Here is a 72,089-nt window from a genome sequence, read left to right as displayed (position 1 = left end):
ACAGCCTTGTTAGGAGTTGAGCCAATTCCACGATCTCCTCTACTTTTTGACAGGCTTTATATTTATCTAGATGCATGTAAGAAAGGTTTCAAGGCAGGATGTCGCCCATTGATTGGGCTGGACGGGTGTTTTCTAAAGGGCTATTATGGGGGACATTTATTATCTGTTGTGGCTCAAGATTCAAACCATTTCTATGTGATAGCTTATGCTGTGGTTGCATCAGAGACCAAGAAAACATGGAAATGGTTTCTGACTCTATTGCTAGAAGATTTGGAAGATGTCCAAGCACACAGATGGAGCTTCATATCTGACCAATAAAAGGTAAAAAATTTAAATGTATTCTTCACATGTTAGCATGCTTTGAATGTGTTATAGGCTTATGGTACTGAATTGTATGTGTTTCTTGTTAGAGTCTGGTTCCTGCACTTTGAGAAGTGATGCCCAATGCACATCATAGAAACTGTGTGATGCACATTTGAAAAAATATTTTGAAGTAATACAAAAATAAGCAAACCAAAGGAGCTGTGTGGGAGTGTGCTAGATGCACAACTGCAATTGAGTTCAAAGCAATCACAGACAAGTTAAAGAAGATAAATGAGAAAGTATGGGCCTATTTGGCTAAGTTTGAGCCTACTGTGTGGGTCAAAGCATATTTTAGCCACTGGCCTAAGGTAGATGACCAATAACATATGTGAGGTCTGAAACTCAAGGATTGTGGATTACAGGGTGAAACCAGTATTGACTATGTGTGAAGAACTCAGATGTTATATTATGAGAAGGATGGCAAATCACAAGAGACTTTTGGATGAGTACAAGGGAAAAATTGCACCAGTTCAACAAAAGAATATGGAGATGCTAAAGAAGGCTAGCGATAAGTGGCAGCCACAATGGATTGGTAATGATGATCGAGTCAAATATGAGGTTCAGTGTGATGGGAAGAAGGTGTCAGTAAATCTGGGCTAGAGCACCTGCACATGTAATGTGTGGCAACTCACAGGTAGTATCAAATACTTCCTAGCCATAGAGCTTTCTGGACAGTAGCTATAGATATAGTTTGTTAGCTGAGTTTTATGATTTGGTTTGTTATTGTTGTTAACATATATGTGTCAGGAATGCCGTGTGTGCATGCTATATCTGCTATAGCTTGGAGAAATGAGCGACTTGAAGACTATTGTCATCCATGGCTGCAAATGAGCCTATTCAATGCTACATACCAACATAGTGTTCAACCAGTTCCAAGTGAGCAATATTGGGAGAGGGCAGAAGGATCAAGACCTATTCCACCCAAGCTTAAGAGACCTATTGGGCGTCCAAAGCTACATGCAAGAAGAAAAGATCCTGTTGAGCCAATGCTGAATGCAAATAAAGTTAGGACAAGCTTCAGTGTGACTTGCACCAAGTGTGACAAATCTGGACATTACTTCAAAACATGCAAAAGAGCTCCAGTAACTAAGAAAGAAAAAAAAAGCCAGTCCTCATCAAAGAATGATTCACAAGAAGATGTACCACTGGCTGATAGTGCTACCCAAACAGAGAATAAAAAAACCATTGCTGCACCCGACCCACAGCCACAGGTAATCCTAGTTAATTGTATATTTGCACTATTCTTAAGAATTTAGTTGTCTGTTATAGTTTGTATTAGGGATTTAAATGTCCTATCACTAACTTGTGAGGGGGTTTAGTGGTCCTAGACTTAAAAATGGTTAATCAATTATTTAGAAGCTTAGTGTGATATTGGAGCAATTGTATCATTCATGTCTATTTAGGAGAATCCAATCCAAGAAGAAAATCATAATACTGCTGTCACTACTCAAAATGTTGCACCACCTGGGTCTGTGACTAATGGAGCTGCCACTAATACAAATGATGCAAATAATTCTGATGATGCTGTTCGACATGGACTTGTAACAACTGGCACTAACACTAATATAACTGATGCAACTATAAGTTCTTTGTGGATGATGTTGTGTCTGCTGTATTTGTGTGTTTAATATCAAATAGATGTGAATCATAATGATTTTTTTTGTGAACATCGCAGGGCCAATTGGAAGATGTTATAAAAGAGAGAAAAATGAGGACAAGAAGGTCCACAGGGTTCAGGCCTCCAGGTCAAGTCCAAGCTCAATTCAGGCTTCCTGGTCAAGCCCAAGCCCAACCCCAACTTAAGCCTCCTGCTCCAGTCCAGAACCAAACCCGGTTTCCAGTCCAATCTCAAGGCCATACTAAGCCCCCTTCAACAACAACTGCCCAAGGAAAAAATTCAACTCAGCTCCAGTCAAAATCCTCTGCTGCTAGGCCACTGAATCCAGCCTTGTTCAGAAAAAAGTAATCAATTATAAGGCCTGAACAACCAACAATCTCAACTAATGGTATTTCTGCAGAAACTCTAGCTACAACAAGTTTGGGAATAGCTTCAAGAATGTTTCACTTCATTCCCACCCCTAGATTTAAGCCTTAGTTGAAGTCTTTAATCGATGAAACTTTAGTATTTTGGAATGGATTAGTAATTTGGCTGTAATCGATTAGTATTTTGGATATACTTTCTTTAGACTTAAATCATGTTTTGAATTAGGCACAATATATTGTGCAGTTATGATAATGTTGCTATGTAGGTTCCCTTTTAATTTAGTAACATAGACAAGTGTTCAGCCTCTTTTTGGATCAACCCATGTAATTAGAAACAATCTTTTGGAAGCTTAGATAATATAATAATGCTTTTATGCTCATTATAGTTATTTAATTTCTTTCAGTTCATCAATGTGAACATCAAATTCATTAACACCAACATCCATCATATATCATACAATGATTCAAAAATAGTTATTCATTATCGCATTCGTAATAATACAATTACAAATACTACTACATTCATACTTCAACTATCTAACTTGATTCACCCAGAACCCTTGCTCCACATATTCATAATTATTGCAACTAAAAAACCAGCCATAAAATACACACCATTCCTAAATCTACTACCAGTAATTTTGCTTGGAGTTTCTTTATTTCTACAACCCATTTTCAGTCTCAGAATTCTCTCCTCCAAATTAAATAATCTATCCTCCACTCCCTGCTTAGAACTTTGAACCTCTACATCTCCAGCAACATCATCAAACCATCTAAAGAATTTGCAGTATCAAAAATTGTCCTATAAATGCAACCAAAAAATATACCATGAATAGCAGCTATGAATTTCAATTCAACGGAACACTAAGAACTCAAATAATAAAAATAGTTTGAATTTACACTTACCCTATAGTTTGGGCATCCTAAGAACAACCTATATGGATTCTCTACTGTTCCAGACTTGTATATTATTGCATATAGCTAACAGTTACGCTTGGGCGCTGGTGCACAAAATTGTGATCATCAACAATGGCGCCAAAGGACTTGGAGCTCTTTAAACGTGAATCACACTTTGTCACAATTCCGCACAACTAACCAGTAAGTGCACTGGGTTGTCCAAGTAATACCTTACGTGAGTAAGGGTCGATCCCACGGAGACTGTCGACTTGAAGCAAGCTATGGTCATCTTGTAAATCTCAGTCAGGCAGATTCAGATGGTGATGGAGAATTGATAATTAAAAGATGAATAAAACATAAAATAAAGATAGAGATACTTATGTAATTCATTGGTAGGAATTTCAGATAAGCGTATGAAGATGCTTTGTTCCTCTTGAACCTCTGCTTTCCTATTGCCTTCATCCAATCATTCATACTCCTTTCCATCGCAAGCTTTATGTTGGACATCACCGTTGTCAATGGCTACTTCCCGTCCTCTCAGTGAAAATGTTCCAAATGCGCTGTCACCGCACGGCTAATCATCTGTCGGTTCTCGATCATGTTGGAATAGGATCCATTGATCCTTTTGCGTCTGTCACACACCCAAAAATCGCGAGTTTGAAGCTCGTCACAGTCATCCCTTCCCAGATCTTACTCGAAATACCACAGACAAGGTTTAGACTTTCCGGATCTCAAGAATGACCGCCAATAATTCTAGCCTATACCACGAAGGTTCCAATCTTAGATTAGAAACCCAAGAGATACACATTCAAGCTTGTTTGCATATAGAACGGAAGTGGTTGTCAGTCACGCATTCATAGGTGAGAATGGTGATGAGTGTCACATAATCATCACATTCATCATGTTCTTGGGTGCGAATGAACATCTTGGAGAAGAAATAGACTTGAGTTGAATAGAAAAACAATAGTACTTGTATTAATTCATGAAGAACAGCAGAGCTCCACACCTTAATCTATGGTGTGTAGAAACTCCACCGTTGAAAATACAAAAGTGATAATGGAGGTCATTGGCTTCGGCCCCAGAGAGGAAACCAGAAGAACCAAGATGAAAATACAATAGTAAAAGGTCCTATTTATAGAGAACTAGTAGCCTAAGGTTTACAGAAATAAGTAATTAATGCAGAAATCTTCTTCCGGGCCCACTTGGTGTGTGCTTGGGCTGAGCATTGAAGCTTTCATGTGTAGAGACTTTTCTTGGAGTTAAACGCCAGCTTTTGTGCCAGTTTGGGCGTTTAACTCCAGCTTTTATGCCAGTTCTGGCGTTTTGACGCCAGAATTTCTATGCTGACTTTGAACGCCGGTTTGGGCCATCAAATCTCGAGAAAAATATGAACTATTATATATTGCCGGAAAGCCCAGGATGTCTACTTTCCAACGCAATTGAGAGCATGCCAATTGGTCTTTTGTAGCTCCAGAAAATCCACTTCGAGTGCAGGGAGGTCAGAATCCAACAGCATCTGCAGTGCTTTTTCAGCCTCTGAATCAGATTTTTGCTCAGGTCCCTCAATTTCAGCCAGAAAATACCTGAAATCACAGAAAAATACACAAACTCATAGTAAAGTCTAGAAATGTGATTTTTATTTAAAAACTAATAAAAACATAATAAAAACTAACTAAAATATACTAAAAATAATGCCAAAAAGCGTATAAATTATCCGCTCATCAGGCGCGATTTTATTGCTGAAGCCTCTTCCATGTGTTGAGTCACCTCTACAATTCCTATCGCTACCTTCCTTTCTTTCCATTCTTTGCCGCCTCGTGCTTTTGGAGCTTCTGGTGCTATTCATTATGCGTTGTGCTAGAGTTTGGTTTCAGAGTGAATAATTGGAGTTTTTGAAAAATTAGGGTTTTGAAACATTTTAAATCCAAACAACATAGAAGGACTAATTTGTCCTTGACGTTAGGATTTTTGCTAGTAAAGAGTTTCATAAAAATAGTCGCATTGTAGATATAGTTTCTAAACCAACAGAAATCCCTTTGTATAAACGTTTTGGTTGTCACAAGTAACAAACCCCTTAAAAATTGATAACCGAAGTATTTAAACCTCGGGTCGTCTTCTCAAGGAACTGCAGGGAAGTATGTTCTTATTATTGATTATAAAGATTGTAAATCGGGGTTTTGAAGATGATGAACAAGTGATTTGAATTGCAATTAAAATAAGTAAAAGACTGTAAAATAAATAAATAACTGTAAAATAAACTTTTGGCAAGGTATGAGAAATTGGAAGTCCTATCCTAGTTATCCTTATCAATGATGATGAAGATTGAATCTTAATTCCACTTAGTTAGCCTTTACTTAAAGTAAAGAAAGGTCAAGTGACTAATTATGTTGATCTTCAAATCCTAGTTAATCCCTAAGGAAAGATTGGGATTATTGAAGTTCAATTCAATTAGCAAAGAAAACAATTATCAATCATTCTGAGTTTGATAACTCCTGAGTTACTGATTTCTTAACCAAGACCAAAGGGGAAAAGTAAATCTACTGGAATAAAAATGTCTTCAGATTGGAAGCAACTGTAACCTAAATAAAAGAGAGCAATAATAAACTGAAATACCTCAAATAACATTAATTCAAAGAATAATCTGTAACATAGAAGAATTCATAAATTAAATTGAGAAGCTAAATAAAAAGGAATGTTGAACCTGATAAAAAGAGATAATCCTGAAAGCAAAAGAAATTCTAATTCTAAATCCTAAAAGAGAGAGGAGAGAACCTCTCCCTCAAAACTACATCTAATTCATGAAAAAGTAACTAATTGGAGACTCTCCTCTGAATGGATGCATTCCCTCACTTCGTAACCTCTGATCTGTGCCTTCTGGACTTGGAGTTGGGCCAAAAAGGGCTTCAGAAATCGCTGGGAGCGTTTTCTGTACTTTCTGGTGCGTGGCCTCTGTCACGCGTCCGCGTGGGTCACGCGGTCGCGTCATTTGGAGTTTTCCTTGTCACGCGGTCACTTCAGTCATCCGTCCGCGTCAATGACACGGTCGCGTCTCTGCCATTTCGTGCTGGCATGCGGCCGCATCGTCCATGCGATCGCGTCACTGCCAGTTTCTTCAAAAACTCCGTTTTATGCTTTCCTTCCAATTTTGTATGTTTCCTTTCCATCCTTTAAGTCTTTTCTGCTTTAGAAGATCTGAAACTACTCAACACCCAAATCACAGCATCGGATGGAAGTAAAGGGTAATTAAAATAATTTATTTTTAAAGCATAGGAAATATGTTTTTCATATACATCACATAATAAGGAAGGGAAAGTAAAACCATGCAATTTATATGAATAAGTGAGTGAAGGATTGAATAGATCACTTAAATTAGGCACAAAGTATATCATAAAATATGGATTTATCAACCTCCCCACACTTAAACAATAGCATGTCCTCATGCTAAATCCAAGATAAAGAGTAAGGTAAGGTTGAAGTGGTAGAATCTCATGCAATGCAATCTATTCTAAATGCAACTACCTAAATGAATCATGCAATTCTAATTTTTATTCACTTGTATATAAAACTTACATGTAGTTAAATTAATTCATATTCTCAAGGAGGCATATATGCATAGCCAAACCTTAGATAATGATAAAGCACTTTTACAATTGAGATGGGAAAGAAGAATATTTTACAAACTTGCAAGACAATTAGCAATTTAAGCAGAGATATATGTTGATGAGCTATTGAACCCTCACTGGATTTTGTGTTTACTCTCTAGTCACTCAGTGTTTATTGGGTTAATCACTCTATTCTTCTTTTTATCCTTACTTTCCATAACTTTATTCTTCATCTAACCAATCAACAATTATAGAATATAGGCATAAAAAAATCATGAGGTCTTTAATTAAGGTTGTAATGGGGTCAAGGTAAAGGTAAGGGTATATGTATAAGGCTAAGTGAGCTAATTAAATGAATCCTTGGTTAGTCTAAGATCTCACCTAACATACATATTTTGTAAAGCTTCTTTACCTATTTTCCCATATTTTTCTCACTTTTTATGTTACATGCTCATATTTTAATTTTTATTTATTTTTATCCCATGTGCATCGTTTTTTGCATTTGGGAAATTCTTTTGTATCCCCTTTATTCAAATACTGAGAAATAATTTTTTTTAAATGCACATGGTAATTAAATTATTTTGATTTCACATGAGCATGCTTCCCAAAACTTTTAAAAATAAAAATTTTTATTCTTTTTAACTTTCTACCCTTTTGTTTCTATCATCCATGTTCCCATAAGGTTCCCACACTTACACAATACACAATTTCTATCTTAAGCTAACCAAGGATTCAACTTGGGATTTTTATTTTGTTTTTCTGCTTAAGGCTAGTAATGTGGTTATAAAACAAGAGGGGGTTTAAAGGCTCGAAGGGGCTAACAAGGGTGATGTAAAAGGTAGGCTAATTTGGAAATAGTGAGCTAGAATCAAATAATGGTCTCAATCACTTTTTTGGTATGTATCTATATTCTATAATCGGATATATAGATTAAAACAAAGTAAAGAACACCAGAATAAATAAGAAGGGCGGAACACACAAGAATAAAAATTATGGTTTGAATGTAACCATGCAATTAGGCTCAAAACTCACAGGCTGTGTGTTCTTTAACTCAAAAATCATATATTAGTTATATATGTCAAGCAAGTAAAAATTAAGAGTTCCCATTATTCTCAATGTAAATCTTAAGGTGGCTTTAAAGTTCTAGTGTTTCTCCTTGATGAAATGTTGTTAACTAACTAATATATAATGCTATATATACAAGGTGTGGGTTGTTTTTATTCTGTTAAGGTTTCTAGTTTACTTCCTCTTTATATTTTTAATTTAAACTAAGTTATCTTATGCTAAAAGGGTAAACTATACTAATTAATCCACATTTTCTATAACTAATAAGTTAGAATTGCAACTAAACTAAATGGCTAAAATATGAACTAAAGTGCAACATGCAGAAATATAGTAAAAATACATGAAAATAGCAATGTATAAGTACTGAGAAAATAAAAATAAAAATAAAGAGAAAAATATAGAAAAATAATAAAGTAAAAAGAGTCTGTAGTGGTTCACCAAAAAAAAAAATACGCCAGAGATGGCGGCCTCCCCACACTTAATATGAAGCATCGTCCCTGATGCTCACTCAAGCAGGATGCGAAAGGGTGTCATCACTGGAAGGATGGGTAGCTGGAGTCTCTATGGTGGTAGTCTGAGGATCTGCCTGCTGCAGAGGAGGTGCTGACTGAATAGGAACCTCTGGGTCTGCAGCCTGAATCTGATGCAGGGCCTGCTGAGGTGACGCAGCCTGCTCCGTACCTGCCTGCACAGCCTCTCTCTGTGGATGGGTCTTCGCCTCGTGATCATCCGCCTCCTCCTCAGATGGCTCTGATGGGGTGTCAGGCTCAGAGGGGATGTCGCTGCCAGAACGGATCATCAGCTTCAGGTGCTCATAGCGTCGCTTGTTGCGACGCTCAGATCTCTCGTATCGCCGTCGGTTGCGGCGCTCCATCTGGTCTAGCTGCTGAAACAGGCGGTGCACTAAGTGATAAACTGGCTCTGAGGCAGGTGGAGGTGCAGTGATAGTAGCAGGGGTAGCTGTAGAGGAAGAGGGGCCGGCAGATGGTGTGGCTGTCTCATCAGTAGGAGTGAGGAATGGAGGTCTGTAGCCCAAAGCCAGAAAGTTCCTGCTGTGAGGGATAATTTTCTTGCATTCTGCAGCAGGTGGCTTCTCATCAGCATCCACCCAAGGCACATCAGCTCGACGGCCAAGTTGTGTAATCAGATATGGAAAGGGGAGAGTGCCTCAGACGTGGACCCTGGCCATGTAGTACCGAATGAAGCGTGGCACGTACAGGTCCTTACCCTCCATCACACACCATAGGAGGGTGATCATAGCGGCAGGTAGCTCCGTCTCGTGAGTACTCGGCATAATAAAGTTGCTTAGGATCTGATGCCGTAGCCGAGCCTCATCGTTCAAGTATGCCCGCTTGATTCCCTTAGGCATGGTGGTGTTCTGACCCATGACCCATAGAACAGTCGGGTCAAGGGCTATCCTTACCTTGATGGCATCCCAGTCAAACTTCATGAAGCGCATGTCCTCCTCAGCCTGTTGATAACCATCTGGCTGATTGGATTTAGGCAGGAGCTTCAAAACATCCTCTATGGCCTCTTCAGTGATCAGTATCTGCTTCCCTCTTAGGTTTACTGCATCTAGGAAAGTTTTGAAGTAATTGCAGTAAAATTCCCTCACCCAAGATGCATTGACCTCAGTCAGGTTTCTCTCCAGGAAGAACCAGCCTCTTTGTTTGATATGATCAGAGGTGTATTGCTGGAGTTCTTCTAGGATCTTCAAAGTCCTCACCAAGTACAGGTTCCTGGAGGTTGCAAACACCGGATACTTCAGCTCGCAGTATCGGTTTGCAAACTTAATGGGATCAGTAGCAGGGAGTAGCTGGTCAGCCTTCTCCTGCGGGGTAAAGTGTTTCTCCCGCCAGGAGTCATCATGCATGATGTCCATGATGGACATGGAGGATTCTCCTCTTTTCCGTTTTCCAGTTGTGGCCTTTCCCTTTCCTTTTCTTTGGGTGTCAGACATCCTGAAAAACAGAAAACCAGGATATAATAAAAACAGAAAAACAAGTAGGCAAATCACAAAATAAGCATATAGTGGCAAAGGAGCACTGGAGTAATGAAAATGAGTTAAGTAAGTGGGCATTAAGGATTGAATAGGAGTTAAAAGTCCGAGAAGAAAAAATTAACAATCCAAAATGTATTAGAAATCATGTTAATTAGGAAAAATTATCATCATGCCTTGGTTAGAAGGTTAAAGAGAATAGTGAAAAACCAGAAGAGATGTTTTGAAAGGTGAGGTTGGTTAGGAATGAAAAAAGAGTTTAGGAAGTTAAAATTAGTGAATTAGTAAAAAGTGGGATAGAGTAAGTGGCATGATGAACAATTTCAGAGTAATAAGCATTCTCAATTAGAAGCTATAGCTAACTCATATCCAAACAAGGGAATCAGGTGGATGATGAATCAGAAATTGGAAGCTAAACATCAAAAATGCAGATTATGAACTAGGAAATCAAAAAGAATAAGAAAGCTTGCCCTGGTAATCATGAATTGGTTTGGTAAAAGCAGAGTAAAGCAGAGTGCAAAGTGCCAAAACCAAGACATGAATGGAAACAAAATAGTTTACAGAAAATTGGGCAGCATTCCGGCTAAAATTGGATGTTCCCGGAAAATAAACAGTATGCAGGACAGTTCATAGGAATTAAAACAAACATGCAATTAGATATGAAGAAGAAATAACATTCATAACGTAGCATGAACAGTACGAACGGCATATGAACAAAACTAACATCACAGCAACATCAGAATTGCGAAAATTATAAAACAAGAAGCACGAACAGCGCAATTAAACAGGCCTAAATCCACTAACCACATCCTAGGCTACCTAACCACCTAGAATCCACTACAACATGCATATCTAACTAGCCTAATTATGAACATAAACAGAAAAATATGTAATTAACTGGGAATTGAAAGAAGGGTGGCGTTCGGCGAAACCTGGTAGGCGTATGAATGAAAGTAGGGGCAGAGAGATGGCTGGGGGATGGTGGTGGTGGTGGCTGACACGGCGGTTGCAGGTGGTTGGCGTGGCGGTGGTTGTTCGGAGGCAGGGGGTTTCGGGTAGGTTAATGGGGGTAGGGTGAAGGGGGAAGGAAGGGAAGAGGGGCGTGGGTAGTGGGTGCAGGCACGGCGGTAACGGCGGCGCGGTGGGGGTGGCTGTCCGCGGTGGTGGCAGCGGTGGTTAAGGGAAGAAGAGAGAGAGAAAAAGAAGAAAGAGAGGGAAGGGAGAAGGGGGTGGCGCGGCAGCGGTGGGTCTGGGTGGTCGACGGTGGGGCGGTGGTCGGTGGTGGTGGCTGGAAGTGGGTGGTGGTGGGTGCAGAGAAGAGAGGAAGGAGAAGGGGGTTGGGGGGCGCGAATGGGTAGGGTTCGCGTGGTTGGGGGGTTATCGAAATTGAATCCACGCGATCGCGTGTGGCACGCAGTCGCGTGGCTGGGGTGGAATGGGGGTTGACGCGATCGCGTGAGTGATGCGATCGCATGGAATGGGAAAAAGGATAAATGACGCGGTCGCGTGAGGCAGGCGACCGCGTCGCTGGAAATTGTGCTAAACGCGCAATTCCAGCGTCGTTTTAGCGCAACTCTCTGTCTCCTTTGGGGTGTTGTGCAATCCATGTGACGCGATCGCGTCGCTCACGCTGTCGCGTGGGATTGGTGTTGTGCAAGTGACGCGATCGCGTCATGGACGCGACCGCGTGGATCGTTTTGTGCGAAACGCACAACAGCCGCACGATTCCAGCCCAACTTTCTGGGCGTTGGATCCTTACATCGATTTCCAGGTCACGCGGCCACGTGAGTGACGCGGACGCGTGGGGGTTGTTTTTCGCAACTGACGCGATCGCATGGGTGATGCGGTCGCGTCGCACGCCTACTCTTTTTTTTTGCAGGTATGCAATTATGCAGTATGCAATGCGAATGAATAATATTCAGGTTCAATTGAAAAGGAAAACAAAAATAAATAACACGAAATAAAACTGAAAAAGAAACGACCATACCATGGTGGGTTGTCTCCCACCTAGCACTTTTAGTTAAAGTCCTTAAGTCGGACATTGGATGAGCTTCCTGTTATGGCGGCTTGCGCTTAAATTTGTCCAGAAATCTCTACCAATGTTTGGAATGCCAACAGCCTCCGGGGTCCCAAACTAGGCACATAAAGCTTCTGAGTATCTTCAAGCAGATTGTCAGGCTCCCGGGGTGACGAATGTCAGAATGGATTCCAAGATCCCAAACTTTGCTTTTAAATCCGCCTTCGTCTTGATCTATATTTTTCCATCCGGGCGGTTTAGAAAGTAGATTTTCACCAAGATGACCAAACATTTTTCGAGATCCATTTGATTGATCATGATGCCAATCCGTGCACTTCGAATTGAAGCATGGAACCTTATTGAACCTTGTGCACCAGCTCTGAGTGCGAGCCATTTCCCTCTTATTCTTAAAGCCGCAAAGAGCTCTAAGCTGGCCATCTGTTTCAAGCAAACCATATTCAAGTGGAAAAATAAAGCTAAAGGTTAAGAATTGTACCCACTTGAAGCTTGTATTGGGTGGTAATGGCCTTGGGATAGGTGTTTCCAGTGGTTCTGTAAGTTCTACTCCCTTGTGCTCTTCGGTAAATTTCTTCACTTCCTTGCAGACTTCTTCAATTGCATCCATGTCCTGATCAAAGCCTTCTATGTCTTCCTCGTCACTTAAGTCATAAACGGGAGGTTGAGAGAAATCTACCTCCGCATCATCTTCGTATTCACTTGGGGAAGATTCTTCGATCTCAGAGAATTCACTTGCTGATGCAAGTTCATTACGGGGAGAACTTGACTTGAGATTATCATCATCAAGGAAACCTGCTTCTTGGATTATTCCGTCTAGTTCTTCATAAGAGACTTGCTTTGGGAGTTGTGCACTATCCTCCTTAGCATTAGTTGTAACGTTTTTGACAGAATTCTCCATAACTCTGGACTCCCATGGAAGTTCAGCGTCTCCTAAGTCTTCAACCAACTCTTCTTCGTTTACAATGACAGCTTCCTCTACCTGTTCCAGTATGAAGTCATGCCCTGTTCTGTCCACTGGAGTTTCTAGTATCTCCTTCATACTACGCTCTTCTTTAGATTGTCCACATGGGGCTGTGGGAGGTCCTTGAATGTTCGAACGTCTAGAAGATAATTGACTTACAGCTTGCTCCAGTTGATGAAGGGTTGTTTGAAGTTGATCTACCGTTTCCTTGAGGCGAACCTTTGATTCTCGGGGTGATGAATTTGGACGTGGTACAAGGAGAAGTGGTGGTGTTTGGGAGTAATAGGATTGGAATTGGGATAAATGAGGATCATATGGTGGTGAATGGTGAAAATGAGCTTGTGAGTGTGGTGGTTCGAAGTTACGTTGAGAGGATGGTCTATAAGCACAGGGTGGGGCTTGTTGGTAACTACAAGGTTGTCCACCATGCCTATTGGCTTGGTATGCATTGTAGAATGGTCTTTGTCCATGATATCTTGGAGGGTGTTGTTGCCAAAAGGGTTGATCAGATCCTTTAGGCTCCATCCATCTTTGATTGCTCTGACCTTGATGCATGTTTCTGTTATAACTTTCACTCCTTTCAACAATATTAGAACCAAACTCAAAGCGAGTGGAGTGAGGATTCATAGTATCTAATAAAAGTAAAAGGAGAAAATAAAGACAAATAAACAAGTAAAAGAAAAATATTTACAATAACCAGTAATAAGGCACACGATTGCAGTTCCCCGGCAACGGCGCCATTTTGACGTTAGGATTTTTGCTAGTAAAGAGTTTCATAAAAATAGTCACGTTGTAGATATAGTTTCTAAACCAACAGAAATCCCTTCGTACAAACGTTTTGGTTGTCACAAGTAACAAACCCCTTAAAAATTGATAACCGAAGTATTTAAACCTTAGGTCGTCTTCTCAAAGAACTGCAGGGAAGTATGTTCTTATTATTGGTTATGAAGATTGTAAATCGGGGTTTTGAAGATGAGGAACAAGTGATTTGAATTGCAATTAAAATAAGTAAAAGACTGTAAAATAAACTTTTGGCAAGGTATGAGAAATTGGAAGTCCTATCCTAGTTATCCTTATCAATGATGATGAAGATTGAATCTTAATTCCACTTAGTTAGCCTTTACTTAAAGTAAAGAAAGGTCAAGTGACTAATTATGTTGATCTTTAAATCCTAGTTAATCCCTAAGAAAAGATTGGGATTATTGAAGTTCAATTCAATTAGCAAAGATAACAATTATCAATCATGTTGAGTTTGATAACTCCTGAGTTACTGATTTCTTAACCAAGACCAAAGGGGAAAAGTAAATCTACTGGAATAAAAATGTCTTCAGATTGGAAGCAACTGTAACCTAAATAAAAGAGAGCAATAATAAACTGAAATACCTCAAATAACATTAATTCAAAGAATAATCTGTAACATAGAAGAATTCATAAATTAAATTGAGAAGCTAAATAAAAAGGAATGTTGAACCTGATAAAAAAGAGATAATCCTGAAAGCAAAAGAAATCCTAATTCTAAATCCTAAAAGAGAGAGGAGAGAACCTCTCTCTCAAAACTACATCTAATTCATGAAAAAGTAACTAATTGGAGATTCTCCTATGAATGGATGCATTCCCTCACTTCATAACCTCTGATCTGTGCCTTCTGGACTTGGATTAGGGTCAAAAAGGACTTCAGAAATTGCTGGGAGCATTTTCTGTACTTTCTGGTACGTGGCCTCTGTCACGCGTCTGCGTGGGTCACGTGTCCGCGTGGGTCACGCGGTCGCGTCATTTGGAGTTTTCCTTGTCACGCGGTCGTGTCACTGCCAGTTTCTTCAAAACTCCGTTTTATGCTTTCCTTCCAATTTTGTATGTTTTCTTTCCATCCTTTAAGTCATTCCTGCTTTAGAAGATCTGAAACTACTCAACACACGAATCACGGCATCGAATTGAAGTAAAGGGTAATTAAAATAATTTATTTTTAAAGCATAGGAAACATGTTTTTCACATACATCACATAATAAGGAAGGGAAAGTAAAACCATGCAATTTATATGAATAAGTGAGTGAAGGATTGAATAAATCACTTAAATTAGGCACAAAGTATATCATAAAATATGGGTTTATCGGTCCTCCCCATTCAGAGTAATTCCACTGTGGCATTTAACGAACACCTCAATACATTAACAGTCTACGTCAGAGGCGCTGTTGGTCTAACTGACGGAAGGATATAACGTGTCCACGTTTTGTTCCCTAAGGCTGCGTTTGTTTTCAGAGACAGAACAGAACAGTACACTGAGACAGAGACAATAGGACGGAGACATTAAAAATTATTGTTCATGTATTGTGTTTGGATATGATGGACAAGACACTAATGTAATGTCCAGTATCATGTTTGGATACACATAAAAATACATGGACAAGACTATAATATTAGGTAAAATGACTAAAATAGACATCCCTCCCCTCCTTCCCTGTATCTCTAATCCTTGCCCTCCCTAACCTTTCGCTAAACTCTTCTCACTCTCTCTGGTGGACTACTCTTCAACACATCGCATTCCATTTTACCCTACCTCTCTTGATTGCAAGAATGTTGTCATTGTTCCCATTCTCACGAATCATGTTAAGGTACGCTCTTCTTCAAATCCCAAATTATGTTCCTCATTCCGCTCTCGGTCTTTGCTTCCCTTCAACTTCATCCCTACACTCTCACTCTTAGCCCCAATCGCTTGATGAAGCTGTTGATTCCTTCACTCGCATGCTCTTTATGTGTCGCCCTCCATCCATCCTTCAATTCCCCAAGATTTTGGGATCTCTTGCCAAGACCAACCATTGCCCCACCGCCATTTCCCTTTTTCAGCAATTGCAATCCAGGGTAATCGCTCCCAACTTATTTACTTTGAATATCTTAATCAATTGTTCCTGCGGAATGGATTTGGATCACTCTTGCTGTCGCTGCTTTTGCAAAGATTTTCAAGAGTGATTTTCAGCCTTATACCGTAACGTTGACAACAATCATCAAAGCTCTCTGTCTATGTGGTAACGCTGAAAAAGCACTGCACTTTCATGGCAAAGTGCTGGCTCATGGATTTCATTATTAGTTTTATGAGCACTTCCATGTTGGAACACTATATTTTATACAATAAGAAATTTGTTATGAGCACTTCCATGTTGGAACACTATATTCTACTATTTTGTGCAGTTCTTGTTAGCTTGTGGTCCCCCACTTTAAGGAAAATATCCTCTATATATTCTTCTAATTATCATATTACCAACTCAATAATTCTTTCATTGATTTAGCTTATGCAAATTCCAATCTTTTACTGTCATTCAAAGCCAAACTGAGCAAAGTTTCATGTAAGTGCAATATTAAATTTTGATCAAAATTTACTTCCTGGATACTATTATTAGTACTTGACTATATGAATTGAGCTTATCATGAAGATTGTGTGTTTTTTAGTAAAATGGACTTTCTTGTGTTTTTTTTTTTCTTTGAAGATGCAAAGAAGATGGAGAAGAAAAGAGAGATTGTGGAGCTGTATAGGGAGAGGCTGGACAACACTCTTGCCTCACCTCATATGACAAATTATCACATGCTCAAAAACCTTGTTCAGACTCAACTCTTGCATTCTTCAAAACAACAAGGTACTAATAACAGCATTCCTTAGCCATATTTGTGTTGTAATGATTGAATGTTTATTAGTACTATAGTTGAGGAGTGTTTCTGAATATAGTAAAGGGTCTAGTACAAGTACACCATCATACACTGATTGGAAAGTATGCTATCTACACTACAACTATGCTATATTTTTATTGTCCATCCTTTTAGATATAGAACTTGAAATCAGTAATTTGCATTGTTGTAATGTTACTTCTTTAAACAGATAAAATAGGATAATGAAGGGTTCCGTGTTATATATCACGAAGGGCCGGAGGGAACTCCGTTTCAAGTGGCCTTATATTATTGTCCATTCTGTTCCTATACATCTCAGTTTGAAAGATTCGTGTCATCCATTTACTTTGGTAATTTTGGTAGTTGTTAATCTAACACTGGTTGATCTTCCTGCTAGAATTCTACCAAGGTGAAGGTGCCGATAGCTTAAGGTGAAGAAAGAAAATTCCTAGAAGAAAATGAGCTAAGGGAAAAGAAAAGAAAAGCAGCAGCATGAAGGTATGGACCATAAGAGTGAATTCATTTGTAAAGTGAACCAATAAGGGTGAATTCATTTGTAAATAAATATTGCTGTGCACTTAGATTAAGCAAAAGCTGGATAGGCTCTTACTCACTTTAGAGGCAAGCTCTGTTTTGAAGAGCTATTGCTATCTGCCACAGCCAAGCACATTTAGATCCTCTGGATTGGGGTATGAATGGGGAGTTTTGACCACAAACTGACGTAGGAGGCTAGGACTTCTCTCCTTGAACACCCCACTTTTGTTTCTAGCTTGGGTAGACTTTTCTTTTTGGTAACAGAGGAAAGCCATTGTTTTAATCAATTGAGATGCTTTTGCATTGTAGTTTTGATGTAGCATAAAATGTAATTGAAGCATGGAAATTTGACTAACTGTGTGTTCTCTGTTACAGGAAGGACTGAGTTTGGTTTTCAGAGGTGGGAATGGCTGATGGTTGATGAAGTACAAAATGATCAAACTGTAACTGCTTAATATTTTATTTTTTTTAAAATATTATTCACAGTCATCATTTTATTCTATTTCAAATTTCCATGAGAGAAGAGAGAATATGCATACATGTTTAGGACATGGGACATATGCATTTACATGTAGAATATCGTTGAGCCTGAAGTTTCAATAACTTGTGTCACTTATTGTTACACTTAATAATAGTTTTCGAGCTTTATTTTTCAGAAGTGGACCATTTGAGTTATGCTTGTTCATTCCATCTCTACATGGTTGATTTTTGTGAAATACAATATATGAGTTTCCCAGGTGTTCTTGAACCGCTCCATTTAACTATTTTGGGTTCTTTTGCATAACAAACCTTTCTAGACTAGTGCAACACAATGAAATGAGGTCTACTAATTGCAAATTATCTATTCTTCAACCTTATTAACAATGAACACCGGAAAAACTAACATCGAAGACTGGACGTAACCTTATGAAAAAAACATTATTTTTTTAAAAAAAAAATAATTTACAATAAATGAATTTATATTTATTTTAAACCATATACAAGATATTAATTTCTAACCAAAATCTTAAACAATTAAACAATTTCTAACCAAAAGCTTAAACAATTAAGCACCCATTTTGAACAAGTTTCTGCAGTAACATAATTAAAACCAATACGTAAAACTAACTATGCACTAACATCAAAAAAATCTTGCATGTAAAATTATGCTTGTTTGAACCTAAGTCTGCACAAAATGAAATGATAACTCAAAGAGATTAACTCCAATTCTAAGTATGCAATATAGCTCTAATAAATCCGGTTTTCTGACTATTTTCCAATGACCAAAACATTTTTTCCAGTTGAGGATTTGTAGAGAACTTGAGTGCAATAGAAATAACTTCATCATCAGTGAATCCAAGTTCACTGAGTATATCACCAGTCTTTTTTTCCTCACGAGTGTTTACCATAGCTTGGGCAAAAGCATCCAAACGCTTTCCCTGTTGATCGAACACATATTTCAGCGTGTCAGTTAACTCCTTCATTATCTTGGTATCCTTTGCCGCTTTAAATGAGGAAGGCTTCTTTCCTTGTTTCTTCCCAGAAGATGAAGCCACAGAATTTGATTGTTGGAGTAGAGATTCACTACAATCATGATTTGAGTTAAAGAAATCCGTATCTTCTTCGTCCATTTCTTCATACCCATTCATTTGCACTTCTTCTTCAGCGTCATTGCCGCATACAGCAGCATCCCCATTTGCTCTTTCCTTACAAAATATTTTTTCCAAACGCGTATAAAGGGGAAAAGGCTTTCCTGGAGTATACAACCTTACTCCTTGTTTCTAGAAAAAATAAAAAATAAAAGATCAACTAAGAAGGACAGACTATCAAGTAGAATAAAATTAATTCAACAAAATCAAACTTGTAAACCAACCTTCATATAAGCAGCGAGGATCTCTTTGTTGTCCACAACCACGCATTGCTTCACATCATCCCATCCAAAACCGCTACAGCCTGCCATGTCAGCAGCAAATTGATATTTCTCTTTCAACCTCTTAACCTTGTTTTTGCAATGAGTTATTTGAAAACCACCACTTGAAAACCTCTCATTCATTTTTGCAGCAAGTTTCTCAAAAGATCCAGGCCTAAATTGACCTGCATCAGCTATTCTTCCTTCAATGACAAGCTCCTCCATAAAATCAACAAATACCTCTGTCTCCTCATCAGTCCAAACATGTCTGTCCATTTGTCTCTACAATCTAGATTTAACTAAATCAGAATTCAATTGAACATCATAAACATATCATGACATTATCTTTATAATGTATCAATACAATATATTTAAATAAAATACACATAATAATTCAAACTATCAAAAACAAGCCAAAGGCAGTTAGCTTGGCTAGAAGAGCATTCTTTGGTGAAGGTGTCCTAAGACATGGCAACTAGCAGCTTGAACATTGGTATGTATAGTTCAGGTTGCCTTTCCATCAATTATTTTTTCAAAATCTAGGTAATTAATGCTTGTTTTGAAAGAAAGTGACAACAAGAGATTAAGTGAGCTAAGCATGAGTTCCAACTTCCAACCAAGCTAAAAATTTTGATAAGAAATCAGAGGAATGGCAAGTTAGTTGGAAACTGTTTTTTTTTTTTAAATTCATTAGACGGGGAATTAAAAAGGATAAGAAAACCCACCAGATATAATAAATATCATGAAACAAAGCTAACCAATCTTTCAATCAATCTAAAAGGGAAATTGGGCTGGAAAAGAGTTAAATATGATTGCAAGCAGGAAAATGCAAGACGTAGATATAAACAGAAATCACAGAAATGTGAAAACAGGAGGCTACAAAAGAAAGATGATCCATCTTTTAGGAACACAGAAAAATAGTTATATGATTAGGTCTTAGTTGATGTTACCACTTTGACACTATGTTGAAGAAAAATATGGAAAAGGAAGAGAAGACGATTGTACAAGTAACAAATACAGGAATATAAAGATTTCAAAAAATATTAAGATTAGAGAGAATGAATCAAAATGAATCAATAATATACATTTTCAATCAAATAAGCCAATCATATGACAATTAATTAATTCGGCTATGCATCCACTCATTGTACATTTCATGTGCTAAGTTGTCTCGCCAATCATTCCATTCATTGCTGCCCTCTACACTATCAATCATTTCATCATCGCCATCTTGGTTATCACCATGCTCCTCTCCAATAAGCACTTGCTCATTCTCAAGTGATATGTCCTCCTCAGGATCGGAGTCCATATTAAGCCGAATAAAATTTTGTAATAAACAACAAGCAATAATTATTTTATTTTGTGTCTTGATTTGGTAGAAACAAGGACTCCTCAAAATTGCCCATCTCTTCTTCAATAAACCAAAACAACGTTCAATAATGTTCCTAGCTGAAGAGTGCTTCTTGTTAAAATATTCTCGAAAGTTTCTAGGCGCATTTCTACCATAGGCCCATTCTTGTACGTGGTATCGAGTTTGCCTATATGGTGCTAGAAACCCCTTGCAATTAGTATAACCAGCATCCACTAAATAATAATTCCCTATAAATTAAAAGAGACACGTTATGAGGATTAAGAAAATTTTATGAATTAAAAATTTTGAAGTGTTTTTGTTACCTAAAATTTAACTATTACATACCAATTGGTATCTTGAGGTTATTACGACGTGAAATTGCATCTCTAAGGACTCTTGAATCCGATGCGGATCCTTCCCATCCACTAAGTACGTACACAAAATTCATATCTCGATTGCATACGCCTAGGACGTTGGTTGATATTTTACCCTTTCTTGTTCTGTATCTTGATTTGTCTTCTTCAGGGACAGTCACATCTATATATGTTCCATCTAATGCTCCTAGACAGTTCTAAAGCAAAGAAATTGAAGGTTCAAAACTATCTCTATACCAAACCATATATAATACAAAACCACAACCGCGTTTCTTCATTAGACGTACCTTGAACCATTTCCATCGGGGATCTATGCAGTCATCTGGAACAGGAACAGGCTTTGCAAACAACAGGCTTTGGACACATATTACCGATGACAAAACTTTATTAAAATACTTACTTATTGTTTCTCATGACCTATAAAATCTAACTTGGAGTGTGCGATTCTTTTTATGATGAGCTAAAATTATTAAAAATATAATCACTTGCTCTGGTATATTTACATGACATTCATCGCTTAATCCACCCTGAACTTTAAGTAACTCACATAATCTTCCTAATGCATCTACGCTCATCCTTAATTCCCAAATACAATTCCTATCGCCTCCTCCTATTATGCGACTTAACACATTCCGTCTTAAGGGATTAGTATTAATTTCTCTATTCCTAATAAACAAATGTCTCCTTCTCTTATTTCTCAAACAAAAAAATGCAAACATCAAAATTAATATTGTGGCTATCTCAAGTTCAATCTCAATCATAAAATAATAAAAAAAAAGAAATCGCCTAAATTGTTCAGAGTAGTCCAATGGTTCCATTTCTTCCCTAACAACAGATAAAAAATTTAAATCATAATTTATTATAAAATAACATAAATACTATAAATAATCAATAAGAATAAAAATAACAACATCACCAACTAATTATTTTATTTTTGCATTCAAATCAATAAGAAGAGTTCAATATAATTTTTTTTCATTCCTTATTCCATTCTAAACAAAATATGTTCAATCATTTATTCACAGCAGGACTGCATAAATTAAAAATTTTGACACCAAAAATACCATTTCTCATGTCCATATTCAATTTTTATATTTTCAAATCACAAACAATATAAACAAATAAAAATAACAGAAGCCAGAAGAACCCAATAATTTAAAGTAAAACAATACAAACGAAATTAAGAAGCAAAGAGGAAAGGCAGAGTTATATACCTGCGTGACTGAGAAAGAGAAGAACACGTGAATTCCAAAAGTTGTGACAAGCTCTAATAAATATTTTGCTTCTGAAATGTTGTAGTTAAATTAGTTGAGCAAAAAAATGAAGAGGAGAAGCAGTAAAGAAGAAGAAAAAGAAACAAAGAAAAAGAAAGAAGAATAAGATAAAGTACTAAACAATAGAACACCGGAGAAAGAAGAGAAATAAGAAGAAGAAGAATGGGACAGAGAGCAAAGAGAAAGAGAAGAGACAGAGAGAAAGAAGAGAAATAAGAAGAAGAAAGGGACAGAGATCAAAGAGAAAGAGAAAGAGAATAGACGGAGAGCTATACCTGGGAAGTGAAACGAAAAAAGAATCTGAAAAAGAGAAGGAAGAAGGAGAGACGAAACAGAGAGCAAGGGAAAGATAATCTTGGAGGAGAAGGCTGCTGCACAACACAAAATTAGGGCTTATGATATGATTTAAAAGAGGGTAACAATGGAATAATAATAATATGTAGGGATAAAATGGAAAAGAATTTTCATTAAAAAATCTGTGTCCACTTTGTTAATTCCCGTGTCCATCATTGTCCTCCATAAAAGAGTGGACACTAAAATTAAAAAAACTGTTCCAGAGACAATATGTCCACTGTCCATGTCTCTGCTACCAAACACGTTTTAAACATTTATTGTCCATGTCTTTGTGTACTGTCTCCAAAAACAAACGCTACCTAAGGGATCTATTTGTTATTTTTTTCTGGGGCTAAATTGTCCGAACGCGAAATTCTCAGAGACTTAATTGTCACTTTACTCTTTTTCTCAAAGTCAGAAGTTTATTGATTTATTGAATAAATATTTGGTCCAACTTGGACTACAACCAAAAGAAGTGGCTAAAACATCAAAAGACAAAAAATAAAATAGGTTCAGAAATAACGAAATGAAAAGAAGGTATTATGCAGTAAAGAGAACGCAGAGCTTTCAAGAAGGAACTAATGGAAGAAATTCCTCCATCAAACTCTTTGATGATGAAATAATCTGCTTAGGAGTAATGTCTCGTTGTTCGAAGATCTTCAGGTTTTGTGCCAACCAAATCTTCCAAAGCGTTACTGCTATGAGGCTTTTGTGGTGATAGCCTCCTCTTGCCTTCATCGTTACTTCTATCCACCAATCCCAAACTTCCAAGAAGGTGCCAGGTATGAATTGAACCCCTAATCCTTGCCAATTTTTTGCTGATTTTGAGCAATTAATCAAGCAATGCATCACTGTTTTAGGTTCCATTTGGCATCTAGGGCATGTACTTAAAATTGGAGATTCTCGTCTGAATTCGATGATTGACCAGGAGAGCTTTATGAGTTCTTTCAAGAAAAAACCCTCTGCACATAGTAAGAAAAGATAAGGGGAGAGAAGATCTCCTTTTTGGAGACCTCTCGTTGGCTTAAAAAATCCTAGTGAGTGACCATCCACAGTAACAGAGTACGACATCGTAGTAACACACTCCTTATCTAATCAATCCATTTGTTACAAAAGCCCAATTTCTTCATGATCTCCTAAACAAAATTCCATTCAACCCTGTCATATGCCTTACTTATATCCAATTTAAAAGTCATGTCGTAGTCACCATACCTCTTGTTTTTCAAGAAATGCATCAGCTCATGAGTGACTAGAACATTGTCACTAATCAAAAGTCCTTTCATGAAGGCACTCTGATTTTTGCTGATTATCTTCTGCAACATTTTTTGCATTCTATGCACAAGAAATTTGGAAATGGTTTTGTAGAAAACAAAGCTTAAATTTATCGGGAAAATCTGGCTCATCGAGGCTGTGCCTGGAATGTTCGCAATTAAGCATATTTGAGTGTGGTTCAAAACCCTTAACATTTTTCCACCCGAGAAGAAACTTGTAACTACTTGCACCAATTCCTTCTTAATAATATCCCAAAAGAAATGGAAGAATCTGCCTGTGAAGCTATCTTCACCTGGGGCTGAATAAGGATTAATTGAAAAAAATGCACGCTTGATTTCTTTTTCCGAAATTGGCTGAGACAGAATTATATTATCTCTGTTCTCCGCCTTTGTCTCCAGACCCTCTAATATCACATTTGGTTCATCTGGATTAGAAGTTGCAAACAATTTTTCAAAAAAATTTTAAGACATCCTCCCAATGATGTTCGTGTCTGTGAATTCCTGCCCTACATCATCTACCAATTTTTCAATTCTATTTTGGTTATTATGCATCCAAAATTGAGAATGAAGAAACTTAGTATTCTGGTCTCCCCATTTATACCATTTCACTCTTGATTTCTCTTTCTAATATCGTTCCTCTTTCTCATATGCTTCTTGTAAAGTTGTTTCAAGGTTTAGGATTCGACTTCTATCTGCCTCATGAGCTTTCATTTTTTTCTTTCTCCAGCTTCCTTTTAGTATCTTGAATCAACTTTTCAGAGTTGTAGGAATTAGTAGCTTTCCATTGCACTAACTTGTGACGAATAGTTCAAAGTTTATTCGCCAATATGAATATAGCCGAACATGTACAAGGAGTTTGCGATGCCTCTTTAACTATTCTTCTCACTTGTTTCTCCTCACACCACCTCTTCTGAAAGTGGAACCTGTGCTTTATCTTCCATTTGGAAAATTCCAGAGTTAAAAGAAGAGGTCTATGATCAAAGCCATGATCATCTAAATGAATAATTTTTTCATCTGGGTATGCTGCCATCCAATCCTAAGATACCAAGCATCTATCAATTCTCTCCCTGATTAAATTACTTCCATATTGTTTATTACACTATGTAAATTTAGGCTCTTCAAACATGAAATCTCTAAGGTTTCCCTCATCAACAAAATTTTGAAATTCTCGTATAGAACTTGCTGATTTGGGCCTTCCGCCCTCTTTTTCATGATGAGCAAGAATGGCATTGAAATCTCCAATGATAAGGTACATAGAGTTAAAAGAATTTAAACATTGTTGTACCTTTTCAAATTGAGCTTTCCTTTGATTCTTTTCCTGTGTAAGTGAACTCTAAAAATGCTCCATTTCTTGCCACTACTTGGTTCCAGCCAGTCGAATTGTATGAAAACGGATGCAGTTTTCTCAATATTAATCGAATCTCCTCCTTCCATGCAAGCACCAAACCACCACCAACTCATTGTGGCTCTACACAAAATGAGTTCTTGAAACTCAGCTTCTCACACTGTGCAACAAACAATGAGTTGTTTTTGGTTTCACATAAAAATAACAAATCAGGAGAATGAGATCTCCTTATCCTTTGGATATTGTGAACTGCTAGAAATTTCTCCAACCCCCAGCAGTTTCACATCAACATCTTCATTTGGGTTGGAGTGCCAAATTTGGGTTGGCACTATACCCCGTTTTAGCAACCTCCATTCCTTGTATCCCCTCCTATTTTTTATCTAGGTCTTCCTCCAAGTCATTGTTCCTCTTCACTCCTATCATCATATTCATCTTCGTTCCTTCCTGCATTGCCAAATATTTTATTTTGAATCTTTTATTTCTTGTTGCTATGGTTTGGCTTGTACGATGGATAGTAAAAGACTTGTCATGGCTTGCTGTTTGTATAATGTCTTCATTCACATTCTTCACTACTTGTACATTCTCCCCTAATACTCCCATCATCTCCCTTCCTTGATTTAGTCGTTCAGAATTCTCCCCGGTTCCTTCCTCGTTATCTTCAATGACTATTACTTGGTCCTGTTGCTGTTGTGTTCCTTTTTTCTCCATTGATAGATCACTGAATTTTCTTAGAAGGCTAACAGGAGTAGGTTTCTTCGTTCTATTTTCCAGTTTTCAATTTGGTTTATTTTTTATGGGATCTGAATTCTCCTTCAACACCTCTATCCGCTTCCCAGTTTGCTCAGCCTTTAGCCATTCACCCCAACTCTCCTTTTCACCTTGCTCTTCCTCACCTTCATCAGATCCTTCGATACAGTTTCGTGTTTCATGGTCCTAATGTCCGCAGACTGAACAGAAACAACCAATCCGCTCATATTTCAATCATATTTCAATTATTCTCCTGTTAGGTCCTACAATTTTGATCGCTTGCTTTAATTTTTGTGTTACATCCATGTTGACTCTTACTTTTACTACCCGAGTCTCTTGCCCTCTCATTAGAAACAAGTCCACATCCACAACCTGCCCTAATGCTTCTCCTATTTTCCTTCCAAGTTCTTTCGTTTTACAATATTATGACATCCCCCCATAGTTGAATCCATATAGGAACATAGAAAAAATCTTCTTTTTCAATCTCCATCTCCTCCATCCACCTCTTAATGTTAAGTATGAAATTTTTAAATAGCCAAGGAACTTCTTTTTCGATTCGGTTCATGTCTTGTACTTTGTCGAAAAAAAATTAGAATTTGTTATTTTCATGATCCAGCACCCGCAGTCCATCTAGATGCCTCCATATTCCCTTCATTACAGGTTCAATCGTACCAATGATAAAACTTTTATCTGATAGTATGTAATCTGTCAACAAGACTCCTTGGCACTCCTCCAAACCCTCCTGAATAGCTGAGGTATCAAAGAGGATGACTCCTTCTTGCCTTAGCTACTCCCTTTCCTCCTCACTCCCGAGACCTTACCCTTTGTCTCCCATGATTCTGTTTTACGTATTAGAGGAGGCCTCCATGTTTGAATCAAAATTAGAATTCTACTTGAAAAAGACTCACAAGCACTTAAACTCTAGCAAAGTACTCAAACCCTAGTGGTAATTGAATAATTTTGAACATATACAAAACTTTTAAATTCTTTATGAATTTAAATTGATCTATGAATTTTAAATAATTGTATGGTTTTTATAGAAAGGATATTATTTTTATACTTGTAATTTGAATTAATCTATGAATTTAGTTACAGATAAAATAAATAAATATGAATTATAAACCCTAATAACTAACTAATTTAACACTATAATTTTTTCGAAAATAAAAGTGATTAAAAATATGAGATAACTAATTTAAAAGGTAAAATAGTTAATTTATTCATAAATTTAAATTAAAGAGACTGCATTATCTTTTTATTTAGTATTTTTAAATAGAATTATTATTATTATTATTATTATTATTATTATTATTATTATTATTATTATTATTAAGTAAATTTAGTTAATTCATTTATAAATTTAAATCAAAGAGACTCCTTTATCTTTTTATTTAGTTTTTTAAATAAAATTATTATTGGTTTTACGTAAACTTATTATTAGATTTTTTTTAAATAAAAGAATAATATTATTATAATAAAATAAAATATAACTATAATTTAAAATTTTAAAAAGTAATAATCTAAGAAAATAATTTATAATTTATAAAAAAAATTTTTAAATTACTTCAATAATATTAAAAATTAAATATCTAACGACCTAAAAAAAGTAAATTTAAAAATTTTAAAACTAAAAATTTAAATAAATAATAATTTATAATTTATAAATAAAGTTTTAAAAATTTTTATTGATGATACATAAATAAATAATTTCTAAATTTAATGTATGAGTGTCATGGCAGCATAATCTACGTACTTAATATATTAAAATTGAATATTTTCTCAACTAATAAAAGTGAGGTGTCAATTTTTCATGAAGTCTTTTTTCTTTCCAAATGAAAGCAATATTCTCTCCTCTAAATTTATTTTAGAAAAATATTTTTATTATAATTATATTACAAATAGCATTTAATGAATAATGTATGATTATACTAATTTAGGAAAATATCTTTATTATAATTATATAAAATTAATATTTAACGCATTATCAACTAATGAAAGTGAGGTGTTAATTCTTTATAAATTCATTTTTCCTTCAAAATGAAAATACTATTCTCTCCTCTAAATTTATTTTAAAAAATCTCTTTATTATAATTATATTACAATATTACAATTATATTACAATTAGTATTTAATAAATAATGCATGATTATACAAATTCATAAAAATATCTTTAGTATAATTATATAAAATTAATATTTAATACATTATTAAACTAATTATCAATCGAAAATATTTTTAATTATTTTAATTATATTGATAGAATTCTAATTCTCATTTATTATACAATAATTTTATTAGTGGCAATTTGTTACATTAACAGTGACCCATCCCATTTATAATAATAATAATAATAATAATAATAATAATAATAATAATAATAATAATAATAATAATAATTAAATACTAAAATAATTGTCAAACATAGTCTACCTAATTTTAATTAGTTAACAAATTTAATTTTAGTTGCTATATTTTATTTTTATATAATTATTTTAATTATTGTCAATCATTATACATCAAATTAGCATTTAATACATAATTATATTAATTCTCAATAATTTTTTTATAATTATACATCAAATCAGTATTCAATACATAATTATGTTAATTATCAATAATTTTAATTTTTAATCATTATAAAATCATTTTAAATTAATCGTAATTTCCGGCAAGTTGATATTGATATCTACCTTAAAAAATTAAAACAAAAATCTATGATTCTAATCATGATAAAAATGTATATGATATGATAATGACTTATTCAATCACGGCAAATATATGATGTATAACATAAATAATGAAAAATTAACTTAATACTAACTAATTTATATAATTATTTTTGTTCTAATTAATAAAGGCTATATATAGTATTTTTTTGTGGTTCGTGAGTCTAGATAAGAGAGTCAACTCACTTTTTTTTTAATTTATTATTATTTCTTAACCACTTCATAGAATAAGAATGTATTCTTCGATTTTCATTACAGTTGATCCTTTTAAAGTACAATTTATAATTTATAGTACTTTTCTATATGCTCATTCTATTATATTATTCTTTTGATAATTTAATGATTGTTCTTACTCCAACTTATTCTTTTCGTCTAATATTCTAGTGCAATTATCTTTTGTCACAATCATTTACAATGCACCACATCCATCAAATACCATCTCATGTTGTATTTATTGATTCGGGTTCTAATTACATGGATGTAAGCATCTAATGAAGGGCAGTAAACTCTATTTTATCGAATGATGGTTGGATCTACTCACATATTATGACCAACCTAATGGAATGTAGGTAAAATTAGCTTTTTTGGGAGGAGCTCAATTTTTGATTGAGGAATTGTTTTGACGGAGCTTTGTAAGACAAGTTCAAGTTTTATCCCCTCCATGCTTTATTTCTACGTCTGCTGTAAGGCCCGGAATTTTCGGAAAATATTATTATTGGTTAATTTCAATTTATTCATTCATTAAAGACTTTATTTTTAGAAATTATTTTACTAAAAGTTATTAAATCAAGTTTTGATAATTAAATTAGAAATTTTACTTAATCTTATAATTATTGAATAATTTTTTATATTTAAATTATACAACTTAACCGTTGTAAAAGAATAAGAATTTAATACGATTTAGTTATATAATTGAGATTTCAGAATTTAATACTTTAATTTTTATAAACAAAGAAAATTAATTATATTATTTTTATTTTTAAATTAGAATACCTGATTAAATACCAGTTAGCAAATTCATAATTAAGTAATACTTTTTTAAAGTAATTTTTTAAAGATTAAATTAGATTTTAAATTAATATAACATATCCTAATTTGATTAAAATTACTAAAGCCAAATACTTTCAAATTAAATTCAAACCCTAACTTTAATCAAATTAAACCATAACCCCTTAATCTAACCTAGCCACCGCCACTCCCTAACTCAGCTCCATCCCTTCAGAAATAGAAAAAAAGAAAGAAACGAAGGAAAGAAAGAGAGAAACGAGGAAGGGGAAATCGGAGAGGGAGGAAGAGACTGTCGGGGAGGAGCCGCTGCCGCACCACTGTCGCGCTGCTCAGGACCGTGTCCCGCTCGCTGCCGCGCCGTGCTCAGTGTTGTCATCGCCGTCCGCCGCTGCGCCACACCTCCCCATCGCAGCCGTGTCGTCGTCACGCACAAGAGGAGGAGAAGGGGGGCAACAGGGAGAAGAGGAAGGGATGGTGCCGTGATTGGGCTCGCCGCCGTTGCGTCGCGACAGCTTCCAGTTCCGTTGCTGCTGTTCGCGCTGTCATCTCCAGCTCGCGCCGTCGCCGTTTGCAAAGAGAGAGAGAGAGAGAGAGAGAGAGAGAGAAAGAGAGAGTGATGAGCGGATAATTTATACGCTTTTTGGAATTGTTTTTACATAGTTTTTAGTATGATTTAATTAGTTTTTAGTATATTTTTATTAGTTTTTAAATAAAAATCACATTTCTAAACTTTACTATGAGTTTGTGTGTTTTTCTGTGATTTCAGGTAATTTCTGGCTGAAATTTAGGGACCTGAGCAAAAATCTGATTCAGTGGCTGAAAAAGGACTGCAGATGCTGTTGGATTCTAACCTCCCTGCACTCGAAATGGATTTTCTGGAGCTACAGGAGTCCAAATAGTGCGCTCTCAATTGCGTTGGAAAGTATACATCCAGGGATTTCCAGCAATATATAATAGTCCATACTTTGCTCAAAGATAAACGACGTAAACTGGCGTTCAACGCCAGTTCCATGTTGCATTCTGGCGTTAAACGCCAGAAACAGGTTACAAGTTGGAGTTAAACGCCCAAAATAGGCCCAAAACAGGCTACAACCTGGCGTTTAACTCCAGAAACAGCCTAGGCACGTGTAAAGCTCAAGTCTCAGCCCCAGCACACACCAAGTGGGTCCCCGAAAGTGGATTTCTGCACTATCTATCGTAGTTTACTCATTTTCTGTAAACCTAGTTTACTAGTTTAGTATTTAAACAACTTTAGAGATTTATTATGCATGTCATGATATTTTACACGTTTCATATTATAATTCTGACGGCATGAGTCTCTAAACCCCATAGTTGGGGGTGAGGAGCTCTGCTGTGTTTCGATGAATTAATGCAATTACTACTGTTTTTCATTCAATCACGCTTGTTTCTATTCTAAGATATTCACTCGCACTTCACTCTGATGAATGTGATGATCCGTGACACTCATTATCATTCTCACCTATGAACGCGTGCCTGACAACCACCTCCGTTCTATCTGCATTAGCTTGAGTGTGTATCTCTTAGCCTCTTGGTTCACGATCAGAGTCTTCGTGGTATAGGCTAGAATTATTGGCGGCCATTCCTGAGATTCGAAAAGTCTAAACCTTGTCTGTGGTATTCCGAGTAGGATCTGGGAAGGGATGACTATGACGAGCTTCAAACTCACGAGTGTTGGGCATAGTGACAGACGCAAAAGAATCAATAGATTCTATTCCAACATGAGTGAGAACCGACAGATGATTAGCCATGCGGTGACAGCGCATTTGGACCATTTTCACTGAGAGGATGGATGGTAGCCATTGACAACGGTGATCCACCAACATACAGCTTTCCATGGAAGGAGCCTTGCGTGCGTGAAGAAGAAGACAGTAGGAAAGCAGAGATTCGGAAGACAGAGCATCTCCAAATCCTCAATTTGTTCTCCATTACTGCATAACAATTATTATTTAATTTATGCTATTTACTCCTCATAAACCCAATCACTTTTATTACTAATTTCCTGACTAAGAATTACAAAATAACCATAGCTTGCTTCAAGCCAACAATCTCCGTGGGATCGACCCTTACTCACATAAGGTATTACTTGGACGACCCAGTGCACTTGCTGGTTAGTGGTACGAGTTGTGAAAAGTGTGATTCACAATTTGTGCACCAAGTTTTTGGCGCCGTTGCCGGGGATTGTTCGAGTTTGGACAACTGACGGTTTATTTTGTTGCTTAGATTAGGAAAAATTTATCTTTTTAGTTTAGAGTCACTAAAATTGCGTCTTCTATTATTGTTTTTGGTTGAATTTTTTTTAAATCCTTATTTTCTCTTTTTAAATTTTTCGAAAATTTTTATAAACTAATAATTGAGTTTTTCTGTTTGAGTTTTAGTTTCATATTTTAAGTTTGGTGTCAATTGCATGTTTTTACTTTCTTTTAAATTTTTGAATTTGTGTTCATTGTTCTTTCTTAATCTTCAAGTTGTTCTTGTTATTTTTCTTGTTTGATCTTTAGTTTTTCCTGTTCTGTGTGTTTTCTTGTTTTTCTTTTGTGTTTTCAAATTATCAGTATACAAAAAAAATATTTATACATTAAATACTTTTCTTTAAAACACTTTAAATTTATAGCTCAATTGGCTAGAGAGTTGTGCTTATGTTCTTGGTAATTGGGAATCCTCTTTTTAAAACTTTTTCAAAAATAATTTTTCTTTGATTAAATCTCATGTCAAACTTTTAAGTTTGGTGTTCTCTTGTTATTTTTCTTATTTATTTTCGAAAACTTATTTTTAGTTTTCTAAAAGTTTTAAGTTTGGTGTTCTTTTTATGTTCTTGTGACTCTTCAAGGTGTTCTTGAGGCTTCTTTGTGGTTTGATCTTAAAATCTTTAAGTTTGGTGTTCCTTGGTGTTTTCCCTCCAAAACTTTCAAAAAACAAGGAGCATTAGATCCAAAAATTTTAAGTCTTGTGTCATTTTATTGTTTTTCTCTTTCCCCCATTAAATTCAAAAATATCTTTGCTCTTTATTTTAAATTGAATTTTCGAGAATTACTTTTTAAAAATTCATATTTTTATTTTAAAAATCAAATCTTTTCAAAATTCAAAATCTTTTTCAAAAATCATATCCAAAGTTTTTCAAATCTTCTTAATTAAGCAATTATTTTCATTTTCAATTTTTTTTTTTGGTTTTCAAAATTTACATTTTAATTTCTAATTATTTTATTTTATTTTATCTTATTTTTTTATTTATCTTAATAATTTGGTTTGTCTACTTATACAAAATAAAAACAAAAATATATTTTCTTTGCAATTCATATCAATTCCATTCTATCCATTATGGACCTAAGTGGAAATGAACAGTCCAAAAGGACTCTGGGGTCATATGCTAATCCCACTACTACTGCATATGGGAGTAGTATCTGTATACCTCCCATCAAAGCAGACAGTTTTGAGCTAAATCCTCAGCTCATTGTCATGGTGCAGCAAAACTGCCAGTATTCTGGTCTTCCACAGGAAGAACCTACTGAGTTTCTGGCACAATTCTTGCAAATTGATAACACAGTACGTGACAAGGAGGTAGATCAGGATGTATACAAGCTGTTACTGTTTCTGTTTGCTGTAAAAGATCAAGCTAAAAGGTGGTTAAACAACCAACCCACAGCAAGCATAAAAACATGGAAACAGTTATCAGACAAATTCCTGAATCAATATTTCTCTCCAAAAATGATGACACAGCTAAGGCTGGACATCCAAGGCTTTAAACAAGAGGATGATGAATCCCTTTATAATACCTGGGAGAGGTACAGAGGGATGCTAAGGAAATGTCCCTCTGAAATGTTTTCAGAGTGGGTGCAATTAAACATCTTCTACTATGGGCTTACAGAAAGAGCTCAGATATCTCTAGACCACTCAGCTGGTGGATCTATACATATGAGAAAAACTATTGAAGAGGCTCAAGAGCTTATTGATATAGTTGCTAGAAATCAGCATCTGTACATAAGTAGTGGGTCCTCCGTAAAAGAAGAAGCCAAAGCAGTGTCCACTGAACTTGGTCCTCCAGAATAAGTTGCTGAACTCAATCAATAATTGTGTTTTCTAACAAAACAGCTAGCAGAATTCAAAGAGATGCTACAAGACACTAAAAATTCTAATAAAAATATGGAAGCACAATTGAATCAGACAAAACAGCAGTTATCAAAGCAGATAACAGAAGAGTGCCAGGCAGTTCAATTAAGAAGTGGGAAAACATTAAATACCTCACTTCAGAGCAGCAAAAAGTCAAGAAAAGAACAACTGACAGAAGATGAGCAAAATATTATCCAAAATGCCTCTGAGGACAGTAAGAGCCCAGAGAGGAATAACTCTGGCGTTCAAACGCCAGAAAAGAATGCAAAGTTGACGTTAAACGCCTAACCCACGCGCAATTCTGGCGTTCAAACGCCAGAAACAGGCAAGGAGCTGGCGTCAAACGCCCAATGGAAGCTCAGTTCTGGCGTTCAAACGCCAGTGAGGGATCAAACACACACAAGTGCTGATAGCAACCCCTCTAAAAAGGCTTTTCCAACCACCTCTGTAGGAAATAAACCTGCAGCAACTAAGGTTGAGGAATATAAAGCCAAGATGCCTTATCCTCAAAAACTCTGCCAAGAGGAGCAAGATAAGTAATTTTCCCGCTTTACAGACTATCTCAGGACTCTTGAAATAAAGATTCCGTTTGCAGAGGCACTTGAGCAAATACCCTCTTATGCCAAGTTCATGAAAGAGATCTTGAGTCATAAGAAGGATTGGAGAGAAACTGAAAGAGTTCTCCTCACTGAAGAATGCAGTGTAGTCATTCTGAAAAGCTTTCCAGAAAAGCTTAAAGATCCCGGGAGCTTTATGATACCATGCATATTAGAGGATAATTGCACCAAGACCGCTTTATGTGATCTTGGGGCAAGCATCAACCTAATACCTGCATCCACTATCAGAAAGCTTGGTTTAACTGAAGAAGTCAAACCAACCCGGATATGTCTCCAACTTGCTGATGGCTCCATTAAATACCCATCAGGCGTGATTGAAGACATGATTGTCAGGGTTGGGCCATTCGCCTTTTCCACTGACTTTGTAGTGTTGGAAATGGAGGAGCACAAGAGTGCTACTCTCATTCTAGGAAGACCTTTCCTAGCAACTGGATGAACTCTCATTGATGTCTAAAAGGGGGAAGTAACCCTGAGAGTCAATGAGAATGAGTTTAAGTTAAATGCTGCCAAAGCCATGCAGCATCCAGACACACCAAAAGACTGCATGAAAGTCGATCTTATTGACTCTTTGGTAGAGGAGATCAATATGGTTGAGAGTCTCGAATCAGAGCTGGAAGACATCTTTAAAGATGTTCAGCCTGATCTGGAGGATTCAGAGGAATTGAAAGAGCCTCTAAAACTTCCTCAGGAAGAGGAAAAACCTCCTAAATCTGAGCTCAAATCATTACCACCATCCCTGAAATATGCATTTCTGGGAGAAGATGACACTCTTCCGGTGATTATAAGCTCTGCTTTAAGTCCACTGGAAGAGGAAGCACTACTTCAAGTGCTAAGGACACACAAGACAGCTCTTGGGTGGTCCATAAGTGATCTTAAGGGCATCAGCCCAGCAAGATGCATGTACAAGATCCTATTGGAGGACAATGCTAAGCCAGTAGTTCAACCACAGAGGCGGCTAAATCCAGCCATGAAGGAAGCAGTGCAGAAAGAGGTCACCAAGTTACTGGAAGCTGGGATTATTTATCCTATTTCCGATAGCCCCTGGGTGAGTCCTGTCAAAGTTGTTCCCAAGAAGGGAGGCATGACAGTGATTCATAATAAAAAAAAATGAACTGGTTCCTACAAGAACAGTTACTGGGTGGCGTATGTGTATTGACTACAGAAGGCTCAATACAGCCACCAGGAAGGATCACTTTCCTTTACTATTCATAGACCAGATGCTAGAGAGACTAGTAGGTCATGAATATTACTGCTTTTTGAATGGCTATTCAGGCTACAACCAAATTGCAGTAGATCCTCAGGACCAAGAGAAAACAGCATTCACATGTCCTTCTGGAGTGTTTGCCTACAGAAGGATGCCTTTTGGTCTGTGCAATGCACCTGCAACCTTTCAGAGGTGCATGCTCTCTATCTTCTCTGATATGATAGAGAAATTCTTGGAAGTCTTCATGGATGACTTCAGTATTTAGAGACTCATTCAGCTCCTGCCTTAACCATTTAGCACTTGTTCTGAAAAGATGCCAAGAGACTAACCTAGTTTTAAACTGGAAAAAATGTCACTTTATGGTGACTGAAGGGATTGTCCTTGGGCATAAAATTTCAAACAAGGGAATAGAGGTGGATCAAGCTAAAGTTGAAGTAATTGAAAAATTACCACCACCTGCCAATGTTAAGGCAATCAGAAGCTTTCTGGGGCATGCAGGATTCTACAGGAGATTTATAAAGGATTTTTCAAAAATTGCAAAACCTCTAAGCAACCTGCTAGCTACTGACACGCCATTTGTGTTTGACACATAGTGTCTGTAGGCGTTTGAAACTCTGAAAGCTAAGCTAGTCACAGCACCAGTTATTTTTGCACCAGACTGGACATTACCATTCGAACTAATGTGTGATGCCAGTGACCATGCCATTGGTGCAGTATTGGGACAGAGGCATGAAAAGCTTCTGCATGTCATTTATTATGCTAGCCATGTTTTAAATGATGCCCAGAAAAATTACACAACCACAGAAAAAGAATTGCTTGCAGTGGTTTATGCCATTGACAAGTTTAGATCATACTTAGTAGGATCAAAAGTGATTGTGTACACTGACCATGCTGCTCTTAAATATCTACTTACAAATCAGGATTCAAAACCCAGGCTCATAAGATAGGTGTTGCTTTTGCAAGAGTTTGATATAGAAATAAGAGACAGAAAAGGGACAAAAAACTAAGTGGCTGATCATCTGTCCCGAATAGAACCATTTTCACTGAGAGGATGGATGGTAGCCATTGACAACGGTGATCCACCAACATACAGCTTTCCATGGAAGGAGCCTTGCATGCGTGAAAAAGAAGACAGTAGGAAAGCAGAGATTCGGAAGAAAGAGCATCTCCAAATCCTCAATTTGTTCTCCATTACTGCATAACAAGTATTATTTAATTTATGCTATTTACTCCTCATAAACCCAATTACTTTTATTACTAATTTCCTGACTAAGAATTACAAAATAACCATAGCTTGCTTCAAGCCAACAATCTCCGTGGGATCGACCCTTACTCACGTAAGGTATTACTTGGACGACCCAGTGCACTTGCTGGTTAGTGGTACGAGTTGTGAAAAGTGTGATTCACAATTCGTGCACCAGAGAGCTCGGGAGCAGAAGAGAGAGAAGGGAGACCCATGCTCAGCCACCGCCGCGCCTCTGCCACCGAGAAACACCGTTGCCGCCACTAAGATCCACCATCGATAAGGATTTATGAGTTTGGTTTACCTTCGTTTGAGATTTTAGAAACCTTACTGTATTTGCATGTTGGTTTCAGTCACCGTCGAGCAGAGCCGCCATGTTGAACCATCGCCATTGCCGAAGCTCTTGTCGCTGTCAGAAGCTGCTTTGCCGCCGTTTGGGTCACTGGGAATGTGGCCGTGATCACCGAAACCACCATCGAAATTATCGCTATTCAGTATAGTTGTTCTTCCTTGTCTGGGTAAGCATCTCGTTCCAGAACCTTTGAAATTGGTATTTTCTATTTTACGTTGTTAAGGATCTGAGGTTTTGGTGTCATAGGATCGAGTTCTGGGTCTTGCATGCTGAGTTCTGTGACTATGGCATACGACATCTGGTGCGGAATTTTCTAACCAAAAACTAACCGGCAAGTGCACCGGGTCGTACCAAGTAATACCTCAGGTGAGTGAGGGTCGATCCCACGATGATTGATGGATCAAGCAACAATGATTGATTGATTGGCTTAGTTAGACAAACAGAAAAGAGTGTTTGAATATTCAAGGAGCATTAAACAATCATACAGAAATTAAAATAGTAAAGTAAATGAGTTGGGAATAAAATATGGAGAAGATAGTTAAGGCTTCAGAGTTATCTATTTTTTCGGATTAACTTTTCTTACTAACTATTTTAATTGTGTAGGATTTAATTTATGGCAAACTGTATATGACTAGACCCTAATTCCTTAGACCTTTCTAGTCTCCTCTAAAATTCATTAACTGTCGATTCCTTAGTCAATTAATTCCAATTAGAAGCTGCATGATCAAATTCCAGTTTATATGCCACAGAAACTCTAATTACCCAAAAATAAAAGGATTATATGTCATGTATCCCGTTAAATCCAGATAATTAAAATTTAGGAGAATATGTTTTCAAGTTGTTGTTCAAGTAAAGAGCTTTTCCAAGTTATACAAGAACTCAAGTAGAAAGAGGGTCATACTTTCGTTCCACCCAAATTCATAAGATAAAGAGCGAAAACAATTCTTAAATTGTAAATCCATACATGAATTAAAATAGAAAAAGCAATAAAATCAATCCATACAAATAGACAGAGCTCCTAACCTTAACAATAGAGGATTAGTTCCTCATGGTTCAGAGTAAGAAACTAGGATTGTAAATTGGAATGGAATAATGTTGTGTTGGAATCCCTTTTATATCTAATATAATCCTAATAATTTAAAATCTATTATCTAAAACTAAAATCATATCTTTTCCTAAAAATAATATTTAAATTTAAATTTGAATTAATTAACAAGTCTTCAGTTGATGGGTGGGGACTACTTGTTTTGTTCATTCTGCAGCTTCTAATATGTGTTTTCTGGGCTGGAAACTGGGTCAAAACAGCACAGAAATCGCCCCCACCATTTTTCTGTGTTTTTTGCACGTGGCGCATGTCACGCGTATGCGTCAGTCACGCGTACGCGTCGATGGTCTTTTTCGCGAGTCACATGGAAGCGTCGGTCACGCGTACGCGTCAGTCACGCATGCGCGTCGCTCCTCGCTGCCATCTCCTTTGATTCTTGTGCTGCAAAAACTCCATCAAATTCCGCCAAATGCTACCTAAAATAAACAAAATTACAAAAGACTCAAAGTAGCATCCATATTGGCTAAAAGATAAATAATTCTTTATTAAACTCAATAAATTAGATACAAATTCACTAGGAAAAGATAGGAAAGGTGCTCATGCATCAACATCAAGCTGCTGCGTTGTCACCGGAGCTGCCACTGCTCTGTTCTCTTGCTTATTTGTAAGTACAGTAAGCTGTTCTTCGTCCCGAACCTCTATAGTTGCTATTCTGTTATATGTTTCTAAGGTTCTTGCAACATTAATGCTTTAGGTTTGAGTTTGGTTCTTACGTGCCGTGATTAAAGTTGTTGTGGTTGCGGCTGTCGCGGATTGCGCACTAAGAGGGAAGGTTTCCTTGAAGCATTTGGTTTTTGGGTCTCAGCTTGTTGAGGTAGGGGTTTTCTTAAAATTTGTTCTATCTTATAGAGTTATTATAAATAGATATTAATTTGAGAAACATATGTCTGTGATTATGATTGTCCTATGAATGTGGTTGTTTGCTGGACTGAATGACTGATTGCTTGATTGCTTGAGTGTTGTATGATTGTTGAAAGAAAATTAGTTTGAAAAGTTATTTAGTTGATTATTATGAAAAGTGGTTTTCCTTGGTTTTGAAGTTAATTTGATAATATAAATGAATCGGCTTCGAAAATGATTTGAGGTATGAAAATGAATTAATTTTGGAAGCAGTTTAATTTTGAATTAGTTTAATTTTATAAATGATTCAATATTTGAGCTGGTTTAATTTTGAAAAAGATTTATTATTGAAAATGGTTGGATTTGAAAATAACTAGATGTTAGAACTGGTTGAATTTTTGAAAAATGATTGAGATTTGGAAATGGTTGAGAAAGGGTTTGAGGAATGTTTGGATGGTATTTCGGAGATGCTGTCGAAATTTTATAAAATGGAAGTTTCGTTTGAAGTAATTATTTGAAAAGATTTGGTTTTAAACATTATATGTTTTAAGATTGATTTACTTAGAAAAGAAATAATTATATTTTGAATTGGGATTGTTGATGAACGGAATAGAAAGAAGGATGATGAGAATTGACTTTGAAATATGATTTTTGAATGAATTTGGAAATGAGATATGGATTGGCGAATGATGATGATATTGAGAATGACTTAGATATTGATGAATGTTGAATGAATTATTCATATGGCTTATGAATTTGAATTATCTGAGACACAAGTTTCCCTGGGTAGACGTAGTGGCTTGCCACCACTTGCTCTAGGTTGTGACTCGATACTCTGTTGATCCTACGACGTAAGGGTGACCGGGCACTTATAAATTCCCGGGAATGGTACCCCCATTGAGTGATTTGATATATATATATATATATGAGAAAAATCTATGCATAGACTCATGAGGATGCGCGTCGGGGGATAGTCCAATCGTTTAACAAACCGGATTTGTCGGGTTGGCTGTATAACCGACAATGAGCTCATTAGCCATAGGACAGGCATGCATCATATGCATTTGTATGCTTTGCTTGGGTTTTGCATTTGTTTTGGTTTGCCTAATTGCTAAACTGTTATTAGCTGCTACCTGAGCTATTTGTTGTAACTGCTACCTAAACATGTGCTTTCCTTATCTGTTTTGCATGTGTTTGTCCTGGTGTGCTACTTTAGAGATTGAGCTTTGATGCTGAAGTGATGATTGTGTTGATTGATTGCGTAGTTGGTTTCTAATTAAGATTTTCTTATAAGAAAAGAAAGGTTTTGGATTTCTGGATATTTAAATATTGATTTTCAAAAAGGATATTTGGATGACTAGTTATTGGTTTTTAAAAGATTCAAAGGACAAATAATAATCACTGAGCTTAAAAATGGATTTCTCTTTAAATATCTTATTATGAAAATTCTGAAACTCTGTGGTGAGACCGTGTGGTTAGGTTTTTACCCCCTACAGCTTTACCTTTTCAGGATACAGCGACGAAACTTCAGAAGAGTTATATTTATTTTCTATTTATTCGACGTTAATTTGTATTACCTCAATTTTTATTTTTCCCTTGCCTTTATTTCTAGCAATTTTTGTAAGAGGGATAGGAGTTGTATGGTTTGTATGTATATAATATGTATAAGTTACTTGAGTAAGAAGTTTTGTGTATACGCTTGTTTTGTTTTATTTAAAAAGTATTCTTTTTCCGGTTTTCAAAAAGAACAGTGATATGATTTCGAGTCAAAGGCTCCTATTTTAATTATTAAGTATATGGAGTCGTCGTAATACTTCTTGCTATCAGAGTAGCGCAGCCAGAATCGTGACATTCTGATAGTGAGGGTGTTATATCTGCCCAGAAATTTTCGAATTAGAACACATAATGAAATTGAATTTTCACAATTTAAGTTTAGTTTTGGTAAATTTGTGTCAAACTCGGACGTACAATTTCAAAGATTTGTAATATATTCAAATTTTTTTATTTTAAACTTTTTGTAATTAAAATAATTTTATAATATATTGTGATTTTTTTTCAGAAATTACCGGCCTTCTTCTGCATCAATGCAATGCCATTGAGGGGAATAAAGGTTAGTTTAGTTTTTTGGTGTGACAATTCTATACCTTGCCGCATTGCATGGATAGCGGATAATGAAGCTTACATAACAAGGCGATGGTCTGAATTTGCACGAATTCTAAATATTCGAACTTATAATGCTGTTTCAGTTGGTTGTCGTTACAAGAATGACTCTAATCTATACGTGTCTAAAAATTAGAATAGATTAAATATTATTTAAGTAATTTAATTCTAATATTAGTATTTAATTAATTTAGTTTTAAATTAATTTAAATCTAAATTGTTGCCTCAATTTATATATTACGACTATTCTTCTTTAATATATTATTTTTAAATTTTTGAATATGAGGTTTTTTTTTCGGTTTTTAAGTTATTTTTATTTTCTCCCAATATAACTAAAGAAAAAAATAATTAAGTTAAAAAATTACAAATAATAAATATTATTTTTGATATGACAATTATTTTAATCAATTATATAAAATTATTATAAACAAATAATAAAATAATTAAATTAGGTACGAATAAAATAATTGATCTTAATTTTCTTTCCTTCCTTTCTTTTCTTTTGTTAGAAAGTGTTCTTACCTTAAAAGTTAAAACCATCATTATCTACTTAATATATTAAAATTGAATTTTTTTCCAACTAATGAAAATGAGGTGTCAATTTTTCATGAATTCATTTTTCCTTTAAAATGAAACTACTATTTTCTCTTCTAAATTTAGTTTAGAAAAATATCTTTATTATAATTATATTACAATTAGTATTTAATGAATAATGTATGATTATATTAATTTTAAAAAAATATATTTATTATAATGATATAAAATCAATATTTAAGACATTATCAACTAATGAAAGTGAGGTGTCAATTTTTCATGAATTCATTTTCCCTCCAAAATGAAAGTATTATTCTCTCTTCTAAATTTATTTTAGAAAAATATCTTAATTATAATTATATTACAATATTACAATTATATTACAATTACCATTTAATGAATAATGCATAATTATACTAATTTAAAAATATATTTATTATAATTATATAAAATCAATATTTAATACATTATTAAACTAATTACCAATCGAAAATATTTTTAATCATTTTAATTATATTGATACAATTCTAATTCTTGTTCATTATACAATCATTTTATTAATGGCAAGTTGTTACATTAATGGTGACCCATTTATATTGATAATAATAATAATAATAATAATAGATATCAATAATTAAATACTAAAATAATTTTCTACTTAACTTCAATTACTTAACAAATTTAATTTTAGTTGCTATGTTTTATTTTCTACATAATTATATAGATTGTCAATTATTATACATGAAATTAGCATTTAATACATACTTATATTAATTGTCAATAATTTTTTTATAAATATTAATTGCTATGATTTATTTTCTACATAATTATATAGATTGTCAATTATTATACATCAAATTAACATTTAATACATAATTATGTTAATTGTCAATAATTTTTTTATAATTATACATTAAATTAGCATTTAATACATAATTATATTAATTGTCAATAATTTTAATTTTCAATCATTGTAGTATAATTTTAAATTAATCGTAATTTTTGCCAAGTTGATATTGATATCTATGTTAAAAAATTAAAACAAAAATCTATGATTCTAATCAGATAAAAATGGATATCATATGATAATGGTTTATTCAATCACGGTAAATATATGATGTATAACGTAAATAATAAAAAATTAACTTAATACTAACTAATTTATATAATTATTTTTGTTCTAATTAATAAAGGCTATATATAGTGTTTTTTGTGATTCGTGAGTCTAGATATGAGAGTCAGTTCATTTTTTAATTTATTATTCTTTTTTTACTACTTCATAGAATAAGAATGTATTTTTCGATTTTCATCGGAGTTGATATTTTTAAGGTACAATTTATAATTTTTTATAGTATTTTTTATATACTCATTCTATTATATTATTCTTTTGATAATTTAATGATTGTTCTTACTTCAACTTATTCTTTTCATCTAATGTTTCAGTGCGATTATCTTTTACCGCAATTGTTTACAATGCACCATATCTATCAAATACCATCTCAAGTTGTATTCACTAATTTGAGTTCTAATTACATGGATGTAAGCATCCAACGAAGGGTAGTAAATTCTATTTTATCGAAAGATGGTTGGATCTACTCACATATTATGACCAACCTAATGGAATATGGTTAAAGTTAGTTTTCTTGGAAGGAGCTCGATTTTTTATTGAGAAATTGTTTCTACGGAGCTTTGTAGGCCAAATTCAAGTTCTATCCCCTCCATGCTTTTTACGCCTGCCCGAAAATCCTCGAAGTGGAGTACATAATGGGATTGAATTTCCTCAATTTAAGTTCAGTTTTGGTAAATAGTGTCAAATTCGGAGATGCAATTTCGACGATTGTTAATATATTCAAATTTTTTTATTTTAAATTTTTTGTAATTAAAATAATTTTATAACATATTGTGGTTTTTTTTACCAGGAATTACCGGTCTTCTTTTGCATCAATGCAATACCATTGAGGGAAATAAAGGTCAGTTTAGTTTCTCGGTGTGGCAATTCTATACCTTGTCGCATTACATGGATAGCGGATGATGAAGGTTATTTAACAAGGAGATGGTCTGAATTTGCACAAATTCTAAATGTTTCAAACTTATGATGTTGTTTCAGTTGGTTGTCGTTATGAGAATAACTCTAATCTATATGTGTCTAAGGACTAGAATAGATTAAATATTATTTAAGTAATTTAGTTCTAATATTAGTATTTGATTAAATTAGTTTTAGAGAAATTTAAATTGTTGCCTCAATTTATATATTACGATTATTCTTCTTGGATATGTTATTTTTTAAATTTTTTAATATAATTTTTTTCTAATTTTTAAGGTTTTTTTCTTTCTTGGATATATGTATCACCTTTTTTTTTTGTATTTTAGATTACTAATGCAATTATTAAGAGAAGTATAATTCATCAATAGATTAGAGTAATTAAAAGTTTAATTATATTGTGTGGACACAAGATTGATTAATTAAAATTAAAGCGGGATAAAAGAAAGAGTCATAATATGTAATTTTACTTTTGTTGCTAACATATGAAGATACATGAAAGAAAAGAAAAATTAAAACATCACTATTTAAAGAAAAATTCTTAATCATGGGTATGAATGGGGATTGAAAAATATACATGGATATAAAAAATAAAAAATTATTGCACGATTGTAGAATAAAAATTAATATATCTGGTTTAAATATTTTTATGTATAATTAATGTATATGTATGCATAAATAAAAAAATATTTAGAATTATTTAACATATATACGTATACATAAATAAAGAAATTACTGTAATTTATGAAAATTATACATACGATAACATTAATAATAAAGAATAAAAAAATATTAAATAATAGTAGACTCAAAAAAAATAATTATGAACAAAGAATAATTAATATATGCAACTTAAATATATTTGTGAATAATTAATATATATGTATAAACTAAATAAGGACATATTTAGAATTATTTAACAAAATAAATATATTCTAAAAATAAAAAACTATTGACTAAACAATTAATATATATATATATATATATATATATATATATATATATATATAAGGAAATTACTATAATTTATATTATACATATGGTGATATTAATGAAATAATAAAATTATTGAATGATTGTAGACTAAAAAAAAAATTTATAATAAAAAATTAAAAAATAATTAACATATGTGATAATTATAAGTTTGAAAAATGAAGGCAAAAATTATAAGGTTATAGAAAGTTCTATTTAAATTTGACAAGAACAAGACGACTTACATAGAAATGGTTCTAATGGATGATAAGGTTAGTTAATTATTTTTCATGATTCTTTCAAGTGATGCTAGGTCCAATTTATAAATTTTTTCAATAGTTTTATAAGTGTTAGTAACTTTTATATTTAATTTGTTTTATAGTGTGATAAAATTCATTGTTCAATCAAGAGTTATTTGGCAGAGATGTTTGTGAATGAACTGATCGAGGAAAAATTCTATGTCTTCTCAAATTTTGTTATTGAGGAATCAAGCAGAATTTATCTTTCAATTGGATACGTGTGTAAAATAACTTTTAAGAATGAGTCACATATAGTAAATATAGTCGATGATCGTAAAATTTCTGACAATCATTTCAATTTTCTTGCTCATGCTGATATATTGAAACAAACAAATGAATAGTCTAACTTATTTAGTACGTAGTTAATTTATATTAACCCACACAAAATTATTTTTTTATTTTAATTTTTGCCATACATTATATAATAGCATCATTTTATCAATAACATAAATTTTAACATTTAATTTATGCAAATATTTAAAATTTTATTGTGATTTTTTTAAAGGTATATCCTTTTATTAATATATTGTTAGTTTTATCATTTAGTATAAAATAAATTGATAAAAACTCTTTAATTTATAAGTAATTTATTATATTATTCATTTATTTGTCCTTAATTTGATACTTTTAATTCAGTTTTTTTAATTAGATGTTATTGGACTCTTGATCGAAAAAGAAGAACTTATATCATGGTAAAAAAAAGGGAGAAGTGACAATTACATTGTGGTTGATCTTCATGATTTGCAGTATGTGAAATTTTAATATTTCACAAGAAGATTTTATTTTGTAACAATTATTTATTCATATGCAAAATTTTTTATCTTTTTCATGATATATCACTACTTATTTCTCTTAATTTTCGCTTTTATTTAAAAATTGAGGAAAAAATAAGGTACACTGTGAGATCAATTTGCAACCCAATTATTCAATTATCTACGTGATCACCAAGAAACCGAACACATACTCATTCTCCAATTTGCAAAACTTAACAAATACATTGGTAAGTATATTGGTTTAACTTTTTATTTAATATATTTGTTTATATTATATCTGTAATCATATTATATCTATTTTTACGTATATATCTTTTTAAAAAATACTCTTAGTATTAGCACATGGTGTATTAAATAAATATTTTAAAATTAATTGTAACATATGATAAAAATAAAAATTAAATTAAATAGATATTACAAATATAAATACAGGCATAACCCATTTAACACAGTTTCAAACACAATTACAGCAAAGAACTCACTAACCTATCCATTTAACTACGTCACCTATTTTCATAAATTTACTTAGTAATTTCCCTCTTTTTCTGACTAGATCATGAAATTCATCATAATTAAGGTCTGACTGCCACCTGTTACAACTAAATCTCCAAACAACTCTAAATTCAAATAAGTGAACAAACTTAATGGCCATTCAATGACATAAAGAATAAACCTGTCACGCCGTCACGTACTTGTCATTAGAGTAGATTAATAAAAATGATTAATAACTATATTAGAGTTAATACACTTAGTACCGGATTAAGAAAAAACAAACAACACATGACATATTATTTTTTATTAATCAAATAATTATAATTTAAATTAATTTTAATAAAATAATTTAAAATTATAATTTTAATTTTATCACGTATATGACATGAATTATTACATTTATAAATTTTTGTTTGTATTACTATAATAATAAAGATAAAGATAAAAATATTTAGAGATTTGATGGAACAATAATTCTAGTCAATGCAGTTAATGCAATTAAAACTCGTATATCCTTACTTTATTATTATTATTATTATTATTAATATTATTAGTTTATTATTATTGATCTTGCATTGTCTAGGAGTTACCAACTATAAAAGCGTTTGACAAGGGAACAAAGGTCATCATATCATTAAAATGGAGAATACTTCAAGAAACTCTGCCGCTACACTCGCCCTCTTCTTCATGGCTTTTCTTATAATCTCATCTTCAGGTTACAAAACCATGCTTTTATTAATTTGTATCAAAGTGATAATTTTACATATTAGGTTAAAGTATATTTTTTATTTGATTAAATGATTAAATTAATCTCTAAAAAGTTACTCTTTATCTAAATTGATTTTTGAAAATTTTTTTAATTAAATTTATTTTTTAAAAATTTTTAATTAATCATGTTAGTCATTTTATCATTTTTATCAGAATTTGTTGATATAATACTTTAAGTAATATCGTCACAACACATATTTAGTAGTTTTAATTGACTATTAATATGATTAGTTTATGAAATTAGATCAAACCAATCCTAAATTGAGAGATTCTAATGCTTCAAGTTCTCTTCTCAATTAGGTTTTGATTTGATATAATTTCATAAACTTATTAAGTTATTATGTTAATAATTAATTAAGACTCCTAAGTGTATACCGGGGTGTCACTTAACGAGTTATATTAACAAATTTTGACACTATCAACAAAAAAAGTGACGAAAAGACTAACATAACTAATTTAGTATCTTTAAAGAATGAATTTGATTAAAAAAATCTTTTAGGAACTAATTTAAAGAACGAGTGATATTTGAAAGACTAATTTAATCATTTACTCTTTTTTATTTTTAATACTTATGATTTTTTTAAAAATATTCTTAATATTTAGTTATATTCAATTTTATTTTCAATATTTGTTATTTATGTTAAAATTACCCTTAAATATTAATTCTATATAAAATACTAGTGATAAAGTTAAAACTTTTAAAAATAATTTTGATATAAATAAAAAATATTAAAGATAAAATTAAATAAATAAAAAACATTAAAAATAAAATTAAATATTTTTTAAAAAATATACTTTATATTACGCATGATTTCTTGTTTGAATTGATTATATTTTTGGTTCAAATGCATGCAGATATGTGCAGGATGTGTGATGCAAGAAACGTTGTGCGATTACCTTGTCGTGATGACTCATATTGTAGACATGATTTTGCAACTCGTAAATGTAAATGCGTGAATACTTATTGTCAGCATCCACCAAATTGTGGTTGATTATATAATCAACTCAATGTCATGCACTAATTCGTACAAAAATAAAGTTATAATAATAATAATAATAATAAATAAATAAATAAATAAATGGTCGAGTATGTATCTCATTGCATTGCTGCATATATACTTGATCGACTTTTAGAATTTTATTTGGGGCAAAATTTTCTTTCAATCTTATTTAGTTTAAACTTAACGCAGCTCATATGGCAGAATTTTTTCTATTTTTAATTCCTTAAATAAAAATGGTATAGTAATATATATACATGGGCAGAACTAGATTAAATTTCAGACAGTAAGTATGCACAAAAAATTGAAGGTGTATTGGTCGCTTCTGTTATATGAGGCTCTGCTTCAGATAATATAATAAATATCCTGTTAAGTTACGTTATACATATAATTAGTTAAGAATTAGTCATGCTAATCAGTCATCTACGCACACAGATCAGAGTACACACACATATATAAATTAAAATTTATAAATAATATAATCAAAAGATTCACATTTATATCAAATTTTATAAATAATATAATTAAATTAGATTATATTTATAATTAAAGTACAAAAACGTTATAAAAATATACTAATTGTTAGGTAGCTAATTTTTTGTATTTATAAAAAAAAAAGTTATTCTGTTATAAAAATATTTGATTACTCTACTGTGTAATATTTGATTATTTTGCTATTGAATGTTTGACTATATATTTACCCACGCTAATAATGACTTGAATAATTTTTCCCTACACTATATATATTTTTTCTTAAAGATTATTTCTTAGAAGAAAAAAATTTAGAATTTAATATGTAATATAATATGAGCCTTAACAAGGACTTTATATAAATATGTAATTAAGTACTATTGTCATTTTATAATATTAGGCATAGCTGACTTCTCTACTAATTTAATTTGTTCAATTATCATTTGAATTGAAAAATCTTGTTCGACAATATTATAATTTTCTTTTAATGTGCATTCATACATTAAAATTAAATCCAAAATATAAACAAAGTTTTTTTATCTATTAATCTGCCCTTTAATTTTATTTATTAAATATGGAAAATATTATTAATAATTACGTTACTAATCAAGATGGTTAGTATGTTTATATACTCTAACTAAAAAGTATTGGATTTAAATTTTTGCAATAGCAAAATAATACATTAATGAATTATATATGATAAATATTATTATAAGGGTAAACTAATACTAAAAGCCTAAAAGGCTAAAACCTTACTTATTCCCATCATTTATTGTTATAGATTTGACCATATAATAAATAACTTTTTTGATGCTATTTAATTGAATCTAAACATAAAACTAATTTAGGTTAGTTAAATAATCCGTTCATTTGTCTATTTAAGTAAATGTTGGGAGTTCGAATTATGTCGAATGACAAATCTTTAAATAAAATTCAGATCCGTGACAAATTAATCTTTAATCTACTGTCAGGCTGAAAAATATCGTGGACAATCAAAAAATATAAACTGAAATTGTTTTTATCCAATTTTTTTGTGACTGTTTTTATCCAATTCATCTACCATTTTATTTATTAAATATATGAAATAATAACAAATATATAATATCAATTATTCTAATACCAAAAAATAAAATTATAAATTATACATACTAAAATATATATTAAAAAAAAGAAAGTTATTGATGAGTTTGAAAAATTCTAAATTAATATTTGTGATGACTAAACATTTTTAATTATGTTAAATTGCAAAATTATTAAAATGATTCTAACTCTTATTTGTTAAACTAATAATTTTGTGATGCAGGTTTTTAATTGGGCCGAAAATAAAAAGAATTCTGGTGCAAGCCCAAATTAAAGTTAAGATTTAGTAATGATACAAAAATTCTTTGATCCACATTGCTGAAGCAATTAGTGATTACTTGGGCCAAAATTGAACTATTATTGCTACAAGCCCAAATTAATAATTGTTGCTACATGACCCAATGCTTGATTCGAAACCTATTGTGAAAGGAAACAAAATTGCTTCATGCCTTCAACGGATCCCATTCCTTCTCTTGGGATGGATTTCAAAATTTAATTTGCTAAGCATTGGAAACATGAGAGAGAATGTCATTGATATGATTGATGGCATTAAGGCTACACGCTACTCAGGGAAAGGAAAAGCAACTTCTATTCAACTAATTTGTTTAATTCATTTAATTGCTTCTCTTCCAATTGTTTCTTCTCTCTCATTCTTTCTTTCTTCTCTTTCGGACATTACCCAGCAAACCATGGAAGCTACTTTGAGCTACCGAAAAGAAGGAAAGGAACGCCAAAAGACCATCACAATGATGACAAGAAAAAGCAAACTAAAAGTATGTAGTGGCTGAGATTCTCACCATGAATGGTAAGATTTGGTGAGGTAATCTCGAGCTCTTCATACCCAAAAAGAAAGAAGAAGATTTCGGCCATCAGAGAAGAAGATCTTTGGAGGATGGCTTGTTTCTGATTTTGCTCAAATATCATAGGAAGTAGCTAGAGTGGCTACGTGATGGAAGATGCAGAGATTGGAGCAGATGAAGCTATCATCATCCTGAAGCATCAAGGGCCAGAAGTTCATCTTGGAGAGCAAGGAAGAGATGAAGGGCTCGGATTGATAAAGAGTGGTGACCAAGGAAGGACTAGAGATAATTGTATGTTGGTTTTTGCATGAGTTATCTCTTCTCTCTCTCTGGCCGAACCGGTTCAAGTTGAAGAAGAAGAAGATTGGCTTGGTTTGTTTGGTTTCAACCTTGGAGGCTTCTCCCTATAAGTATGGGTGAACAACCAGGGTTTGATTCAAGGAGTGAGAGTTCAAGGCATAGAGTTCTCATAGCTCTATAAGCTGACAGAAGTTCTTCTCCTTCAATGTTTTCATTTTGTAATTTTTCTGTTTAATTTTGTCATGTCTTGAGTCTCATGGGAAATGCAAACAGTGAGGTTTGTATGAAAAAGCCATATAGCGGAAAAAGGCAGAGAGTGCAAAATTAAAAGAAAAAGCCATAGATGTCCTTAGAGTTCCTTTGTATATCTGTGTTGTGTTTCATGATTCTGTGGGAATCCCCTTGTAAGTTGGGTTAGCACTTTACAGTTGAAAGCTTGGCAGTGACCAAGTCAAGTTCAGTTTGGGTTTAGATCCTGGACTTGTCCCAAATAGAATGGGTAGTTCCTAGGGAGAATTGGTGTTTGTAATCAAGGATGATTATAGTGAAATTCCATCATTATTGTGATGGAGACTAGATGTAGGCTGCCTTGCACTTAGCAGCTGAACCAGGATATATCTTGGTGTAATTCTCTCTTTCTTCTATTCCATTTCTGTTTCTGCTGCCCAGGAGATAAAACTGAAAATATCTCGTGCTGACTGACGAGACAAAAAGAAAAGTCTCATGGCTGAAGACGAGACAAAGAAAAAGTCTCATGGCTAGCTACGAGATAAAAAGACAAAAAGTTTCCAGAAGTGATTTCAAAGGCCAGCAAGTATTACAAAGCAGAAAAGGGGGCTATGATTCAACCCCCCTACTCTTAGCCACTGATAACCATCAATTGATATCAGAGCTTGGTCTTAAAGAGATCAAGCTTTGCAGCTTGGAGTAAAGATCCAAATGGCAGAAAACAGTGGCTCAAATCTGGTGTTCTACAATTTGACCGAAGGACAATCAAGCAACCGTCCTCCTCTTTTCAATGGGAAAAATTATACCTATTGGAAGGAAAGAATGAAGATCTTTGTGAAAGCAGTGGACTACAGACTCTGGAAGATCATCCTTGAAGGTCCTCAATATCCAACCGTCACAAGTGCCAAAGGAGTTGTCACTCCTAAACCAGAAGCAAGCTGGAAGGAAGAAGATAGAAAAAAGGTGGAGCTCAACGCTAACGCTATCAATCTGCTCAACTGTGCTATCAGCTTTGAGGAATACCAGCGGGTATCATGTTGCACAACAGCAAAGGAAATTTGGGACAAACTCCTAGTAACTCATGAAGGAACAACCATTGTGAAAAAAACCAGGATAGATATGTTAAACAGAGAATACGAAATGTTTGCAATGAAGGAAGGAGAATCCATTGATGAGCTGTTTGAGCGCTTCAACACCATTATTATCGGCTTGGATGCTATGGGAATCAAGTATCCTGAATCTGTGCTAGTGAGAAGAGTGTTGAGATGTCTCACAAAAGAGTGAAAAATAAAAGCTTTAATTATTTGAGAGTAGTGGTATTGACTCTATGACTTATGATGATTTGAGAGGAAATTTACTTGCTTTTGAAAACACCTATTTGAAAAAAGATTCAAAAAAGAAAGGAATAGCTTTTTCATTTGTCACTAACCCTCTGGATGATGAATCCAGTGATAATTCATCTGAAAATGAATTTGTATTGTTTGCAAAAAAATTCAGGAAAATGATAAAGCTCAAGGAGAGAAGCAAAGGAGGTAGCTCAAGAAAACAGAAGAGAGATTTCAGCAAGGTGACTTGCTACAACTATAAAGAAACAGGGCACTTCAAATCTGACTGTCCTAAGTTAAAAAAGAAAGAAAAGCCAAAGAAAGAAAAAAAAGAAGGGACTAATGGCATCATGGGAAGATCTTGAAAATGACTCTGAAGATGATGAAGAATCTGAAACAAAGTCTCAACCATGCCTTATGGCTGACCTTGTTGAGCAGGTAATCGTTCCCAACCCTGACACTGAATCTCTTCATCTTATGATAGATCATCTTTCTGAAAAAATAAGATGCTTTTTGCTGGATAATCAAGAACTTGAACAACAAATTATCATCCTTAAAGCAGAAAACGGATTTCTAAAAAAAAAAGCTAAGGAAGGCCGAAACTGCTTGTGATCTTGTTGAAGAAAATAAGCAGTTAAAAGCCCAACTTAGGAGCTGTGAAAGTGACCACTCGGTTGTTGCATATGTTGATTGTTTTAGAAGGAATGAATAATTGCTTAAAGAGGTCAAAAGGCTTAAAGATGACTTAGCCAAGTTCACACAAAGTTCTGAAAATCTGAATCAAATCTTGGCTAGCCAAAAACCTCTTTATGATAAAGCTGGCTTGGGGTATTATAAATCTGCTAAAAAATCTTATTTTGAAAATATTGCTTCATCTTCCAATGATACAAGATTTCAAAACCCAAGAAGCTTTAACAAATCAGCAACTCAAAGATTTTGTAGACTATGTGATCGAAATGGACACTTTCCGATACAATATTTTTTTGGTGAAAGGATGATAGGTGATAAAGTTTACAAGGTTGTTTTTGATTATAATGGCTTAGGACATAAGAGATGGTTTAACGTAAAAGGATCCAAGAAAATTTGGATACCTAAGGTCACTTGAGCTTGTTTTGTAGGTGTGCCTAGCATCCAAACGGAAGGAGAATATGTGGTATATGGACAGCGGATGCTCTAGGCATATGACCGAAAAGACAACCTTCTTCATAAAGCTTGATGAATATGATGGAGGACTTGTCACTTTTAGTGATGATGCAAAAGGAAAAATAGTGGCTGTTGAAAAAGTTGGTAAAAATTTTTCATCTTGTATAAATGATGTCCTTCTTGTACATGGTTTAAAACATAATTTACTTAGTGTTAGTCAATTGTGTGATTTAGGCTTTGAAGTTATTTTTAAGAAGTTTGTATGTTTAGTTGTGTGTGAAAAAACTGAGAATATTTTATTTGAAGCTAAAAGGTGCAATAATGTGTATGGATTGACTCTTGAGGACTTGAAAGAACAAAATGTAACATGTTTTACCTCTTTTGAATCTGAAAAGTGGCTATGGCATAGAAAATTGGGTCATGCTAGCATGTACCAAATTTCTAAGCTAGTTAAGAAAAATCTGGTTAGAGGAATTCCAAACATCAAATTTGATAAGGATCTTACTTGTGATGCTTGCCAATTGGGCAAACAAGTGAAATCCTCTTTTAAACCTAAAGATAGAATCTCAACCAAAAGGCCATTAGAGATGTTACACATTGATCTTTTTAGTCCAACAAGAACTCAAAGTTTAGGAGGTAAACACTATGGTCTTGTGGTGGTAGATGATTACTCTAGATTTGGTTGGGTACTTTTCCTTGCTCATAAAAATGATGCTTTTCATGCCTTCTCAACTCTTTGCAAGAAAATTCAAAATGAAAAGGATTTAAAAATTGCCCATTTGAGAAGTGATCATGGAAGAGAATTTGAAAACCAAGATTTTGAAAAATTCTGTGATGACTTAGGAATTTCTCATAACTTTTCATGCCCTAGAACCCCCCAACAAAATGGGGTGGTTGAGAGAAGGAATAGAAGCCTTAAAGAGATGACTAGGGCCATACTTTGTGAGAATGAAATTCCTAAATTTTTATGGGCTGAAGTTGTGAATACAGCTTGTTACATTTTGAATAGGACAATCATTAGAAAAGGGTTGAAGAAAACCCCATATGAGATATGGAAAGGAACCCCTCCAAATCTTAAATACTTTCATGTTTTTGGATGCAAATGCTTTGTACTTAACAATAAAGAAAACCTTGGCAAATTTGATCCAAAATCCTATGAAGGAATGTTTGTTGGATATTCCACCACAAGCAAGGCATATAGAGTTTATCTCAAAGAGCATAGAACCATAGAGGAATCTATACATGTTACTTTTTGTGATACAAATTTAATTCCCAGTGTTGTGATAGATAATGATTCAGATAGTGAAGAAGCTGGAAATAGTAAAGAAAAATCCCAAATCTGCTCAAAATAAAGAATCTGCCAGTCCAGTTTTGTCTCGTCAGATTGAAGGAGACATTTCCATTTTGTCTCCTGAGCAGACACAAGAAACTGAAACAGTGAGACCACCAGAAACTCATCAAAGCTCAACACCACTCCGGAAGCCTAGAGAATGGAAGTCTATGAGGGGTTATCCTCATGACTTTATAATTGGTAATCCCTCTCAAGGAGTAACAACAAGATCCTCCACCAAAAGGCAATTCGAATCAAGCAATTTTGCCCTCTTGTCACAAATGGAGCCCAATAATGTCAAACAAGCTCTTGAAGATCCATCATGGGTCAAAGACATGCAAGAAGAGCTTGCTCAATTCGACAAGAATGAGGTTTGGACACTAGTACCCCATCCGGATGGTAAGAAAGTTACGGGTACTAAGTGGGTATTTAAAAATAAACTTGGTGAGGATGGACAAGTTGTTCGTAACAAGGCTAGATTAGTGGCCCAAGGTTACGATCAAGAAGAGGGTATAGATTTTGATGAGTCTTTTGCTTCGGTAGCTAGAATGGAAGTAATTAGATTGCTTCTTGCCTATGCTGCCCATAAAGGTTTCAAAATGTTTCAAATGGATGTTAAATGTGCTTTCCTTAATGGTTTTATTGATAGAGAAGTATATGTGGCACAATCCCCCGGTTTTGAAGATAAAGAGTTTCCAAATCATGTTTTCAAACTATCTAAGGCTCTTTATGGTCTTAGATAAGCTCCAAGAGCTTGGTATGAAAGGCTTAGTGCCTTCTTGTTGGAAAATCAATTTCAAAGGGGTACCACCGACACTACTTTATTTATTAAAGCATCTAATGATGATATACTCCTTGTTCAAGTTTATGTTGATGACATTGTATTTGGATCGGCTAATGTATCTTTGTGTGAAGAGTTTGGAAAACTCATGACTAGTGAGTTTGAGATGAGTTTAATGAGAGAGCTAACTTTCTTTCTTGGCCTCCAAATTAAACAAACTCCTAGTGGTACCTTTATTCACCAAGGAAAGTATGCAAAAGAACTTATCATAAAATTTGGCCTAGAAAATTCCAAACCAATGGGTACACCAATGCATCCTAACACAAAACTTGAAAAGGATGATGATGGCCAAGATGTGGATGAAACAAGGTATAAAGGAATGATAGGTTCACTTATGTACCTTACCTCCTCTAGACCGAATATTGTCCAAAGTGTGGGTGTATGCTCAAGGTTTCAATCTCACCCAAAAGAATCCCATCTTTCGGCTGTTAAGCGCATCATTAGATACATTAAGGGGACTTGTGATTATGGATTGTGGTATCCTAAATCTGATGACTTTTGTGCAGTAGGGTTTTGTGATGCAGATTATGCGGGAGATAGAGTGGATAGACGGAGCACATCCGGCATGTGTTGCTTCCTTGGAAGCTCACTCAACATATGGTCAAGCAAAAAGAAAGCCACAGTGGCTCTATCCACGGCTGAAGCTAGAGATATTTCTGCATCTGCATACTGTTCGCAATTAATTTGGTTAAAAACGCAGTTGGAAGATTACAAATTAAAGATCAATAGTATACCCTTATTATGTGATAATATGAGTGCTATAAACATTTCAAAAAATCCTGTTCTGCACTCAAAAACCAAGCACATTGAGATAAAATATCATTTCATTAGAGAACATGTGCAAAAGGGTACTATTGATATTCAATTTGTAAAATCTGAAGACCAACTTGCTGATATTTTTACAAAACCCCTCTGTGAAGACAGATTCTGCACATTGAAAAAAAGTTTGGGAATGTTTAATTTAAGTTCTATTGATAATTTGTGAAAAATTGATTCTGCTCAGTTTTGTCTCGTAGGAATGGACGAGATAAAAATAAAAGTGTTGGAAGAGCTGTGATTAAGGGGGAGACAGAGCCAAAATTAATTCTCATGGGCCCCACCAAATTTCCTTGATCCTATTCTGACAGTTTTGTTAGTTCTTCATTTTTTTAAAATCACAATCCCTTTGTTGTCTCATCAAATCTTATTGGAAGAGGATAATGTCAAATCAAATCTTTCCTTTCAACTAATCCCTTGATTCAAGGAAACCACCTTTCCAGTTTATTTCAAATAAATGGAAACCCCCTTGGTTAATAACCGTGCCCTTTTGATGGTCATTAACTCCCTCCACTATCTCTTTCCAATCAGCATTTAATGCCTCTCTAACCTCCGTCTACTCACCTCACCCTTCGGCCTTCTCTTCAACCTCCATTTCCATCCACTTTCACTACCATAAAAAAAACTGCTCCTAGAAAAAGCGAACGCATTCTCTTCTCTCAAAAATTGTCCACTCCACAATCTCACACTCATATCCATATTCACTCTACATCATCATCCTCTCCATTACCTCCCTCAAAGCAAACCGACACCATGAGAAGGAAGGTCATTGCCACGAAAACTTCTTCAAGGAAGAAGAAAGAAAGAGTTCCGTGGAAGAAGAGGAAGAGTCTCACACATCACCCATTTCGTCTCCACCACCATCTCCACAGAAGAAAGCCACACCCAGGAAGAGTAGCCAGAAATCAAAAGGATTTGCTCTGCACAACACCAAGGAACCTGCAAACCTGGAATCTCTGGACTTCAAGAACAAATTCAACAAGACACACTCTCACTATGACCCTGCTCGATTCATTTCCTGCGCTTCATATGAGTTCCATAAAGAAGTCCTGGAAAAGCGTCATCTCTGTGCAACCTACCTTGTCAACCTGGACTCACTCACCAGTAAGGGGATAAACGTGTCTTCCCTATTTGAACTGCTTCAATGGACTCCTCTGCTTCACATCCAAAAGCCAGTTTACCCAGGTTTAGTTCGAGAGTTTTACGCCAACATGAGACTTATAGATGGTACCATACATTCATATGTAAAGAGAGTTCACATCACTCTTGATACCGCCACCATTGGAACGGTCTTGGGCTACAAGGAGGAAGGGCCGCGAGCATACATGGCCAAAAGGTGGGACTCACAAGTTGGCGTCACCTATAAGGTTGTTCTTCAACACATCTGTGAGAATATCTCTGGTTTGGATAGCACTACTCCTACACACAAAGCTCTCGGACCAACCAACTCCTTACTTCACAGGATTATCACACATATCCTGACTCCTCAAAGCGGCTCTCACAATAGAGTAACACTTTCTAATTCTCTAATCATCTTTGCACTTGTTACATCTACTCCAATTTCTTTTGGTTACCTTATGATCCGTCATATGTGGGATTCGGTAAAGAGCACCAAAAAGGCAAATCTGCCCTATGGTATGTTCTTAACCAACATCTTTGAATTTTTTAAAATTGAACCTTCTGAATGAGGCTATAGAGAACAAAGTGTCAATGATCAAAGGAGGCGACGCTGTTAAAAAGGGAAAGAAATTCGTGGCTTCTGATGATGATTTTGAAAGTCGGCCAGAATCCTCCAAGGAAACCGAATCTATCAGAGACATCCTCACAGAATTTTCAAACATGTCAGAACTCATGGTACAATTTCATAAGTCGGCATGCAAACTAGCCTATGAAAATGAGTCGGCTTGGAAGAAATGCAAAGATAGGGTCGGTCTGATGCTGGAAAGCCTTGAGAATGAGTTGGGGAGTGAGGCAGGGGCTGAAGAATCTGAGTTTCATCTCTCTGATGATTAAACTTCTGTTTAATGTTTGATATTGGCACATTTAGGCTCAATTTGATACTCTGTTTTGACTTGTTACTATTAGTACTATAACTTTGTGATACTCTGTGGACACTTTTGGAAATATTTTGGAAATTATGCTTGCTATGTCATATTCTTTTTTGTAGGTGCCCCTTGATGCCAAAAGGGGGAGAATAATTAAATTAAAACTGGAAAATAGGGGATGAAATTCTTTTGAGAATTCATGATCACCCTTGTTGAAATAATACACTTGATGCTTGATAATGCATTTGATTGATTTAACATGTGATTGCTGCTGTTGCTTGATGATTATCTTGGTAAAATGCTTGGTTAATTATAATTGTGATACATGGCTGCCTAGTTGTTAATATGCATGTGTGAAAGCAATTGATTTATCTTGATGAATAAATTTTGGATTAGGAACTTACATCTGATTCATCTTGGTAAACCTGCTTGCTGAATACTTTATTTTTTGGCAGTTCCTTTAAGCATTAGGCATAAAAATAAATGTTAAAAATTGCTGTGATCATGCCATGATTAAAAATATTTTCTTACCATAAGTATTTTGCTCTGAATTGATTGGAAAATATTTTAAAAACAGCAATTTACTTTCAAAGATAATTTTTGGTTAATTATGTTGTGTGTTTGAGCAGAAAATCAAATTATTGATAACAAATGAGTTTTTGATTATCATCTAATTCTGCTCATAAATCAAGCCATTCAACATCTTACATTGAATATGTTGAATAACATTGTTACCTTAGACTTGATAAAATTGTTACAGGTTGGAGCTTCCCTTGGTAAAATAGCATATATTAAGGGGGAGCCATGTGACAATTTGAAAGGGGAGAAATATAAATCTTCAAAGGGAGTATTCTTTACTCAAAATCTTAAATTTCTTTTCATTTCAATTTTAATAATGTTTGTCATCAAGGGGGAGATTGATGAGTTTGAAAAACTCTAAATTAATATTTGTGATGACTAAACATTTTTAATTATGTTAAATTGCAAAATTATTGAAATGATTCTAACTCTTATTTGTTAAACTAATAATTTTGTGATGCAGATTTTTAATTGGGCCGAAAATAAAAAAAATTCTGGTGCAAGCCCAAATTAAAGTTAACATTCAGTAATAATACAAAAATCCTTTGATCCACATTGCTGAAGCAATTAGTGATTATTTGGGCCAAAATTTAACTATTATTGCTACAAGCCCAAATTAATAATTGTTGCTACATGACCCAATGCTTGATCTGAAACCTATTGTGAAAGGAAGCAAAATTGCTTCATGCCTTCAACGGATCCCATTCCTTCTCTTGGGATGGATTTCAAAATTTAATTTGCTAAGCATTGGAAACATGAGAGAGAATGTCATTGATATGATTGATGGCATTAAGGCTACACGCTACTCAGGGAAGGAAAAGCAACTTCTATTCAACTAATTTGTTTAATTCATTTAATTGCTTCTCTTCCAATTGTTTCTTCTCTCTCATTCTTTCTTTCTTCTCTTTCAGACATTACCCAGCAAACCATGGAAGCTACTTTAAGCTACCGAAAAGAAGGAAAGGCACGCCAAAAGACCATCATAATGATGGCAAGAAAAAGCAAACTAAAAGTATGTAGTGGCTGAGATTCTCACCATGAATGGTAAGATTTGGTGAGGTAATCTTGAACTCTTCATACCCAAAAAGAAAGAAGAAGATCTCGGCCATCAGAGAAGAAGATCTTTGGAGGATGGCTTGTCTCTGATTCTGCTCAAATATCACAGGAAGTAGCTAGAGTGGCTACGTGATGGAAGAGGCAGAGATTGGAGCAGATGAAGCTATCATCATCATGAAGCATCAAGGGCCAGAAGTTCATCTTGGAGAGCAAGGAAGAGATGAAGGGCTCGGATTGATGAAGAGTGGTGACCAAGGAAGGACTAGAGGTAATTGCATGTTGGGTTTTGCATGAGTTATCTCTTCTCTCTCTCTGGCCGAACCGGTTCAAGTTGAAGAAGAAGAAGATTGGCTTGGTTTGTTTGGTTTCAACCTTGGAGGCTTCTCCCTATAAGTATGGGTGAACAACCAGGGTTTGATTCAAGGAATGAGAGTGCAAGGCACAGAGTTCTCATAGCTCTCTAAGCTGACAGAAGTTCTTCTCCTTCAATGTTTTCATTTTGTAATTTTTCTGTTTAATTTTGTCATATCTTGAGTCTCATGGGAAAGGCAAACAGTGAGGTTTGTATGAAAAAGCCATAGAGCGGAAAAAGGCAGAGAGTGCAAAATTAAAAGAAAAAGCCATAGATGTCCGTAGAGTTCCTTTGTACATCTGTGTTGTGTTTCATGATTCTGTGGGAATCCCCTTATAAGTTGGGTTAGCACTTTACAGTTGAAAGCTTGGCAGTGACCAAGTCAAGTTCAGTTTGGGTTTAGATTCTAGACTTATCCCAGATAGGACGGGTAGTTCCTATAGGGAGAATTGGTGTTTGTAATCAAGGATGATTATAGTGAAATTCCATCATTTATTGTGATGGAGACTGGATGTAGGCTGCCTTGCACTTAGCAGCTGAACCAAGATATATCTTGGTGTAGTTCTCTCTTTCTTCTACTCCATTTCTATTTCTGCTGCCCAGGAGATAAAACTGAAAATATCTCGTGCTGACTGACGAGACAAAAAGAAAAGTCTCGTGGCTAGCTACGAGATAAAAAGACAAAAAGTTTTCAGAAATGATTTCAAAGGCCAGCAAATATTACAAAGCAAAAAAAGGAGTTAAGATTCAACCCCCTTCTCTTAACCACTGATAATCATCAGTTATACACTAAACAAGTAAACATCTTCCATAGATTATACACATACGATGATATGATTTCTAACTGTGGGGTCTAGTTACTCTTTGCACTGTAATTCAAGTTACTATACAGTTGAAAAAATTAAACTATGAAGGGTGCGTGTTTAGTTTAATGTTCGAGTCACAGAACATATCTTCAAATTATTTGAATGCTCAATTTTTTTTTTTTTCAATGTAAACGTGATTTTATGTTCAAACTCCCGATTATTTAAAGTAATAATTTATAGTTTTTGCATTTAAGTTATAATTAAAAAAAATAATTAAAAATTTTATTTTCTTTTTATCAACTTTTTCTTGCATTTTTATTTGTAAAAAAAAAACATAAAAGTTAATCATTAGATCAAATCCTCATAGTTAATTTTTGTATGGCCAAGTTTTAAATATTTTAATTTTTTTTAATATAAATTATCTATTTCGTTAAGAAGACTAAATTAAATAAAAAATTACTAGAAAAAAACACTAAAAAATTATGACTAAAAGGATATGTTACAACCTAATTAATATTGGGCCGTTTAATTAGTTAATTAACACATCAAAAGTTTGTCAGGAATATAAATAAGAGTGTTGAGTCATTGTATAGAGTACCCAGAATTAATTAATTGAGAGAATGTCTTTGGTAAAAAAAATATATTAGAGAGCTTAAAAGACCAACTTAAAATATTTTATTTTTGTGGTTATGATTCATTCTTGATCCAATTTTATTATTTGCTTTAATGATAATGAAAAAGTTAAATTAAAATTATGTCCCAATTTTTTTTGAGTTTTTTTGGACTGAAGCACAACACAAGCAGACCTAAAAGGAGAGATATAGCCTCATGAGTCAAGTCACTTGGTCTTCTTCTCAGCCTCCATGGAAACGCAGTAATGGATGCCATTAGAGCCGCAACTCCATCGGCCGCTGTGGGTCATGTTGTCAAGTCCGCTCCCTGAAGTATCAACAATCTTTTCATCTTAAATGAGAAATCTGCTTAGTCGTCGCTCCATAGTTGCTTCTTGTTGCTGTTCCAAAGTTCGAGTCTCAATTCATTTAAATAAAGTTCATGAAAGATTATTTTCTGGATGTCTTTCTCGGCGGTAGGGAAGAAGCGCCAACTTCGTTGGCATGTTTGATGCCGTTGATAAAGGACGATGGAGAGAATCGATCTCCACTAACTCTCTTTTTTTATTTATAATTTTTAAAAACTGCTAAATGTAATTGAATTATTATTATTTTTATTGAAAAGTTTCAAAAATAATCCATGAAATCTGTTGAAGAAATTTTAAATTTAAAATTGATAGTTAGAGATCCATTAATTTAGTTTCCGTTCAAACCCAAAATTAATACAATTTGCTTCCTCTTCACTTGAGGTAGGAGAAAGAGGAGAAGTGGGTGGTATTGAGGAATGAGGTGGAGGAGGAGCCAGCAGTGACAAAGTGGAAAAGGATGTTCTCAAGGTATGTGCTAGTGGATGAAGAGGACGACGGCCATGGAAACTAGACGTTGCTGCTATTGGCATCAACATGCATTGTATTCGAGTACTTGTCATCTTCAGTTCTTTGAATTAATTAAATTAACATTATAAATTCACCCCTATAACTTTTTATAATTTTAAAACTATACTTAGAGTTTGAAGGTCATGAATATACTTTTTTCACCATAGAAAGCTCCATGAATTGATATTGAACCAGTTCAATTTAGAGTTTTTCTCTCTAACTCGGATAGGGAGTTCTAACACTAGTGCTTTCGTTGAGAAACATATATTAGAAACATCCCAATTTTGTTGGATTTGTAGCTGAAATTGGCTTATTGTATTAGCCCAAATTTGATGAAGGCCCATCCAGAGTTGAGGGAAGCCAGGGGTACCTTGCTCTAGCTCATATTTTCACACTGTAGCCACTAAGAAAAAACAGAAAAACCCCATAGTGATGCTGCACTGGTCGTCAGCATTACTGCAAGTCAAAAACAGTGGTGGTTTGAGCTCAATCCTTTCTTTCCTTTGCATCATTCTGCCATCCGCCACCTCACCTTGTTTCATTTTTGCCGGAATCTCATTCTGTCAGTCCCAAGGAAACACTACCGCCAAGAGTGGAGATGGTTTAGCCACTATCGGAGAAACACGTCGGAGAGGTCCACTTACTTCCTCTCTGTGACGATGTAGTTGCCATTTGCTCATCTCGGTTTTCGGAGCATTGCATGTGTCACTGGTGTCACATATCAGATCTCTAGTGGAGTCGCATATCAGACCTAGCGTTGTCGTTGACATCACCACTGAAGATTGGAGGTGGTGGTAGAGCACTCTCAATCTCCTCCTTCCTCTGCCTCTTTTCACTAGGCGTTGTTAGAGCTGCGTCTTCCTTACTGCAATTGCCATACCCTTTTGCTTCTCTGGTGTTCTTGTGTTAACATTGCGAGTTGGTATTGCAATTGGATTGCAATTAGATTAAATTCTTCTTCCTCTGTTTCTTTATCATCTAACACAATTGTGCTTTGTTCTCTTATTTTTTCTTGTTGCTATTGTGGTTGTAATTTTAGATTAGAAAATTTTTGCAAATATATATTTTTCTCCTTTTGTGCCTTGTCAACTGATTCGTGAAATCTAATGATGATGTTGCAATTTTTGGATTTGTTGATGGCTGAGATTGGTTATTTTTTTAATCAATTTGTGATTGTTGCTGTTGACTAAGATTTAGCCTCGCCTTAATCTCTTCCCATTCAATTTTCCATTCTTCTACTTCCTTTAAGCAACTTTCAGGTAAGATTGGACACATATCTGATTGAAAACCATGGAGGAATGTCATGTCAAACATCTCCCAATATGCTGCTGAATTGCGTCGACTCCATAGTCGAAACCATATTGAAGAACGGCCAGAGAAAGCCCTCGAAACCTCTAACAATCTTTACAGTTTTGGAGTGCCTCTAGTATTGCAAAATCGTCCGGTTAAGATCGACCATCCGTAGCCATCGATTCTATCAAACTTTAAGAGGATATCTCCGATGACTTGAGTTCCTTCCGCCATGGAAGGCTCTCATTGAAAGCACCAATGTTAGTAGGGATAGCAGCGAGTTTCTATGAGGGCAAGGACATGCCCCCGTCCTCGCCCCCGCCACCCATAATCCATCCCCGTTCCCACGACGAGTAACGGGGACCCATACCCACCGGGGATCGGGGTCTCCGCATATATCCACAGAATTTTTAAAAAATTCAAAAACATTTAAAAAAATAGAAAAATTGAAAAGATAATTGACATTTAACAAAGTCCAGACCCTAAACTCAATATTATAATCCAATGTCCTAATTTTTCAGTAAGAATTCAAACCCCAAACCCTAAATTCAATTTTACAGCAACAAAATCTATCTCTAAATCCAAATTTATCAATTAACAGAATTCAAACCCTAAACCTAAATCCAAATTCACATTAATAGAATTTAATCCATAGCAATTTCATCAATTAAAAATCAAAATATATATTAAAATTAGCGAGCAACGGCAGAGCAGAGGCGGACCAGAGGCGGAGGCGGCGAAGCTTTGAGCAGGAAGCAGTGAGCGACGCAGTGAGAGGAAGAAGGTGAGTGGCAGCGACTCTCCTCTGACCGCGATGACGGATGGCTCTTCTCTAGACGGTGACGAAGGCAGCTCTCCTATGAACGGTAACGACGAAGACAACTCTCTTTTGGACGGCAACAAAAAACTGCGACGGTTCTCCTCAGGCGCGCGACGTGAAGACGGCTCTCCTCTCCTCTAGACATGGAGGCATGGCTGGTGATGACAGATATGAAGAAGCTGGTGATGGCAGAGACATGGCTGGAGTAGCTTCATTTTCACGGAGTAAAGGCCACAATGCAGGTGCAGGCGGCAACGTGGGTACAGGCAGTGCTAATGCTGTGAGAAGCAAGCACGGAGCGACACCAACGACTCAGTGAGAGGAAGAAGGTGAGTGGCGGCAATGGAGGAAGGAAGAGGAAGAAAGACGAAGAGGGTGATACCTGAGATGCGATTTAAGTTGGGGTGTGAGAGTGAGAGTGATCTGATGAGTGAGTAAAGGAGTGAGGCAGAGGCGTGATAATTAGGTTTTCTGTTTTCATCATAATATATATAAGGATATTTATATAATTTCATCTATACGGGTATCAGGGGGCAAGTACCTTTCTCCCTGCCCCTGCCCCATTTACTAAACGGATACCTATTCTCCGTTCCTGCGAGGAGAAAATGACCCCCCAAATCTATCTTTCAGCAGGTAAATCCCCGCGGATATCCACCCCGCCGGGATAAAAATTGTCTTCCCTAAATGTTAGAGCCCATTATTCGAGTTAGGGAGAGAAACTCCAAATTGAACAAAGTTCTATATCAATTCATTAATTCCTTGTATTCCATACAACGACTCAATACTCCTATTTATATCCGTAACAAACTTCTAATGGGCTAACTAACTAATTAAGCGGCCCAATATTAGTTGGGTCGTAATAGAGTATTAAATTTTAACACATAAATTTAAGTTTTTTTCTAAAAAAAAAAATTATAGCCAAAAGAGTGTTGAAAAAAAATGTGATTTTGAGTAATATAAATTCATATCATTTTTAGTAATTTTTATCTAAATATAATTTTGAATGATATAATTTAAATAATATTTATTTTATTATAATCTATTTTCATATAAAAATTATCAAACATAAATTATGTTAATATTAATTTATTTTTTATCAAAATTAAAATTAAAAATTAATTTTATACAAATTTATATTTACAAACTTTAATCCAAACACACTCGAACACATGTTTTAAACATTGTGCACAATAATTTGAATTACTGTGTAAATATTGAACTTCTAGAATTGTTGAAAAATGCGTATGAAGAATAAAAAATTTCAATTGATGCACGGTAAAAATAATTGTGCAATATTTGAAAATTTTCCTTAAGCTCGCGTATAAATAGGCAATAAGTTTCAATGTATCAAACGATAGAAAAAGGGAAGTCAATAAAAAATTATTTTAGTTATATGTTAAGAGAGATTTTTATCTCGAAAAAAGTTAGGTGTGAGTAGAGTTGAAATGGAAGTAAGTTGAATTGACTTGAGCTAGACTAAGTTTAAATTTGACTTATGGTTTGACTCATTAATAATTAAATCTATTTTGTAAACTCAAATTTGACTCAACAAAAACTTACAAATTAGTTTGAATTCACGAGCTAATTCAAATAATAGGAATATAATTTATAATTCTATGTCAATAAATTATAACTTATATATATTGAAAAATATTAAAAAAAATAAATTTTATATATTATTTATCTATCAATTATAAATTTTTTATTTATAACCTATATCAAAATTATATATAAAAAATGATTGTAAAATTTTAAATAATTAAAAATATTAATATATATGTAAAATTATATATTACTATTATATATATATATATATATATATATATATATATATATATATAATTATTAATACGCATATCTTATATAAATTTAATCTATATTTTTAATATTATATATATAATCGAACTAGCTCATGAGCCAATGAGTTGAACTTATCCAAACTTAAGTTCGGATCATTTAATTTATAAGATTAATTTTAAAATCAAATTTGGCTCACCAACTCACGAGTTTAACTTATTAAACTATTAACGAGTTGAGTTCGAGCTGACTCATGAGTTAACTTAACTCACTTTCAGCTCTAGATGTGAGTAATGCTAAATATTTATAAGGTGTATGTGTGGATTTATAATTTATAGACCTGGAATATTTTTGGAGAATAACATCTTCTGCATTATTTCTTTCGATAGGAATCGGTACTAATTGAAAAACATTGTATGTAATTATTGTGTCTATAAAAATGTAGAAATGGTTGGTATAACGTAATTATTCTAAATATAGTAAAAAAAATTTCGGAATTTTGTGTTAGTTTGTATTAGTTTTTTTGAGTATAAATTTTTTTTTTAAAAAATAAAATATTTTTATTCAATTTAAAACCTATTTGATGAATACATTTAAAAAAAGTATTTTTATTAAAAAAATTAAATTATTTGTTTTTCTAAAAATTAGTAATACCTTGCCTTTAAAAAAGGTAAAAATAAAAGATATTTTAATACTTGAATTTTTTTTAAAAAATTTATCCAAATATAACATATTTTTTGTCGATTAAAAGAAGATCTTTTAAAAAAAATACTTTTTTCAAAAGCCAATCTAAACTGATTCTTTGACCTATAATTTTTATCTAATTTTAAGGTTTTAACGTTAATATTGGTGCAAGATATTTTTCATATAATAATATTATTCATATAGTATTACTCACTATATGTGTACAGTAATATTTATCAATACATATATTATAAGGTCTCGATTTTTGGTAAACTATTTTCAGGCTATTTTACAACTTATTTCACAAAATTCAGGACCACGACCCATTAAGAATTAGTTAGATAAGCCTAATGGTAAAAAATAATGAAAATAAATTTAAAAATTATAATTAATAGATCAAACTTGACTTTATGAGAATAATTAATCTCTCCAAGTCAAATTTGACTAGTAAAAAGTAAATACTTATTTGTTATTGATTTATTTTCCTCATCATTAGAGATTTTTTGAGCCGAAATTCACTTTTAGATGGTTTTGCAGTCTTAAAAAAAGTTAACACTAAAAAATCTCAAAATCAATAGTAAAAGTAATTTACCTTGGTAATTGTGTTCTAAGATTAATTTTAGCCATTCATTCTTGATTTATTTCTTTAAAAATAAATCTCAGTCGCTCATTATTTTACACCGCGAAAAAAATTAATCCAAAACGAACTTCTGACTAGTATTTCACAAACACCTCCTAAAGACCCCGAATTTTCTTGCATGCTCTCCAAATAACATGTTCCTCTCTCACTCATATGGCTGAGATTATCTCTGCTATTTATCATTCTCTGTAGTATTTTTAACCTCGAACAACTAATTATAATTAACTACAGATAAACTCGACATGCAAGTGTTAACCAAATTTGCTCGTTTTCACGCTTATTTCTATCTCATTCTTCATCCTTGACCACAAAATTTTAGCACCCTTTTACCACTACTATTAATTCATGTTTTTAATATTTCTTTAGCCAATTATCCTTAGCCTTTATTTAAACACAAATGCTAACCAAAAGTTAAGAAAAATTAGTGACCAAAAGGGAGAAAAATGTTTTGAGTTTGAGAGAAAGATTAGTAAACATTTTGTTGAGTTCATACACATTTCCAGCAGCTCTTCATAATGTTAAACCATTGTTCTTGATTAATTCTTCAAGAATTTAAGCATTATAAGCCTAAATTTTTTTTTCTTGGTGCACTATATAAATTCCAGCAAGGTAAACTATCACCTTTTACCCTTTTTTTTTTTCAGTTTTTAACATGAAATTAAGGGGTTAAGTTGCTCTTTTCCATTTCTAGAAAATCATTCTTGAAGGTCTTAAGAAAGCACACCAAAGGCACCCGAAATTCATCACTTTTCCTAGAATGATGGTTTGGCCAAGAGGACTGGGAGTTACTAACCAATTTCTTGTCTTTGCTTAGGTGATCTTTGGTGTTTAAAGACCTTAAGAACTAACCCAAACAAGTGATAAGGGTAAGGAGTTAGAATATATTTGTGCTTGATTTAGTGTTTATATGCATGAGCCATTTTGTAATAATTTTATGTAAAATTTGTACTTTTGAAAACCGTATGAATTATCTATATTTTTTTACTTGTTAAATATGTAAAATATGAATATTTAATGCTTATAATTCATGTATTTGATGGCTGAAAAAATGGTACACTTGGAATTTAATTTTCAAGCTTTAAAAGTTACTAAAAAAATGGAGAAACACATGAAAAAATGCCCCTGAAAAATTAATCACAAAAAGTGTAAAATGGTACAGCGACTTGTGCGTTTAACTGCAACCTCCACACATTGAATTTATAAGTGAAATTAATTTTATTTAAAAATTTATTTAATCTAGTTTATTACTCTAACATTTCAAATTTTTAGTATTTAAGGATTGAAAGATATAAATTTTTAAAGATCACAGCCTAAAACAGGAAAAATCATATTTCAATACTTGTGATAGTCACTTCCAATGCTCATAACTCCTAAAACTGATCAGCTCTTGGAGTGCAACTAATGCACAATTGTTGCTGTATGGTTTGACCAATCCAAAATTCAGGTTAATTGAGACCTTATGGTGAGAGTTATGCAAATTAGAAACAACAATGCTTGCTGAATTGAAAAATAAGGTTTGTTAGATTTTTACTCAATTTTCAAAAGGCATAACTCCCATCTTAATATAGCAATGGATCTGACACCAGTTGAATATGGAATAGGAATGGTCTAGATGAGTCTCACCGATTTTGGAGGCTAGAAGTGTTAAATCGAATTTTTAATGATTTTCTTACAAGAAGGTGTAGGCGGCTGTCCTGCTATCAGAGAAGCCACAATTTTTCTTTGTTTCTGGAGTTAGTGGTCAGACATTTATGATCTTTAGTTTGTTAAAAATTTTGGTCCGAGAGAGTCATGCGGATATAAAGTTTGTGAAATTCTGATGTCGTTTAATATTTTTAAGATAATAAAAAAACTAAATTGCCAAAACTGTTTTGGCAAAGGACTTGGTACAAAACTTGAAAGAGTCAACCAATAAAACACTTAGGGATAAAATAGTTTTTTACATTAATTATTTGGACAAAAATGATAATTTAGTAACCTTAGAGATAACATAGTAAATAGGGGTGTCCATGGATCGGATCATATCCGCAGATCCGCGGTAAATATCCGCATCCGATCCGAAAATTGCGGATCCGATCCGATCCACAAATTGATCGGATCGGATCGTGGATATCTGTTCTACATCCGCGTATCCGATCCGCGGATCCGTAGATCCGCACTATAATAATTAAAAAATAAATAAATATATATATGTTTGGTATTATATTTACTTGTTTGTATGTTTTAGTTAGTAATTATTATTCATATATTGTATTATTTTATTTTTGTTATTTAGAGAGAGTTTGATTAAAAATATTTTAGGAATAAATAAGTTTAAAAGTATGAAAGAAATATTTTTATCGAATTTTTTTACATAGAAATATGATTAAAAAGAGAAGGTTTAATTAAGCGGATATATCCGATATCCGATATCCGATCTGATCCGCAAATGTGCGGATCGGATCGGATCGGATCGGATCTGACACTAAAATGTGCGGATATCATATTCGATCCGATCCGATGAAAATTATGCGGATCGGATTGAATTTTCGGCCATATCCGATCCGATCCGATCCGCGGACACCCCTAATAGTAAATAAGGAGCTACAAGAACAATTTGATAATTTGGAAGAAGTAAGACTTAAAATCATGAATTATTTTACTAAAACATAAAAAAGTCCTTTAGATTAAAGAATGAGGATAAAATGAGAAAATAACAACCCTAGAAGTAAAAGTGTCATTATAGGGTCTAAGGAGAGTAACCAAAGAGTAATGTAGTAGACAGAAGAGTAAAAACGAGAATGTCATAAAATAATAAGGTCAAGGTGGTAAATTATGATTAAAGGCTTAGAGTACTCAGAAAAGAGAAATCAGACAAAAGCGTTATTATTTAAAAAAGGCAGAAACGTCCCTTGTAGATTTTTAGTGAGATATGCCTTAGAAAGAAGCTATAAACCATAAGATGTTAGTGGATTTCCAGTAGAGTAGACTTTCATCCCGTTTAACCAAAGACTATATGAACGTGGGAACGCCAACTATGTGGATCGTTACTCACTAGGAGCACATTTTTCTTGGGCTATTTTTCTTAGTGCCCATGATTATACATGGTTTATTTAAACTCATGAGGTACTTGTGCGCGATTGTACCCAATGAAGTAACCATATCCGAACTTAGGTCAGGTAACGTCGGATTGCGGATAGCTAACCAACATATGAACTCATGGTCTGCATTAAAAACATGCATGCATCATACTTGGTTGTGCATTTTATCTGTGTTGGTACTCTATGCATTCTCTCTGTTCTTGTATTCTCTATTTTCTATATTCTATAACTTGTTGTGTTGGTTTATTATTCTACTACTTGATTACTGTGATAGAGCATGACTTAGCTATCCCTTACTCTTAGAGTTAACACAACGAACCATACGACAATCTGACTCGCTAGAGTGGTACCCGAGAACTGACACCCAACTGTTCCCTTTTCTAGGATAGTAACCTGTTGGAAACCTTAAGTTCTCACCCTTTTTCTTCTCCTTTTACAGATAGAAACGACGTAATGCCAGATGAACACTGAACTGGATCTCTCCTACCATCCAATTTATGAAGTACATGGAGTACGCAGTAGAAAATTTTTGCAATTATATGCCACGATAGAGACTAGAACATCTTTCCTTCTATTAATTAGTATATTTGAGGAATAAACTTCTACTGTTTTCTGCGAATACCAGGATCCAGTCTAGGAACTTTTTGAATGGACCATGACCTAAAATTTCTTATGTTCTCAGTTGTCTATACTGTATTTGTACACATGTATATATGATATATTAAACAACAATGCTAGAAAACCAAGATGATATCAGCAAAAAATCAGCCAAATGTTTCCGGGTTGGGACCCAAAAGCCCAATTCACTTCAGCATCACCCCAAAATTGACCCAGGGTAAACCAAAATCACCCTCCCCAAAAATCCTACCTTTGCTTTCACCGTTTTACCACACAGAAGTTTGAAAATCATTTACACTCGCGCCACGCTTCTGGGAACATCGCACAACCCTCTTCCCTCTCCTCTTCGGACGCCGCGAAGCCCCTCTGAGCCTCTCCGCCCATCACGCCTCCACGCACGGTACCAGAGCAACGCGACTCTGCTGCTGCATGCGGGTTTTACCGGCGCCGCTGAAGCCTTCTGGTGCAGCTGCGCCGTCCGCCGGTGGACCTCTACTTCTCTAACCTGGAATCCTCCCTTCGTCTGACTAATTGGCAAGTATGGTAAATGTTTCCTCTGATTTCCTATG

The 72,089-nt window shown here is 34.2% G+C and overlaps 1 protein-coding gene and 4 long non-coding RNA genes across 9 annotated transcripts; 4 read left to right on the top strand and 1 right to left on the bottom strand.

The window, feature by feature from the left end:
* Window positions 1–15,382: 15,382 nt before the first annotated feature.
* On the top strand, window positions 15,383–17,759 carry LOC112780014 (uncharacterized). Of its 3 annotated transcripts, none has more exons than XR_011877312.1 (5): window positions 15,383–15,514; window positions 15,606–15,761; window positions 16,385–16,531; window positions 16,957–17,057; window positions 17,469–17,759. It is a non-coding gene; the product is annotated as an uncharacterized lncRNA (long non-coding RNA). The 3 variants fall into 3 exon arrangements; XR_011877314.1 differs by having other exon boundaries at window positions 15,435–15,514; window positions 16,396–16,531; XR_011877313.1 differs by having other exon boundaries at window positions 15,435–15,514; window positions 16,393–16,531.
* A 2,339-nt stretch (window positions 17,760–20,098) lies between these two features.
* LOC112778842 (protein ALP1-like) lies at window positions 20,099–21,220 on the bottom strand. The gene is made up of 5 exons (XM_025823122.1): window positions 21,210–21,220; window positions 20,994–21,060; window positions 20,678–20,903; window positions 20,384–20,580; window positions 20,099–20,269 (listed from the first exon to the last, which is right to left on the bottom strand). The coding sequence occupies exons 1-5, from the start codon at window positions 21,218–21,220 to the stop codon at window positions 20,099–20,101; spliced, it is 672 nt and encodes a 223-aa protein (XP_025678907.1).
* A 1,561-nt stretch (window positions 21,221–22,781) lies between these two features.
* On the top strand, window positions 22,782–30,806 carry LOC114926026 (uncharacterized). Its single transcript, XR_011877519.1, has 2 exons — window positions 22,782–23,095; window positions 30,177–30,806. It is a non-coding gene; the product is annotated as an uncharacterized lncRNA (long non-coding RNA).
* A 7,428-nt stretch (window positions 30,807–38,234) lies between these two features.
* On the top strand, window positions 38,235–43,887 carry LOC112779320 (uncharacterized). 3 transcript variants are annotated; one of them, XR_011877520.1, is made up of 4 exons: window positions 38,529–38,660; window positions 38,751–38,870; window positions 40,956–41,006; window positions 43,510–43,887. It is a non-coding gene; the product is annotated as an uncharacterized lncRNA (long non-coding RNA). The 3 variants fall into 3 exon arrangements; XR_011877521.1 differs by lacking the exon at window positions 43,510–43,887 and adding an exon at window positions 43,286–43,391; XR_003190649.3 differs by lacking the exons at window positions 40,956–41,006; window positions 43,510–43,887 and adding an exon at window positions 40,407–40,641 and having other exon boundaries at window positions 38,235–38,660.
* A 2,862-nt stretch (window positions 43,888–46,749) lies between these two features.
* On the top strand, window positions 46,750–48,015 carry LOC112776892 (uncharacterized). The gene is made up of 2 exons (XR_003190223.3): window positions 46,750–46,882; window positions 47,791–48,015. It is a non-coding gene; the product is annotated as an uncharacterized lncRNA (long non-coding RNA).
* The last annotated feature ends 24,074 nt before the right edge of the window (window positions 48,016–72,089 follow it).

The sequence above is a fragment of the Arachis hypogaea genome, chromosome 19 (genome assembly GCF_003086295.3).
Source record: "Arachis hypogaea cultivar Tifrunner chromosome 19, arahy.Tifrunner.gnm2.J5K5, whole genome shotgun sequence".
Lineage (NCBI taxonomy): Eukaryota > Viridiplantae > Streptophyta > Magnoliopsida > Fabales > Fabaceae > Arachis > Arachis hypogaea.
The sequence above is the reverse complement of the archived record's forward strand: the minus strand, read 5'-3'. Positions and strand labels throughout refer to the sequence as shown.

What these genes read in the sequence shown, in the direction of transcription:
- LOC112778842 (XM_025823122.1), bottom strand. An exon ending in CCCGATGGAAATGGTTCAAG is followed by an intron (nt 20,904 to 20,993) that starts GTACGTCTAATG and finishes TCTTTGCTTTAG; the next exon opens with AACTGTCTAGGAGCATTAGA. An exon ending in TAACCTCAAGATACCAATTG is followed by an intron (nt 20,581 to 20,677) that starts GTATGTAATAGT and finishes TTTAATTTATAG; the next exon opens with GGAATTATTATTTAGTGGAT.